We start from the raw sequence: 60921 nt of genomic DNA, 5'->3' as shown, positions 1-60921 counted from the left end.
AATCCGATGGCAGAGAGTGCTGCCCCACTCCTGTGGGTGACCCTACAATAACAAACCAGTGTGTATAACTTGTGCTTAAGCCCAACAATGACAAAAGAATGTGTAGTCCAGGGTTACCCTTTGTTAACAGTACAGTGCATGGTGCCCAGTGTACAGAGCCCTACAATAACAAACCACTGTTTGCATTGGAAAAATATCTGTGACGGAAACAGATTTCAGGGTGAGGCTCCCAGGAAGCTACGGTAAACACCACAGAGAGGAAAGAGTTGAACATTCTCAAATGCGGCAGGTGATAACGCACCTCTCAGGACTCCGGGGTTCTCTGCGCATCTCCACCACTGGCCTTCTGTAGGCCCTTGGTAAGTCAGCCTTCTCTCGGTGCTGCAGTTTTCCTGTCTCTAAAATGAAGCTGTGCTTTGAGATCCGTGGCTGGGCAGCCCCACAGCGCTAAGCAGCGTGAAGTAATCTTGTACAGATGTTTGTTTCAAGTGCAGTGGAGGGAGAGCCACTGTAATGCTGCTAATTTTCTTACGCCTGTCACAGCTAGAGTTTCTAACCGAGTTTAGGGCCCTGTGGCGCCAGGCGCTGCACGGACACAGAACGAGAGCCAGGAGCTCATGATCTAAATAGATAAGACAGGTGGGAGGAACAGAGATGGGCAGGAGCTTGGCCAAGGTCCCACAGCAGGTCACTGGGGTGCTCCAGATCAGGGCCTGGCCCTATCCTTCCCCCGGCTGCCCTGTACTTACCTTTCTTGCACTCTCTCTCTCTCCCTCCGTTCCCAACCTCCCCGCTGTCACGTCGCCTGTGCATTTCCTTCATTCATATTGCTGCCTCTCTGAGCACAGCTCTTTATTTGGACTAGCCACCCCCCAGGGGACACAGACTTCAAACGCCAAAGGATTGTGGGTATGTGCTTTCCTGCCCACCCCTGCGGCGATGTCTCCAAAGCTCTTCTGCTTCGTTCCCCCCATTTGCGTTCCCCACCCCCCGCCGCCCAACTAGGTTGATTGCAAATGTTTTCACTTCCCCTCTTTTTTGGCGGTGAAACTGCAGCTTCATCACAGCTCTCGGCCAGCTCCTGGCGCTTCAGCTCCCAAGCATGTGCTGTAAGGTACATTCAGTCCCTCTGTGACCTCTCCTCCTTCTGCACCGCATGCGCGCCGCAGTGCCAGCCAGAGCCAGCCAGCTGCAAATTGGGTGTAAATGGAACACGCTTGGGAAATGTGAGTCGAACCTCCCTCCCCCCCACCCTCCACTTACTGCTCCATAGAAGAGTATAACAGCCTACTACTGCTACCTTTAGTTCAAGTGGCCGGGCTGTGCGGCTGAAGCTCCAGCAGTTCAAACCCTGTTGAATTTGTTACGTAAATGCCCCAATCCCTGTTGTGGAAAGGAGCATAGCTTCTCCTTGCTTTACCTCCTTCATCAGCAGCCATCCTCCACCCCAGAGGTGGCTGCATTTCTGGGGCGGGTGACTCCATTTGAGGTGGGTAAACACCAGAGAAGGAGAAGAATCAGTTTGGCACGAAGGGCCGCATCTAGGAGTGATGGGGTGGAATGAAGGAGGAGAGAATTTAAACTGACTGTCCCCCCCAGGGAAGGGGTGGGAGCCCCCTGTTGTGGGACAAGGCCCAGGAGAACACAACAAAGGGTATAATCCTTCCTGCCTTTTCCAGTATGATTGTGCAACCCCTGCACACGGGCCAGTGTCAAATCTCAACGATCCCTGTGTCAATGCAGACACAGGCCATGGACGCCACGGAAGTGACTGCAGATTTACACTCCACTCAGAAGCCACCTAGCAATCCCTGTGGTGCTTTGGAGTCCTTCCGTCCGAAAGACGCCACGGCAGGTTTGTGGGGAAAGGCTCAAGACACAGAATCTGCAAGTTGTGATGGCGTGCAAATGGAACACGCTGGGAAAGTGCGTGTCGAGCCCGCCAGTGACCTGGTCCACGTAAGAGGATAACAGCCTACTACTGCTGCCGGCAAATGGGCTCGGAACACCCCCAATCATAGAATCATAGAATCATAGAATATCAGAGTTGGAAGGGACCTCAAGAGGTCATCTAGTCCAACCCCCTGCTCAAAGCAGGACCAATTCCCAGCTAAATCATCCCAGCCAGGGCTTTGTCAAGCCGGGCCTTAAAAACCTCCAAGGAAGGAGACTCCACCACCTCCCTAGGTAACGCATTCCAGTGTTTCACCACCCTCCTAGTGAAATAGTTTTTCCTGATATCCAACCTGGACCTCCCCCACTGCAACTTGAGACCATTGCTCCTTGTTCTGTCATCTGCCACCACTGAGAACAGCCGAGCTCCATCCTCTTTGGAACCCCCCTTCAGGTAGTTGAAGGCTGCTATCAAATCCCCCCTCATTCTTCTCTTCTGGAGACTAAACAATCCCAGTTCTCTCAGCCTCTCCTCATAAGTCATGTGCTCCAGACCCCTAATCATTTTTGTTGCCCTCCGCTGGACTCTTTCCAATTTTTCCACATCCTTCTTGTAGTGTGGGGACCAAAACTGGACACAGTATTCCAGATGAGGCCTCACCAATGTCGAATAAAGGGGAACGATCACGTTCCTCGATCTGCTGGCAATGCCCCTACTTATACAGCCCAAAATGCCGTTAGCCTTCTTGGCAACAAGAGCACACTGTTGACTCATATCCAGCTTCTCGTCCACTGTGACCCCTAGGTCCTTTTCAGCAGAACTGCTACCTAGCCATTCGGTCCCTAGTCTGTAGCAGTGCATGGGATTCTTCCGTCCTAAGTGCAGGACTCTGCACTTGTCCTTGTTGAACCTCATCAGGTTTTTTTCTGCCCAATCCTCTAATTTGTCTAGGTCCCTCTGTATCCGATCCCTACCCTCTAGTGTATCTACCACGCCTCCTAGTTTAGTGTCATCTGCAAACTTGCTGAGAGTGCAGTCCACACCATCCTCCAGATCATTAATAAAGATATTAAACAAAACCGGCCCCAGGACCGACCCTTGGGGCACTCCACTTGAAACCGGCTGCCAACTAGACATGGAGCCATTGATCACTACCCGTTGAGCCCGATGATCTAGCCAGCTTTCTATCCACCTTACAGTCCATTCATCCAGCCCATACTTCTTTAACTTGGTGGCAAGAATACTGTGGGAGACAGTATCAAAAGCTTTGCTAAAGTCAAGAAATAACACATCCACTGCTTTCCCCTCATCCACAGAGCCAGTTATCTCATCATAGAAGGCAATTAGGTTAGTCAGGCACGACTTCCCCTTCGTGAATCCATGCTGACTGTTCCTGATCACTTTCCTCTCCTCTAAATGTTTCATAATTGATTCCTTGAGGACCTGCTCCATGATTTTTCCAGGTACTGAGGTGAGGCTGACTGGCCTGTAGTTCCCCGGATCCTCCTTCTTCCCTTTTTTAAAGATGGGCACTACATTAGCCTTTTTCCAGTCATCTGGGACCTCCCCCGATCGCCATGAGTTTTCAAAAATAATGGCTAATGGCTCTGCAATCTCACCCGCCAACTCCTTTAGCACCCTCGGATGCAGCGCATCCGGCCCCATGGACTTGTGCACGTCCAGTTTTTCTAAATAGTCCCGAACCACTTCTTTCTCCACAGAGGGTTGGTCACCTTCTCCCCATGCTGTACTGCCCAGTGCAGCAATCTGGGAGCTGACCTTGTGCGTGAAGACAGAGGCAAAAAAATCATTGAGTACATTAGCTTTTTCCACATCCTCGGTCACTAGGTTGCCTCCCTCATTCAGTAAGGGGCCCACACTTTCCTTGATTTTCTTCTTGTTGCTAACATACCTGAAGAAACCCTTCTTGTTACTCTTAACATCTCTTGCTAACTGCAACTCCAAGTGTGATTTGGCCTTCCTGATTTCACTCCTGCACGCCTGAGCAATATTTTTATACTCCTCCCTGGTCATTTGTCCAATCTTCCACTCCTTATAAGCCTCTTTTTTGCGTTTAAGATCAGCAAGGATTTCACTGTTTAGCCAAGCTGGTCGCCTGCCATATTTACTATTCTTTCTACACATCGGGATGGTTTGTTCCTGCAACCTCAATAAGGATTCTTTAAAATACAGCCAGCTCTCCTGGACCCCTTTGCCCTTCATGTTATTCTCCCAGGGGATCCTGCCCATCTGTTCCCTGAGGGAGTCAAAGTCTGCTTTTCTGAAGTCCAGGGTCCGTATTCTGCTGCTCTCCTTTCTTCCTTGTGTCAGGATCCTGAACTCGACCATCTCATGGTCACTGCCTCCCAGGTTCCCATCCACTTTTGCTTCCCCTACTAGTTCTTCCCTGTTTGTGAGCAGCAGGTCAAGAAAAGCTTTGCCCCTAGTTGGTTCCTCCAGCACTTGCACCAGGAAATTGTCCCCTACACTTTCCAAAAATTTCCTGGATTGCCTGTGCACCGCTGTATTGCTCTCCCAGCAGATATCAGGGTGATTAAAGTCTCCCATGAGAACCAGGGCCTGTGATCTAGCAACTTCTGCTAGTTGCCAGAAGAAAGCCTCGTCCACCTCATCCCCCTGGTCTGGTGGTCTATAGCAGACTCCAACCACGACATCACCCTTGTTGCTCACACTTCTCAACTTTATCCAGAGACTCTCAGGTTTTTCTGCAGTATCATACCGGAGCTCTGAGCAGTCATACTCTTCTCTTACATACAACGCAACTCCCCCACCTTTTCTGCCCTGCCTGTCCTTCCTGAACAGTTTATATCCATCCATGACAGTACTCCAGTCATGTGAGTTATCCCACCAAGTCTCTGTTATTCCAATCACATCATAGTTCCCTGACTGTGCCAGGACTTCCAGTTCTCCCTGCTTGTTTCCCAGGCTTCTTGCATTTGTGTATAGGCACTTAAGATAACTCAACGATTGTCCCTCTTTCTCAGCATGAGACAGGAGTCCTCCCCTCTTGCGCTCTCCTGCTTGTGCTTCCTCCCAGGATCCCATTTCCCCACTTACCTCAGGGCTTTGGTCTCCTTCCCCCGGTGAACCTAGTTTAAAGCCCTCCTCACTAGGTTAGCCAGCCTGCTGGCGAAGATGCTCTTCCCTCTCTTCGTTAGGTGGAGCCCGTCTCTGCCTAGCACTCCTTCTTCTTGGAACACCATCCCATGGTCGAAGAATCCAAAGCCTTCTCTCCGACACCACCTGCGTAGCCATTCGTTGACTTCCACGATTCGACGGTCTCTACCCCGGCCTTTTCCTTGCACAGGGAGGATGGACGAGAACACCACTTGCGCCTCAAACTCCTTTATCCTTCTTCCCAGAGCCACGTAGTCTGCAGTGATCCGCTCAAGGTCATTCTTGGCAGTATCATTGGTGCCCACATGGAGAAGCAGGAAGGGGTAGCGATCCGAGGGCTTGATGAGTCTCGGCAGTCTCTCCGTCACATCGTGTATCCTAGCTCCTGGCAAGCAGCAGACCTCTCGGTTTTCCCGGTCAGGGCGGCAGATAGATGACTCAGTCCCCCTGAGGAGGGAGTCCCCGACCACCACCACCCTCCTCCTCCTCTTGGGAGTGGTGGTCGTGGAACCCCCATCCCTAGGACAGTGCATCTTTTGCCTTCCAATCGGTGGAGTCTCCTTCTGCTCCCTTCCCTCAGATGGGCCATCTAGTCCACTCTCCGCATTAGTACCTGTAGAGAGAACATGGAAACGATTGCTCACCTGTATCTCCATTGCTGGTGCATAGACGCTCCTCTTTCTCCTTCTGGAGGTCACATGCTGCCAAACCTCCTCACAATCCTTCTGTCCCTGCTGCGCCTGCTCTGAATCTTCAGAACATTGTGGCCGTAGAAGCATCTCCTGACGTCTGTCCAGGAAATCTTCATTTTCCCTTATGCAACGCAGAGTCGACACTCGTTTCTCCAGCCCTCGAACCTTCTCTTCCAACATGGAGACCAGCTTGCACTTTGTACAGACAAAGTCGCTTCTGTCCTGCGGAAGAAAGACAAACATGGCACATCCTGTGCAGGTCACAACAGCTGATCGCTCACCATCCATATCACCGTCCTCTTAGGAGCTTCCTCAGCTATTGCAGGAACTACTCGGAGAAACCTGCAGATGAAAGCCTCAGTGCGCTCTCCCCAAGCGAACTCCCAGGCAAACTCCCGCTGTTAACCTCTGCTGTTCGCCGCCAAGTACTGCACTGTTTGAATCTGAGGGTTAGTTTGGGCCCTTTGTAAAAAGAGTATCCATGCACAGCTCAGCGTGGTTATTAGTATTTCTTGTCTGTATTTCAGCAATGCCTGCAGGCCCCAGGCAGGATCAGGGCACCATGGCACTAGATGCTGTATGCATCCATACCAAATAGACAGTCTCTGCCTCCAGGAGCTCATACTGTACCAGCAAAGTGCTCACCTCTTCCACTGGCTGTGACAGACTGACAATTTCCTGCAATCTCCTGAATGAACATAAGTTCAGTCTTATTGGATTCGGTTAATATCTTTGGGATCCAGGGCCAGCTCCGGGCTCCAGCGGAGGAAGCACGTGCCTGGGGCATCACATGCTAAGGGGTGGCAGGATAGCTCAGTGGTTTGAGTATTGGCCTGCTAAACCCAGGCTTGTGAGTTCAATCCTTAAGGGGACCATTTAGGGATCTGGGGCAAGAATCTGTCTGGGGATTGGTCCTGCTTTGAGCAGGGGGTTGGACTAGATGACCTCCTGAGGTCCCGTCCAACCCTGATATTCTATGATTCCATCTTGGTGGCTTTTTTTTTTTGCTTGGGGCAGCAAAAATGGTAGAGCCGGCCCTGTTGGGATCCATTGTATTAAAATGCAATTGTGTGTGTGTGTTATTGTGGAATTGTACATATTGTTTCCATAGGAAGGGTAAATAGGAGATCAGCAGGGGGCGATTAGGCGAATTCACACAGGTTGTAACATCTCCAGAGAAGCCGCCCCCCTGGAGACGGGTCACATATACTGGTTCAAACTGGATTCTCCAGGGACCAACAGCCAGAGAAAGGGTTTTTGGATAAAGAGCCTGGTTTTAAACTGGCTCAGGGCCTTCTCCCTGATCCAGCAAATGGACAGGACCCCAGGGCCACAGACGGTCCCAATCCTTTGGGAAGGGTTGGAAGGACGGGGCCCACTGAGGCCCCATAAGACGGAGCACTTATTCAGAGCTGAAGCTGCAATGAACTTGTACCAACAAGGGCTGGGTGTCCGAAGGACTCCTGCTGCCAGAATCCATGAGAAGCGTGGGAGGAATGCTGGAGAGCTGATTAGCAGGTACGTAGGTTCTCTAGTTGTTCCGCATGTGTTTAGTCTGTAATGCTTTTACCTTGAGAATAAAGCAGACGTGTCTCAGAAGTGCTGCGGGGTACCTTATAATCGTAGCAATGACACCAGGTAATAATACTGAACAGGCAGGTGGAGAGAGGCAATTTCTCCGAAGAGAAAGCCACCAGGTGTCTTGGGCAACCTGAACACATGGCAGGGGACAGTGCAGCCTGGAGGTTAGGGTGACCAGATGTCCCGATTTTATAGGGGCAGTCCAGATATTTGGGGTTTTTTCTTATATAGGCTCCTATTACCCCCCACCCTCTGTCCCGATTTTTCACACTTGCTGTCTGGTCACCCTGCTGGAGGTACCCCAGCCAGAAGGGCTCCACCCAGAAAGCAATGCCTGGGGAGCTGGCCTCCTGAGAGAGTGCGGGGCCTTGCTGGGCCACTGAGGGGAAAGACGGGTGCAGTTGCCCTAAACCAGGCTCCCTGAGTGAAACCAGCTGAGCCAGCAAAAGCACGGCTGTGCCAGTATAATGGCTTCTGTCGCAGACCGTCCCCAGGCCCACAGGGCTGTGCTAACGGTGGCAGGACAGGCCTGGCCCGGGTAAACACAGGTCTTGAGGCCAGTCTGTCTCTGCTGGCGGCCAGGCGCTATCCCTTGCTGCTGTTACGATGATCGTCACCGTGCACGTTTTACAGCAGCTTTTCATCCATTGAGCTCCAAGCTGGTCAGTCTAGTCACCCGTTTTACAGATGGAGAAACCGAGGCACAAAGATTTACCCAAGGGCGAAGCTGGGACTAGACCCCAGGTCTCCTGCCGCTCAGCAGCACCTCCGTGAGCCAAAGGGGAAACCTGCCTTGCTTTTCTTTGCAGTCCAAACGCCACCTGGGCCAAGCTCTGCCAGACGGGCGGGCTGAATACTGGCAGAGCCGTCGCTGGGGCGAATGGGACTCGAACACTGACCTGGACAAATCTCCCGGCATTTGGTGCCTAATGAAAACTAAATGTCCTATCACCAAAGCTCAAAACCTCCATAACCCCCTCCCTCAATGTACCCCTCTGCCCTTGCCTCCATTGCCTTTCCCCGGTGCTGCAGGGAGATGGGAATTTGCCACTGATCCCTGGCGCTTTGTAATTATTTATTCCATTATAATAACTTCCCAGCCCCTGCCCCAGCTGGCCTCCTGCTGCAAGGAATGGATGGGAAATAGGTCAGGGATAATGTTTGTCTATCGGGGGGGACAAAGCATTATGGTGGGGGAAGGGAGGACATAAAGGGTCTCGCTTGGGATTATGTTTATTCCCAGGGTCCTTTAACGACAGCACTTGGGCCCTGTGTGATGATCACTGAAAACAGACAGAGCTCCTATTAGTAGCATTAGGGTAGAACCTGGTGGCCCTGACTGAGACTGGGGCCCCATTGCGCTAGGTGCTGTTTGTGCATATAGGAAGAGACGGTCCCTGCCCCAGAGAGCTCACCATCGAAATAAACCAGACAGCCCCAGAGTGTGTGTGTGTGGGGGGGGGAAACTGAGGCACGGAGAAGGGACACAACTTGCCCAAAGTCATTCAGCAGATCAGGTGTCCTGACTCACCATCTCATGTCACAGCTACAAACTGACATCTATCATCTGTCAGGGCCCCAGCTGGGATCAGCGACTGTTCCCAGGGCACCTCCAGCCTGGCTGGAAGCGCCAGGAATTGCCCACCAGGGCCCATTCTCTTGATGTTCATTCCCATGCGTGGAGGTGCTTAGAAGTGGGTAGCGGGTGGGCATGGCGCAGTGAGGTCTAAACAGCCAAAGCGGTGCTGGAGCAGCCGGCTGTGGGGATGGCCGGGCTGAGCACCCCACGCCACAGACAACTGAATCCCCAGTGAGTAGGACCTAGGCAGCAGGGAAATCTGTGTTAAGGGGCCAACCCACATGGGTCACTTAATGGAGGAAAGTGGAGGAGGATTTCAGTGGGCCTCATTCTCCTTTGCCCTGTTCCCCTGATCCTTGTGCCCAATCTTCCATGGCCCTGATCCTTGTGCTCAATCCTCCCTGGCCTGACTGGCACCTTGCACCATCCTTTACAGCAGCACAAACCAAAACTGTCGTATTTCACATCCACTTTGCCCTGCTGTAAGAGCCACACGGTGACGTGTGGCCAGGGAGTTTGTGGGGCTCTCTCACAGCAGCAGGCTCCAGCCTTGCACAGGCTGGGCTGTAATTAAGTCCCAACGAGCCCTTGTTTGCTGCTGCAGACTGAATGCCAGGCTCAAATCCTGGCTCTTCTCTGGAGCCGGGCCTCCCTGCGTTCAAACAGCAGAGACAACTCTGTGTGCAGAGGCTTTATTTGGAGCGGCTGAGCTCAGGAATGTGGTCCCTGTTCCTCGCCATCCCAGGAGACCTGGTTCATGCAGAGCAAAATCCAGACCCAGGCTGAGGTGGGAAAGAATCCAGCATGGAAATGACGGGGCTTGCTATTTATTGTGTGTATTTTTAGATCTGGCCACTGCAGACTAGACACATTTAGCCTGCAAAGGAGGGGCACATTTTTAACAAGGAGGGGAATTAATCACTAGAGCAGCTCACCACAGGCTCATGGATTCCCCATCACTTGGAGTCTTTGTGTCAAGACTGGTGCTTTTCAAAAAAATACGCTCTAGCTCACCCATCAGATATGGGCTGGATGCAGGAATCACTGGGTGAGGTTCTGTGGCCTGGGTAGGGTTACCATACGTCCTCTTTTTCCCGGACATGTCCGGCTTTTCGGCAGTCAAACCCCCGTCCGGGGGGAATTGCCAAAAAGCCGAACATGTCTGGGAAAATGGCGGCTCTGCTCCTCCCCGACTCTTCGTCTCTGTTTAAGAGCCGGGCTGCCTGAGCGCTACCGGCTTCGGGCAGCCCCCGTGCCTCCGGACCCTGCGCCGTCGGAGCCCGGGAGGGAAAGTGCCCGGCTGGGGGCGCAGGGTCTGGAGGCACGGGGGCTGCCCGAAGCCGGTAGCGCTCGGGCAGCCCGGCTCTTAAACAGAGCCAAAGAGTCGGGGAGGAGCAGAGCTGCCGCGGCTGGAGGCTCTGCTCCTCTTTGGCTCTGTTTAAGAGCCGGGCTGCCCGAGAGCTACCGGCTTCGGGCAGCCCCCGTGCCTCCAGACCCTGCGCCGCCGGAGCCCGGGAGGGGAAGTGCCCGGCTGGGGGTGCAGGGTCCGGAGGCATAGGGGCTGCCCAAAGCCCGAGCGCTACCGGCTTCACAGTTTGCTGGGCAGCCTCCAGACCCTGCGCCCCCGGCTGGGCGCTTCCCCTCCCGGGCTCCAGCTGCGCTGGGGAAGCACCGGCCGGGGGCGCAGGGTCTGGGGGCTGCCCGGCAAACCCTGAAGCCGGTAGCGCTGGGGCAGCCCTTTGCCCCTGGCTGGGAGTGGGAGGGAGGAGGGGGTGGAGTTAGGGCGGGGAAGGGGCGGAGTTGGGGCGGGGCTAGAGGTGGGGAAATGGCCGGGGCCAGGGCCTGGGGAGGGTCCTCTTTTTTTATTTATTAGATATGGTAACCCTAGGCCTGGGGTTATGCAAGAAATCAGACTAGATCTCAGTGGTCTCTTCCGGCCTGAGCTCTATGAATAATCCCTAGAGAATCACTGATTCGGCAGATTTCTCCTCTTTCTCGACTTGCAAATTGTCTGTGATCAGTCCCTGATTTCCTACAATTCATTGGTTGTTCCCCCACGTCACTAATGCTTGGTTCATTGTTCTTTCAGCACAGTGGTTACAACCATCCCATCTCCAAAGTGCCAGCTGTGCCCATTTTATTTTGACTGGACATATGGTATCATTTCCAATATCCAATTTCCAGCGCTCTTATGGGACACTAATGAAGTGTGCATCATGTATACCCCCATCTTCTGAGCCACATAAGAGGATAACAGCCTACTGTTGGTGCTAGTTGATGGAGTTGCTCCATTCGCTCAAGAGTTAGAGGCTCCGGCGCTCTTTGTGATGAAGGCCACGGGATCATTTCTCTGCGATGACTCGAGGCGGAGTGGGGTCAGCTGTTGCTCAGCGAACAGTTCAGAATTGGCTCTCGGATGGTTGCTTAAAAACTGCTGGAATATTGATGGGATGGGAGCACCGACATAGCCAGCTCCAGTGAGCTCGGCCCACATTCCCAAGGACTCAGCACCTGCATCCAGAGCTAGATTGGCAGGAGAGTCATGCACCCAGCAGGGTGAGTGCTTGGGAAAATTGGGCCCCTAATGGTCTTTGGCCTGGGCCATGCAGGAAGTCAGACTAGAGGTTGCTAATGGTCCTTTCTGGCCTTAAAATCTATGAATCACAGGGAGGAGTGTGTGTGTGTGTGTTAAATTAGAGGGACCTGTGTTCTCCCCGGGCACACTGATCCCCATGAGGTCCAGGCTGGTGGGTCTGATTGAAGGAGCAGGGTCGTGTTCAGGCCGGCCCAAAATCTGTTCCAGTCAAACCCATCGGTTGTTCCACTGCCAGCATCCCAGTGCCTACGTCCTTTAGAAACCAACGTCTTTACCTCCCAGGTGACTGTATCCACCCAGGTGCTGGAACCAGCCACCAGGCAGCTCCTCGCAGTGCATCAGCCCAGAGCAGCACGTGACACAAAGCCACAGCCCTTCCTTTGGGAGGGGAGGGGGCGGCTCGGAGGCACAAGGAAAGCCGGGCAAAGGAACTTTACCTGCTGCCAGATGTAGAGAGTAATTTTGCTTGCTAATTAATTAACTGGTACACGGCACTTCCCCACTGATGGGAAAACAGCCGCTGAGACCAGAGCTGCCCTGAAAGGTTCCTCTGCTGGCCCAGATTTTGCTCAGGCCCCACTAGCAGCGCTGGGCTGGGATGCAGAGGAGAGATGCAGTGGCAGAGGATGCTCTAAGGATGCAGGGTAGCCTGGGCCTGGGGGTGGGGGGTGCCCTGTGGTATCAGGCTCAGCAGGACATGCTACTGCTGCCACCAAGAAATAGCCGGGGGCTCGAATCATGCCTCCAGCAGCCCCAATGCGCACGGAGTCTGCGGTCTGGCCACGCCCACATGCCAGCAGGCCACACCCCTTTGGAGATGTGTGGCATGATAGCTGGGGCTCTCCTAGCACTGAGCAGGGGTGCTGGGTGGGTATTCTGCCCTGCTCTTGAGTGGGTGTGTGGGAATGCCGGTGCCCTGTCTCTCCTAAAACACCGGCTAGCCTAGCGATAGATACAAACGGAACCCACCACTGAAATGCAGCCACCTCTGGGACAGAGCATGGCAGCAGTTCAGCAGCCACATGGCACCCATGCGGCAGGGTAGGGCCTGAGGGAGAATCCTGCATGCAGCTGAACCTGGAAGGAGGGGTTTAGTCTGACCAGGGTTAATCTCTGTGCTCCAGCCACAAATACCAATGGGATCAGTAATGACAAGCGGGCCCAGTCTGTGCTTTCCCTTTTATTCGAGAGGCAGCGAGCACCTCATCAGTGCAACCTAGTGAGCCCCCCACGCCCCTCCCTGCAGTGAAACACCCCCCGCTGAGCCCCCCACACCTTTCCCTGAAATGCAGCTCATCACACCCTGCAGCTGGCAAATTGGAGCCATCAGTCATCATGGAGGAGAAGAGATCTTCACCTCTGGAGTCTTAAGCTTCCTGCAACACCTGAGTTTTCCATGCAGGTCTCCCAGTCTGGTCCTAGCCAGCTTTGCTTTGGAGAGTCAGTGAGCTCCTGGCCCAAACAGGGCACAACTGATCCCTGACGGGAGACTCCTAAGAGCCAATCTTCCCTAGCGGCGCAGCATGTTCCCAGCATTCTGGGGTTCTCATGGGGCTGGCCCTGCAGGCTCCGACTCTTGTCTGAAGCCGCAGAAGAGCCCGGATGGAGCGAGCAGGCAGAGAACACGGCCCCTCGTTTAGTGAGGGCAGCCTGAGCCGAGTGGCTGTGCGGAGCTCAGCTAGCGAGTCCGGGGCTGGCAAGGCAGAATGAAATCCCGCGCTGTGTCCATTGTGCCAGCGTTCCCTCTGGTACAGTGACGTCTGGGGGCAGGGCCAGGCAGTGGCTAACGTTCGAGGAAGAAGGGATTTGGGGTGAAAACTGGAACTGGTTGACTTTATTTTTTTGGTCTGAACAAAGCCATATTCTGAAAGTTTTCCGTGGCCTACTGCGGTTGGGTAGCATCCCTTTACCAAGGCTGGGAATTCTCTAGCGAGCAGCCTGCCTGGCTGCTATTGCAGAACACTACAACCTAACAGAGTAGCAGTGTATCCATATGCTAGGCCTTGTGGATTTAGATACAGCTAGTAAACACAGTTATTCGGAAGCCAGCTGTGTTCATGTCGTCTGGATTCTTATTATCGTGTACAGAGCAAAGACACAGCATTTGCAATAGACATTCCCCTCCACTCCGCCCCACCCCCAATTCTTCATTTTTTTGTCCCACTTTCAGTTTCTGGGCTGATTTAGTTGTGTTTGTTTTTTCATCAGCAGTTTTCACTATTTGGTCTAATCGCTTGGGGGGAGGTTTCCACCCTGCTCCACTCAAACAACACTGGATTCTGAAAATAGGAAGTGTTCCTGGAGTGAAAAGCACCGGCTCGGGGAACAAAAACAACCACCAAGAATTTGATTTTTAAAAATCCGTCGAAAATTTGAAAGAGGCAAAATTGGTTCAGGGCAGTTGCAAAACCAAGAGGAGGAAAATGCATTAATGGTTTTTGAAATGTCTGCAACCTTTTAGGGCTGTTTTGAGCAGCTCTACCTATGTATTGTTATAATTAAGGACCCCACGGTGCTAGGCAGTGTAAAAAGCCCGCCCTGGGCCCAAAACGCTGACAAGCTAATGGGATGGACGCCCGTCCAGATTCTCACAGATATTTAGGTGCCTGACTCCCATTGGTCTCAATGGGGGGGAGGCACCTAAATACCTGTGCCTTTGTCAGCAGCCTTTTAATAATCCTTTTGGTGGACAAACTGCTGGAGTAGAATCCTTCCTTTTATATTGATAATTTGTATAGAAGCCTCAATCCAGAGCAGACCACCACTGTGCTAGGATCTGTACGCACACAGAACCAAAAGACAGTCTCTGCCCCGGGATGTGTCATGGTGCAGTGGCCGTATCATCAAAATTAAAGCTGGGATCTGCTTCTCTTTCTTCTTCTTCTTCTTCTTCCTTTATGTCATTTTTCCTGGTGGGGGTCACAGCGGCAGCATGGAGAGTAGGGAGGACCAGACCTCCTTTTCCTCCGCAACATGTTCCAGCGCCTCCTGGGGGATTTCCAGGCCAGCCGGCAGATATCGTCCCTCGAGCATGTCTTGGGTTGGCCTTGGGGCCTCCGCCCAGTGGGACGTGCCCGGTAGAGTTCCAATGGAAGCCTCCTGGGGGGGCATCCTTATCAGGTGCCCAAACCACTTCAATTGGTTCCTCTTGATCTGAAGGAGTAGCGGTTCTATTCTGAGACCCTCCCGCAGAGCCGATCTCCTCACCGTATCTCAGAGAGTAAGCAGAGCCACCTTGCAGAGAAACCTCATTTCCGCTGCTTGTACCCACAATCTTGTCCTTTCAGTCATTACCCAAAGTTCATGACCATAGGTGAGGATGGGGACGTAGAGTGACCTGTAAACTGAGAGCTTTGTCCCAGAACTCAGCTTCCGCTTCACCACCACGGATTGGTACAGCGCCCGCATCACCGCCACACCAATCTGCCGATAAAAGTGGGTGGAGTCAAGTCGGGCCACCTACGTAACCTGGCTTTGACCAGCCTGAAAAGGAGATGGGGACCCATCTTGGGGGCTCACTATCTGTGAGGTGAAGGGTGGGGGTCGGGTGCGATCCCAGAATGGCAGCAGGAGGGATGAAGCATGACAGACTGGCCCTCCGCAATGGAAACTAAAGCTGGGATCATTAGTAAAATATTGTGGGGTATGGGGGGAGTTGGACACATTTCTGCCACATTTTTCCTGCATGTGAAAAAAAAACCCCTAAGATTTGTGACATTTTTTCACAGTTTTTCACTGAAAACTTCCTCCTCCAAAATTGTTGTTTTGTTAGTTTCCATCACAAACCTTTTTTGTTTGATTTGTTGTCATGCCGATGCCTTTCTGGAAGAGACGCTTTAGCCAAACACAGTTTATAGGGCTCTAATCAGGGGAATCTGGGTGAAATATAATGGCCTGTGATATACAGAAGGTCAGACCAGATGGTCTAATGGCCTCTTCTGGCCTTAAAACTCGGTGGCTGTATGGATTATTTCTAATTGTCTCCAAATACATTTATGATTGGCCACTTGGCATCACATGGTGTTTTCTAAAAAAAGTTGGACTGCTCCAGAAATGGAGGGCGTGTCTGGAGAAATCACAGTTTTGGATCATGCATGTTATTGGTTTTGGGCAGAAGCAGGACTTTATCCTAGCATGCCTCACAGGGCAAATTATACCCTACATTGTGCAATATTGGGTCTAACATTATCTCCACCATATAGATATTCATGAACAAAGTGGCTAGCCAGTACACATGCAGGGGAACCCAGATCTGATGGTTAAATACACGGATGGCATTGTGAAAAACGATTACTGTCCTTCACCCGGACTAACTCAGAGAGTCCCCATTTTTGGATGTTTTTTTCCCACTTGGCACACACAGAACAGATCTGTTCCAGCGATGACTCCATTGCCGGATGCTGAGGAAGTGGAATTTGGAAGCTTTTTCCAGGGCATCTCGCCGTCTCTTCCCCTTTCTAATCGCTCTTCCAGGCGTGGAGTGTTAAAAGCCAAGTTCCCAGAACTCAGGACTGGAGTGCCTGATGCGAGATCTATGCAGCCTCCCCTCTAGCTCTCAAGCACTCTCAGCATCCAAGTGCAGATGCTACTGCAGTTCAGTGCCACGTATCTCTCTTGCTCAGCTTAAAAGCTCCACTCTGTGGTGTTATTGGGAACTCTGCCCTCAGCCACGCAGGCCCCAAGTCAGTAAGACATTTAAGCATGGGTTTGGGGGTTGGACTAGACGACCTCCTGAGGTCCCTTCCAACCCTGATATTCTATGATATTCTATGTTTAAGTGGTTTGCAGAATAGGGAGCTGAGAAGTGCCTCTTTTTTTCTCTGGCCATTTTACCAGGAAGATGTTAAGTTCTCACTGGTTTGAGGTGCATCCATTTTTCGGTACCTACCATGGCTCTGGTTTCCATGGGTGCTGCTGGGCAGCCAAGACGACAGGTGGAGCAGGTGTCAGCAGCATCACTGGAATTCAGACCCTGGGTATCTCAAACTGGAGGCGCCCATAACTAGGGACCATTTTTGACAAAATGAGTCCCATTGCGACAAGAGACCTGTTCCCTAAACACGTCTCCAAGGCATGGTCCTTGGAGACACCGACCCTGGCTCTTGAAATCTGGCTTCCCCTTGATTTAATTCCCTTTGTTTTTCGGTACACAGGCCAAAAGGCCAGATCCTCAGCTGGGGTGAACAGAGACAGCTCTGGTGAAGTCAGTGGACTCTGGGCTGGGAACTGGCAGGGCTGGCTTCTATTCCTGGCCTTGGGTGAGTTGTTTCCCCACCTGCCCTTTGTCTATTGGGAGCTCTTGTGGGACTGCCTGTCGCTAGGTGTGGATGTGTGTAGCACCTTCCACCATGGGTACCTGCGCTCAGGAGTGGTCCTCCAGCACTGCTGTAATATAGCAGATAATGGCGCAACTCTGGTTTACACCAGTTGAGGATCTGGCCCAAAGTCTTGGAAGGCAGAGGGGAGACGGCATGTCCATTTCAAAACCTTTTTTTATTAAAAGAAAGCAAGAGAAACAGCAAGCGTGGGAGCTTTGGGGGTGCTAGTGTGTCTGAGTGCGGAGGAGGGCAGGGCACTGGGACGCTCTGCAGGTCACCCGACATCATGCTGCCCATAGCCGGTCCTGGTCTTTGCTGTAATTCTCTCTCATTTCCTTTTTATCCATCTACGCTTTCTGTTCATGAGTTTAATCTTTGCATAAATCCCTCAACCTGCTGAGTTACCCATCACAAAGCCATGGTTGACCACAGAGCTTGTCTTCATGGGTCCTTTCTCCAGCTTATCTACCTATGTATTCCACTCCTTGACATTCTCCATCTATCTCTCCAGCTATGCAGATACACCAGTGCATAGCCCCTGTCCATCCGCCCCATGGTCCGTGCACCCAGTCCCTCGCTCCTCCATACACTTATCGAGCTGCTCCACACTCTTCTGCTTCCATAGTCATCTTTCTGCAAGGCCATTCTTCCAGCGCTTCATACCGCGCACCCGTACGCTGAGGACAGCTACTCCTCTTCTGTTGTCCCGTTCACTCATCCGTCTTGTTCTTAGGTCCATCCTTCCATCCCACCTGTTTGCTCCAAAATGACACGCCATCCCATGCGTCTATACAATTGATGTCACTGCTATAAAAACCCTCCTCCTGCTCCTTCATGGAGCGGGCCTCGTTCATTTATCTGTACAGCTATAAAATAGACATATGTTTATAAATATCTGATTTATTACCTGCATATTCACCCCTTGCACACAACTCCGCCATATCTGCAGAGTTGCTACCACTACCCATTTTACCCTGTTTTATAGACCCAAATAATGGGGTACATCTGCCATCCATTTATCTCCCCATTCACTCTTCTCTCTACCTCCTTTGCCAGATATCACTCCTTCTTCTGTCCATCCCTCCTTCCCAAACACCTGTTGCTTCATGAGTCTCCTTCCTCTCATCCTTCTACCATCCCCCAATCTTCCGTTCTGTGCCCAAACACTTTGTCCTTGGCTGGCTCTGTCTCCCCACCTCTGCACCATTCCATTACACCTTGGACTCACTCTCCGGGTTGGCCAGGCTACCGTTCCTCTCCTTATCCCCTGCTTCTTTCTCTGTCCCTTCCTCCACCTTCTCGTCCAGCCGGCTGGGAATGGACCAGTAGAGGTGGGCGTCCATGCGGGCCGTGGCCTCGGCCAGTTCCTTGGCGCTGCAGCTGGGCGTGGGCACCTCGAAGGTCTGGTGAAAGCTGTTGTAGTCCACCTCATAGAAGCCATCCTCCAAGCTCAGCACTGACATGAAGCGATGTCCCCACAGCACCTCGTCCATCAGGTAGGAGCTCCGGGCCTGGCAGGTCATCCCTAGGGAAACAAGCGCAGCACTGATAAGGCAATAAGGCCCAGGTGGGAGGGCACTTGACTAGGATACAGAAAACCAGGTTTCTATTCCCAGCTCTGAGCTGCTGGACAACCTTGGGCAAGGCACTTCTCCTCTCTGTGCCTCAATTTCCCCTACTAACCGGTGTCCATTTAGACTGGAAGGGTGTCTACACTGCAACTAGACACCCATGACTGGCCCATGCCAGATGACTCTGGCTGCATGGCATTCAGGCTCAGGGACAATGTGAACATCTACACTGCAATGAATCAGTCCCACAGCCTGAGCCCGAGGCAGCTGGCAGGGGCCAGCCGCAGGTGTTTCATTGCAGTGTAGACATAGCCTAAGAGCCAGATTTACACAGGTATTTAGGTCCCTAAAGATGCAGTTAGGTACCTCAATCCCTTTGAAACTCTCGCCCTAAGTTCTTCAGGGCAGGGATCATCTCTCATTGTGTGTCTGGGCAGCCCCTGGCACAATGGGGCTCTGACCTCAGCTGGGGCAGGCACTATCTCACACCCCCGTCTGTGCAGCACTCCCACAACAGGGGCCTGATCTCAGTTGAGGCCTCCACATGTTACCAGAAGATTAATAATCGTCATTGGAGCCAGCCTTGTTGCTGGGTAGACAAGGGATGGGGAAGACGGCAGTGTGCTCACCTCGCCCAGGGCGCTGAGCCTGGTGACTGGCCAAACCCTGGGGGAAGGAGGAAGGCTCACTAAGTCGATCAAAGAGGTGATGAGAATCAGTCCCTGCATCACCTCACTGCACTCAAGCACCTTCAGGCCTGCAATGACTCATCAAGGCACGTGGGTTCCTCCACATTATGGAGCCCGCTAGTGTGGAATAAACTGGACTTATGAATTCAGGGAAATCCACCCTGGGGCTGTGTTACCTGCAGGTTGCATAGTGTTACGCATGTACCCACTTCAAATCCACCTTCCTCTTCCCTTTACATGCTTTGTCTGTATTTCCCCTTGTAAATAAAGTGTGCCTTGATTGTTGGCTCATCTATTATGGAGGTGTCAGAAGAATATATGTCCGCGGTGTCAGGCTAATCATAGGAGTAAATACTGGGTCAGGGATAGTTGAACCACATTGGGAGGTGAGGTTGGGTTCCTAACTTCTTTAAACAGTCAGGGAGAGGCACCACTAGTTAGCAGCAAAGAGCCCAGGGCATTGAAACCCAAAGCAGAGTGACACCGGGTAAGGTCTCCTGTTGATCATTAGCTGCCCTTAGGGCTACAGCGATCCATAAACCCGCTACAATTCTAATGGCTAGTGACAGAAAGCAAAGCCGAGGACATTCTAATAATTATTCAGTGCATTGCAGAAGAAGGGTCTAAAGTGAAGCTTCTCCACGAACCCAGCACATGGGCACAAAGGTCTGGGTCTCCATCTGCCTGCAATTGGTGGTAGACAGACAGGTTCCTACAGCTGCCTGCTCCTTTATTGAGTCTACTAAGCTTTTAACCACAGTGACATCATGTGGCAGTGAGTTCCACAGGCTAATTGTGCATTGCAAAGGAAAACATCACCAGTTTCAGTTCTGTTCCCTTGGAGTTGCACTGAGTGCTGCATCTAAGGAATGTTCCTTCGGGTGCTGTCTTTGCCATAGGGGGCCAGCAGAGGTCAGGGCAGCCTCGGAGAATACATGCTGGCTGCTGGGCCAAGAGACAAGGAAGTGACAATCCTGGGGTGAACAAGGGCCAGGAGGTGGGAAGTGCCACCATTGCTGTTTACAACTGGCTTAGTTAGCACATGTTGATTGGCAATCAGTGAACTCTGGCTTTGTCTTCACTGCAGTAAAAGGAGAGTTTTTCCATTGCTGTAGCTCTCTTGCTGGGAAATCAGGCTGGAGTCAAGACACTGGAGTTTTTGCCATAGTTGAAGGAGGTCACACCTGGCTGGGGGAGCCTATAATGTCAACCCTACCTAGCTATATTGCAGTAAAAGCTACAGAACCTTGTCTCCACTAGGGTTTCACAGTGAGAGCTAATTACATATGTCAGTAGGTTAGTTATCTCGCTGAAAGAACACGCCAGTTTTGGCAGTGAAGACGTAGCCTCATTCACACATGGAGTCGATCTGGAATAGTTAATCCATTTTAAATTCACACTCGACCTTATTCTGGGTTAATTTTCATGGGCATGGAATCAGAGGGCCCATGTTCCTTGAAGGAGTTATTGTTGAAGGGACACCAGGGGAACAGGGCGCTGGTAGAGTCTGGCTGAAAGCAACTCAGCCAAATGGATACAGCAGTACACAGGATTTAATACTTTTCCACGTGTTCACATGCGCCTGCATCCAGCTTCACTCATTGCTAATGAAACACAGATAAACTCTCAGGCCTGGGTTACCCAGTTTTTGTCTTGGTATAAAAATGTTGGTTGGGGGGGGGGTGATTCTTTTACCCCGATAGTTAGGCTGTGGCTACACTAGGAGTGCTGTACTGGTATAGGAACACCAGTATACTACACCCACAACATGCGTCTGGTGTGGAGGTAACTGTATCCCGAAGAACAAGCTACAGCACTAAAAGTTCAGTTTTGCTGGTCTAGCAGCAGCTACGCTACGGACTTCTGCCAACACAGCTTTGCCGGTTAGGAATCCAGTGCTGGCAGAAGTCTGTAGTGTGAAGTCTGTATGATTGCTCAGAGCTTCAGTATGAAACTGGAGAAAAGCCTGTTGAGAGTTTTTGGGTTGAGTTTAGAGGCGAGAGTAACAAGGGTGATGTCGTGGTGGACGTCCGCTATAGACCACCAGACCAGGGGGATGAGGTAGACGAGGCTTTCTTCAGACAACTAACAGAAGTTTACAGATCACAGGCCCTGGTTCTCATGGGGGACTTCAATCACCCTGACGTCTGCTGGGAGAGCAATACAGCGGTGCACAGACAATCCAGGAAGTTTTTGGAGAGTGTTGGGGACAACTTCCTGGTGCAAGTGCTGGAGGAATCAACTAGGGGCTGTGCTCCTCTTGACCTGCTGCTCACAAACAGGGAAGAATTGGTAGGGGAAGTAGAAGTGGGTGGCAACCTGGGCGGCAGTGACCATGAGATGGTCGAGTTCAGGATCCTGACAAAAGGAGGAAAGGAGAGCAGCAGAATATGGACCCTGGGTTTCAGAAAAGCAGACTTTGACTCCCTCAGGGAACTGATGGGCAGGATCCCCTGGGAGAATAATATGCTGGGGAAAGGAGTCCAGGAGAGCTGGCTGTATTTTAAAGAAGCCTTATTGAGGTTGCAGGAACAAACCATCCTGATGTGCAGAAAGAATAGTAAATATGGCAAGCGACCAGCTTGGCTTAACAGAGAAATCTTCAGTGAGCTTAAACACAAAAAGGAAGCTTACAAAAAGTGGAAACTTGGACAGATGATTAGGGAGGAGTATAAAACATTGCTCGAGCATGCAGGGGTGTAATCAGGAAGGCCAAAGCACAATTGGAGTTGCCGCTAGCAAGGGATGTGAAGGGTAACAAGAAGGGTTTCTACAGGTATGTTAGCAACAAGAAGAAGGTCAGGGAAAGTGTGGGACCCTTACTGAATGGGGGAGGCAACCTAGTGACAGGTGATGTGGAAAAAGCTGAAGTACTCAATGCTTTTTTTTGCCTCGGTCTTCACAGACAAGGCCAGCTCCGAGACTGCTGGGCAGCACAGTATGGGGAGAGGTGAGCAGCCCTCAGTGGTGAAAGAACAAGTTAAGGACTATTTAGAAAAGCTGGACATGCACAAGTCCATGGGTCCAAATCTAATGCATCCGAGGGTGCCGAGGGAGTTGGCTGATGTGATTGCAGAGCCATTGGCCATTATTTTTGAAAGCTCGTGGTGATCGGGAGAGGGCCCCGAACAATTGGAAAAAGGCAAATATAGTGCTCATCTTTTAAAAAGGGAAGAAGGAGAATCCGGGGAACTACAGACCAGTCAGCCTCACCTCAGTCCCTGAAAAAATCATGGAGCAGGTCCTCAAGGAATCCATTTTGAAGCACTTGGAGGAGAGGAAGGTGATCAGGAACAGTCAACATAGATTCACCAAGGGCAAGTCATGCCTGACGAACCCGATTGCCTTCTGTGATGAGATAACTGGCTCTGTGGATATGGGGACGTGGACGTGGTATATCTTGACTTTAGCAAAGCTTTTGATAGGGTCTCCCACAGTATTCTTGCCAGCAAGTTAAAAAAGTATGGATTGGACGAATGAACTATAAGGTGGATAGAAAGTTGGCTAGATCGTCGGGCTTAACGGGTAATGATCAACGGCTCGATGTCTAGTTGGCAGCCGGTATCAAGTGGAGTGCCCCAGGGGTCAGTCCTGGGGCCGGTTTTGTTCAATATCTTCATTAATGATCCGGATGATGGGATGGATTGCACCCTCAGCAAGTTCGTGGATGACACTAAGCTGGGGGGAGAGGTAGATAAGCTGGAGGGTAGGGATAGGGTCCAGAGTGACTTTGACAAATTGGAGGATTGGGCCAAAAGAAATTTGATAAGGTTCAGCAAGGACAAGTGCAGAGTCCTGCACTTAGGACGGAAGAATCCCAGGCACCGCTACAGGCTGGGGACCGACTGGCTAAACTGCAGTTCTGCAGAAAAGGACCTGGGGATTACAGTGGACGAGAAGCTGGATATGAGTCAACAGTGTGCCCTTGTTGCCAAGAAGGCTAACGGCATACTGGGCTGCATTAGTAGGAGCATTGCCAGCAGATCGAGGGAAGTGATTATTCCCTTCTATTTAGCACTAGTGAGGCCACATCTGGAGTATTGCGTCTAGTTTTGGGACCCCCGTTACAGAAAGGATTTGGACAAATTGGAGAGAGTCCAGCGGAGGGCAACAAAAATAATCAGGGGGCTGGGGCACATGAATTATGAGGAGAGGCTGAGGGAACTGGGTTTATTTAGTCGGCAGAAGAGAAGAGTGAGGCGGGATTTGATAACAGCCTTCAACTACCTGAAGGGGGGTTCCAAAGAGGATGGAGCTTGGCTCTTCTCAGTGGTGGCAGATGACAGAACAAGGAGAAATGGTTTCAAGTTGCAGTGGAGGAGGTCTACGTTGAATATTAGGAAACACTGTTTCACTAGGAGGATGGTGAAGCACTGGAATGGGTTACCTAGGGAGTTGGTGGAATCTCCATCCTTAGAGGTTTTTTAGGCCCGGCTTGACAAAGCCCTGGCTGGGATGATTTAGTTGGGGTTGGTCCTGCTTTGAGCAGGGGGTTGGACTAGATGACCTCCTGAGGTCTCTTCCAAAACTAATATTTTATGATTTTATGACCTGGACTTAGAGTGGTATAAAGGTGCTTTATGATCTAAAGATGAAAAGTGCTATATAAATGCTAGGTATTAATTATTTTACTGGTATAGCATTTTCACCTACTTGTGTGGGAATAGCTACACCAGGATAAGCACAGTTATATCAATATAATGTGCCCACCCTCAGGGGATTGGGCTCCTATCTGCATCTTAGGCTCCTAAATACCTTTAAAAGTCCAATCTCTAGATACAGCAATGATGTAGGTGGGATAAGAAGTAGGAGAGAATAGAATAGAACCCAAACAGCGAGGCCCTGCTGCATTTCAGCCCCACTCCGAGAGCAGGACTTAGGTTGCCTGGTTCTAGGACTCATCACAAACATCTGTGTCCTGGAACAAGCACTTGGGGAGAGTCCAGACCAGCCTGTGCAAATATGTTAATTATCTTGAGTTAATTGACAATCAATTTACTTGAGCTATAACCTCTCCTGTAGAGGGACTTGCCTCCAGGGAGAAAAACTAAGGGCTGGTCTACACTGGGGGGCGGGGGGGTCGATGTAAGATACGCAACTTCAGCTACAGGAATAGCGTCGCTGAAGTCGACGTATCTTATTTCGATTTACCTCCCGTCCTCACGCGCGAGATCGACGGCCGTGGCTCCCCCGTCGACTCTGCTACCGCCGCTCGCCCTGGTGGAGTTCCAGAATCAACGGGGAGCGTGTTCGGAGATCGCTATATCGCGTCTAGACGAGACATGATATAGCGATCCCCGATAGATCGATTACTACCCGCCGATTCGGCGGGTAGTCTGGACGTACCCCAAGGGGTGAATTTAAATGGGTATAGTTATATCAGTATAACCTTCATATGGACACTTATCTCAGTATAAGAGGGGTCTTTTTTGGTTTAGCATATGTCACTTGGGAAGGGGGTTAAAGATAAACCAAACAACAACCACTCTTGTACTGGAATACTTCGTGTCCACATGGCGAGTTACACCGGTATAACTATAGGGGTTTTTAACTGTCCAGGTACAATGATAGTGGTATGATTGATAATGTTTTCCTGTGTAGACAACCCCACAACAGGTTTGTGAGGAACCTGGGACTGGGTTTGGATTTGTAATAAAACCTTTGGGACGAGAGAAAAGATTGGTAGAATCATAGATTCTAAGCCCAGAAGGGAACTAGTTTGACCTGCTGTATAACTCAGGCTATAGAACTTCCCTGAATTAATTCCTAGTAGAACTAGAGTAAATCTATTACAAAAATATCCAGTCTTGATTTAGAAATTGCCAGTGATGGAGAATCCCCCACAGCCCTTGGAACATTGTTCCAATGGGTAATTACCCTCACTGCTAAAAATGTGCACATTATTTCCTGTCTGAATTTATCTAGCTTCCGCTTCCAGACATTACATCTTGTTATACCTTTGTCTGCTGGACTGAAGAGCCCCTTATCAAATGTTTATTCCTCATGTAGGTACTTATAGACAGTGATCAAGTCACCCCTTCACCTTCTCTTTGTTAAGATGAATAGATTGAGCTCCTACAGCCTCTGAACCCAAGGCAGCTTTTCTATCATCCTCTTGGCTCTTCTCTGAACCCTCTCCAATATATCAACATCCTTCTTGAATTGTGAGCAGCAGAGGTGATAGAATAGAAAGAGAACTAGTGAGAGAAAAGAGAAACAATTGTGAAAGACTCTGAAAGCAGAATGGGAGAGAAAGTGAAATTGATCAAAAGGAGCGAAAAATACGTGAGAGAAGAGAGTAAATGAGAGGGTGATAGTGAAAGAGGAGAACGGGGAGGGGGGCTGTTTGGAGCTGGAGGTTATGTTGCAGTGTGCACATCATGTAGTCAGCTAGTTGGCATGGCCCGGCGCTGCCATCCATTCCTCTTACACTCGCATTCACTCCAGCCATCCAGAGGGATTAGCTTTGTATTATCGCGATCAATCGAAGCATTAAGCCTCAGCCTGGATAAAAGATACATGGATCCTAATTAATGCTGAAATCCCTCGGAGAGGGAACCAGGCCCACCCTCTCAGAAGACAGAGCGCAGGCTCTGTCGGGATCCACAGAAGAGCTTGATGGGGTCCAGACAAGATGTAAGGAGGTGAAATTCCCACGGTGCTAGTGCCCTGAGATGGGGCGGAGGAGGGAGGAGGAAGGGGTATGTGGAAAGAAAAGATGATCAGCTTCCAAAATTAGGGCCAGAGAATCCGTGACACAACATGGTTTATGGGTTTCATGCCTACCCTGCTGGGGCACTGCCAGTACAATCCAATCCCGGGAACAACCCCCTGCCCACCCCCCTTACACTGGTTGCAGGGCACATAGGGAGAGGGCATCATAGCTCATCATGGAGCATCAGTGAAGCACCAGTGCCACCTCCTGGTGCAAATGTGCCATGCACCCCTTTGTTTACAGCTCGCTTCTGCAACCACGGCCCCAGCCTAGCTGGTGTTTCCAATGCACTCGTCACCATTGTATCTGGAACCTCTTCTGGTTGGCGCAGAGCATGCCCTTTGCCTGCAGACACTGCCCACTGGGAAGGATCAAAATACAGGCTGCTGGTTTGCTTTCAAAGGGCAGATCAGAGCCTGGCCAGAGAGACGGATAATTCCTGGGAATGGAATGTTCAGAAAGGATCCAGCCGCCGCGTGTCTGACTGCACTCCCCCCCTCATTTGATAACCATTAGCTATAATAACTGGAGTGCCCAGCTGGCGAATCATGTGCCCGCGTGTGAAATTCAAATCCTGTACCTATGCAATAGTCACTTCACCCGCCAGCAAAATGCAACCACCTCTGAGGCAGGGGCATCATTTCAGAAACATTCAGGGGTGGGGCCATGTTGTGTCAGCATATGGAAGATGATATGTGATTATATTGTATCTGGCAAAGTCAGGATGGGGAGTGGAAGAGATAATGGAATAGACAGACCTATGAAAAGTCGGGGGGGAACCAAGTTTGGGGGAGCAACCGCCCCCTTGCTCCATAGCAAATAATACCCTCACTCTGGGGCGGGAGCAGTTGTTTAAAGGCTGCAGAACGATGCCATTTGACAGTCATAGGCATCTGCATGGGCATACACAGCTCTTTCATCTGGCTGGAGTGCACCACAAAGACAACCCTCAGTTTCATTGTGCCCCCATGTCAGCAGGCACAGAGGCAGCATAGCCCATAGGTCGGAGCAGAGACCTGGGACTCTGAAGATCTGGGTTCTGCTCCTAGCTCTGTACTGTGTGACCTTGCACAAGCCCCTTCCCTGTTCTGTGCCTCGGTTTCCCCATCTGTAAATGCGGGGTTATGATGCAACCTGTTTTGAGCAGAAACTTCAGGAACAGTTTTGTAGGATCATTAGGATGATGATGTAATGTCACTGTAACATCCAATACTGGCCCCCTGGTCCGCTAGGTGCTATACGTCCACCTACCAAGAGGCAGTCCCTGCCCTGAAGACATTGCAAATAGACAAGATAGACACCGGACAGGAGGGGACTGCGAGGCACAGGCGTCACACGGCAGGTGTGTGGCATAGCTCGGGTCTCCTGATTCCCAGGGCAAGGCAGTGGCCTACCCACTCGCCCACACTGCTTCTCTCACAGCCCACCGCCTTTGTTCCATAAGAGGCCTGCTGCAGCTGTGGCCTTGCCAGAAGGATCACAGGGCTGGAGAAGACGGGGGGGCTGATCCCCAAGTCAATCCTCCCACGGGGGAAGCACGTAGCTCTCCCCCAGGGGGTGCATCTGCTATTGACCTGCTCCTACACTCGCTCAGAGCCAGCCAACAGGCAGAATTCGCCACTGGTGACATGGCCCTGGGTTGCCGTGGTGACGAACATTGCACTTAAAGGAAGGGTTACATAACTCCCCATGGCGGGGAGAGGAAAAGGTTTAAAAAGAAAAGCTGCTGTTCCCATGTCCAGGAGCAAGGGACGAGGGAGAGAGAAGGAACAGGAAGGCCGTGAGCCCCGGGAAGATGGAGCCCCAGGGAGAATTTTTTCAATGAATCCCCAGGAGGCAGGATCCTGTCCTTAATCATCTCTGTGCTGCCCAGAGCATGACAGCCAGGCTGGGCTGCTGCTGAAGCCATCGCTTCGTCTCCCCTCTGAGCCGAAGTGACACCGGGAAATTTCCACAGAAAGCCTGGGATTTGACACTATTATAATGAGACCTAGTGCACCTCTCTAGCGCTTCTCCTCAGTAGCTTTCAGAGCAGGTCAGGATCCTTATCCCCCTTTCACAGCTGGGCAAACTGAGGCAGAGTGGTGACGTGAGCTGCCCAAAGTCACCCAGCGGGCCAGTGACAGAGGCCGAGAGAGTTCCCGGGGCTCCTGAGTCGCTGTCCAGTGCTCTATCCGCTAGAACACACTGCCTGCCATTTTGGTTGCTTACTGCAGTGTTTAGATGGCTAGGGCATGGTCTCTGGGTTAGAGTTTAGAGACCTGGATTCTAGTCCTGCTGACTCACTGTGTCACTTTGGGCAAATCCCTTGTCCTCACCGTGCCTCAGTTTCCACACCAGTATCCTGGTGAGACTATTACCTCACTGTGTCTGCCTTGTCTAATCAGATTGTGAGCATTTCCTTACAGGGACTGTATCCAGTGCTTAATTTGTATTGAAAGAGCCCCGGGGCTCAAGCAATTAGGTGCTTGTCTCAAGCAATTTTTTTACTTTTATAACTGACAGAGGTGCCAGGTTCTGAAATGCCAGGCTCAGAGGTGCCGGGGCTCTGAACAGCCAGGCCCAGAGGTGCCGGGGCTCTGAACGGCCAGGCCCAGAGGTGCCAGGTTCTGAACCACCAGGCCCAGAGGTGCCAGGTTCTGAACGGCCAGGCCCAGAGGTGCCAGGTTCTGAACCACCAGGCCCAGAGGTGCCAGGCTCTGAACCACCAGGCCCAGAGGTGCCGGGGCTCTGAACAGCCAGGCCCAGAGGTGCCAGGTTCTGAACCACCAGGCCCAGAGGTGCCGGGGCTCTGAACCACCAGGCCCAGAGGTGCCAGGTTCTGAACCACCAGGCCCAGAGGTGCCGGGGCTCTGAACGGCCAGGCCCAGCTGGGGTCTGTGCAATTGCTGGGGCAATGGGAGCCCTGATCTCAGTCAGGGTCTGTATAGTGCCCAGCACAATGGGGTCCTGACTTCCTTTGGTGCGTCGATTTGCCACTACAATGCAAATCACAATTCGCTACCTGCTTCATAGCAGTTCTGGGAGGGTTAACGAATGTCCAAAAAGTGCTTTGAACGTACAACCCCCTATCGAAATGCGAAGCCCAGCAGATCTCAAACTGTGTTCTGCGAAGGCCTCGTGGTCTGTGGGCAGATGGCTGGGCACAAGGTGCTGGCTGCTGTAATACTTGCTCCGGATACTAGATTGCGCCAACAGACAGCTAGAATAAAACCTGTGCCCGCTCTGTATCTCTCCCAGAACGCCCCGTCACTGAAATTCACTGAGTGCCCAGGGGCTACTGTCGCTATGGCCCTGCCAAAGGGAAGGTTGCGGCGCTCTCCGGCTATCTGCCGCTGCTTATCTGGCCCCATCATGGCAGACCCTGAGTGCCTCACAAGCCTCAATGAACGTAACCTCACATCACCCATGGGGGAGCAGCATTATTAGCCCAGCTTTAAAGGGTAGTGAGGTCTAGTGAACAGAGTCCCATCTCTGCCACTGACCTGCTGAGTGACCTTGGGCAAGTCATCTCCACTCTTGGTGCCTTGGGTTCTTTTCCCACCCTTTGCCTGTCTAGTCTCAACCGGGAACTGTTCGGGGGCAGGGACTGCCTCTCACCATGCGTCTGTGCAGCATCCGGCATGATGGTGCCGTGATCTTAGTGGGCTTCTAGGCACTACCCTACTATAAATAATAATACCCATAGTGTAACAAATGGGGAAACTGAGGTGCAGAAAGGTCAGGACTTACATTTTTGAAAGACTCATGGACTCATAGACTCTAAGGTCAAAAGGGACCATTATGATCATCTAGTCTGACCTCCCGCATGATGCGGGCCACAAAAGCTGACCCACCCACTCCTGGAAGAATTCTCCCCCTTGACTCAGCTGTTGAAGTCCCCAAATCATGGTTTAAAGACTTCAAGATGCAGAGAATCCTCCAGCAAGCGACCCCTGCCCCATGCTGCGGAGGAAGGCGAAAAACCTCCAGGGCCTCTGCCAATCTACCCTGGAGGAAAATTCCTTCCCGACCCCAAATATGGCGATCAGCTGAACCCCGAGCATGCAGGCAAGATTCTCTAGCCAGACCCTCTGGAAAAAGTTCTCTGTAGTAACTTTTAATATCCCATCATTGACCATTGTTACTAATTACCAGCGATGGCACGTTATTGACCTATTGACTAAAATCACGTTATCCCATCAAACCATCCCCTCCATAAACTTATCAAGCTTAATCTTAAAGCCAGAGAGGTCTTTCGCCCCCACTGTTTCCCTCGGAAGACTGTTCCAAAACTTCACCCCTCTGATGGTTAGAAACCTTTGTCTAATTTCAAGCCTAAACTTCCCCACGGCCAGTTTATATCCATTCGTTCTCGTGTCCACATTAGTACTGAGCTGAAATAATTCCTCTCCCTCCCTGGTATTTATCCCTCTGATATATTTAAAGAGAGCAATCATATCCCCCCTCAGCCTTCTTTTGGTTAAGGTGAACAAACCGAGCTCCTCGAATCTCCTTTCATACGACAGATTATCCATTCCTCGGATCATCCTAGTGGCCCCTCTCTGTACCCGTTCCAGTTTGATTTCATCCTTTTTAAACATGGGAGACCAGAACTGCACACAGTACTTCAAATGAGGTCTCACCAGTGCCTTGTATAACGGAACCAGCACCTCCTTATCCCTACTAGAAATACCTCGCCTAATGCATCCCAAGACCGCATTAGCTTTTTTCACGGCCACGTCACATTGCCGACTCATAGTCATCCTGCGATCAACCAGGACTCCTTGGTCCTTCTCCTCTTCCATTACTTCCAACCGATGCGTCCCCAGCTTATAATTAAAATTCTTGAAAGGGACAAGTGATCTGGAGGGGGAGGAGTCTGAATTCATGACGGGAGCTGGATTTTCAGTTTGGGGGGGCTCAGACTCAAAGCCATTAGTCACAGCTGAAAACTAAGACCCATGTGTCTTTAAGGGTCACACAGGGAGACTGTGGTAGCCCCAGAAATTGAATCCAGATCCCCTGAGCCCCTGCCCAGTGCCTTAACCACACAGCCACTGCCACACAAAGCGCCCTCTTCACTACAGAGCACGTCCTGTTTGATTAAATCGATCAGCAGCCCGTGGAATCGGTGCGTAACAACGAAGAGTACAGCGAGCACTGAAAGCAGAGCAGAAAGCCTCAGCACTCTGAGCGGCACAGATTTCATTTACATAAAGGCTCCAGGTCATTAACGGGGAATAAAAATGATGCATTCCCGCCACCAGCTTATGTCAATTGCATGATGGTTTATTGCCTGTGCTCGACACGACGCTTCAGAATAAAGGAGAATTTTTTAACCTCTTCAAAGTAATGGTGATTCATTCCCTATTGATTGAATAAAACAGGAATTACTGTTTATTTAATGATCTTCTCTTAGGGTTCCTATTTCTTCCAGCTGCCCTTTTTTTTCTTTTTTCATTTTTAATTAACTAACGGGGAACTCAAATGCATCCAATATATTATTGTTTGGATAAAGGTAGCGCCTACAGACCATAACCAAGATCAGGACCCCAGACTGAGATCGGGGCCCCATTGTACCTGGCGTGGCATAGTCCCTACCTGAGATCGGGGCCCCATTGTACCTGGCGTGGCATAGTCCCTACCTGAGAGTGAGGCCCCATTGTGCCAGGCGCTGCACAGACATACAGAGATACACAGTCCCTGCCTGAAAGCGCTCACAGTGTAAACAGTGTAAATTCCCATTTTACAGCTGGGGAACCTGATGCCCAGTGAGAGGAAGTGACCAACCCAAAAATCACAGGGAGAAAATGGCAGAGCTAGAATTGAACCCAGATCATGTAGCCCTGAGCCAGTGCCGTGTACCCATGATCTGTGTAAGCATTTTACCTCTGCCTCCATAGCTTATCAGAGGGTTTTGTACCAATGGCCTGGATCCCACTTTTAGCACTGCAGGACAGACCTCTCTCTATCTCTTGAGCTAAAGGAATAATTCCATTAGCTGTCAGGAGTAGTAGGTTGTTATCCTTTAAATGGCTCTGTTGCTGCCATTGCTATATGGATGAGATGTGACCAGGAATGAGGCAGGAGGTGAGCTCCAGGGGAGATCAGGAATGAGGCTGACAGAGATGGTAGAGCAACAACAAGCTTCTTTGGAGTTGGATTGCAAAGAGGCTACACATGGGGGGAGGAAACCAGACTGCATGGGGAGGAATGTAACAGGTTGGCACACTGCTGCTGTGGATCCAGCCAGGGAATGGCAAGTGAGCTTTCTCAACTCACTGAGGCTAGGAGGCACTGCCCACCCAGATTCAAGACAAGTAGGAGCAGGGTGTCTGGGGAGGGAGCACCTAGAGTGTGGGCTGAGCAATCCTGAGGTAGCATCCCAGGTGAGCCCAGCCTGGGGAAAAGTCTTGGGCTGGATTCCTGTTGGGAATAAAGGACACCCCCCACCCCTGTAAGTGAGGTATTCTGGGTGCAAGTGGAGCAGCCACATGGTCACCTCCCAGGTTAAATGCTGCCCAAAACCTGGTCTGGATCCAGCCTAGGCCTATGAAGAAATCACTCTGAACCTTATCCCTAAACTGGGCTGGGAAAGTGTGAACAGGCCCAAAACCTGGACTGGAGTTAGTGTGAGACTGGAAGGGACTCAGTCTAAACATGGTCCCAAAACTGAACAAGAACTAGTGAGAGTCTGGCTTAGACCCAAAACTGGACTAGATCCAGAGCAATACTGGGTCAGATTCAAGGTAAACCCTGTCCCCAAACCAGCATTAACCTAGGTTAGGCCCAAAACCCATCCTGGTCCAGTATGATCCTGGGGGACCCCAGGCACAACATCTTACCTGTGGCCTCCACCATCCCTTCCAAAATGACGACAATCTCAAACTCATCCTTTGCCAGCTGCTCCTTGGAGACCTCCCAGAAGGGGCTGTGCTCATTGATCTCGTGGCTGATGATGAGGGGCGAGACCAGGAAGAGGCGGTCGTCGCCCGTCTCGAAGCCCACGTTGATGTCTGTCTGGTTGAGGGGGATAAACTCCCCCTCGTGGGTCTGCTTGGACTTGATCAGCTTGGCCCGGATGGAGGCCTCCACAATGTGGGAGCTGCGCAAGTCCCCGACCCGGAACATGAGGCACAGGCGGTCGTCGCGCAGTGAGACCACGGCGTGGGAGGAGAAGACGAGGGTCTCAGCCCGCTTGTTGGGCTGGGAGATCTTGACGAACATGCAGCCCACCATGAAGGCGTTGACCATGGAGCCCAGGATGGCCTGAAGCAGCAGGAGGATGATGCCCTCGGGACACTTGTCTGTAATGACCCGGTGACCGTAGCCAATGGTGGTCTCCGTCTCGATGGAGAAGAGGAAGGCCGAGACGAACCCATTGAGGTTGTTGACACAGGGCGTCCAGGTGTGGTCCTCCAGGTGGTCCAGGTCGCCACGGCAATAGGCAATGAACCACCAGATGAGGCCGAAGAAGAGCCAGGTGATGGCGTAGGCCAGGGTGAAGACCAACAGGCTGAAGCGCCACTTGAGGTCCACCAGGGTGGTGAAGATGTCCGTGAGGTAGCGGTAGGTCTCCCGCACGTTGCCGTGCTGCACGTTGCACTTGCCACCCTTCTCCACGTACCGCTGGCGCCTTTTCTTCTTCTCAGCCTTCTCCCGCTCGTTCTCCCTGCGGAGCCGCGCTGAGGCCTTGGACGGGCGGGAGCAGAGCGGGGGCTTCGCCTCACTCACCGGAGTCTCGGGGATGGTGGAGAAGCCAGAGTTCTCCTTCGCCATCTTAGCACCCTGGAGACTAGCTGCCCCGGCCAAGCTCCTTAGAGTCTGAGGGAGCAAGCAGGACACTGGGGATAAACAGATGCACCCCCACCTTTCACAGTATGGACACTTAACCCTTACAGCGCCAAGGACTTACAGATCCACCTCCAGTGCTCCCTCTACCCCCCACTACGGTGTCCCAGCTCTTCGATCAACTCTTGATTATCTCCCTGGTGACCCCTTAACTCCCCAAGTCTGCCCTCAACTCCTGATTGATCCCCTAGTGCCCCCCAACTTCCCTCAATCCCAGACCCAACCCTGACAGCCCCCCAACTCCCCTCAACCCCCCAGACCCAACCCCAACTCCTGATTGCTCTCCTGGATGTTCCCCAACTCCCCTCAACCCCCCCAGACCCAACCCCAACTCCTGACTGCCCCCCAGCGACCCCCAACTCCCCTAAACCCCCCCAGACCCAACCCCAACTCCTGACTGCCCCACCAGCGACCCCCAATTCCTCTCAAACCCCCCCAGGCCTGCCCCCAACTCCTGATTGCTCCCCTGGTGCCCCCCAACTCCCCTCAACCCCAGACCTACCCCCAACCCCTGCTTGCCCCCAGTGACCCAACTCCACATAACCACCCCCAGGTCCACCCCCAATTCCTGATTGTCTCCATGGTGCCCCCAACTCCCCATAGCCCCCTAAATCCCTCCTAACTTCTGATCTTGCCTTCTATCCCCCACCCAAAATACAGCCCCTCAGAGCCCCAACCTGGCTCCCGCTCCCCTTCCATGGGCCTGGCTTCCTGCCAGCTCCCTTCCCTGAGCTTCCCCCACAATTGCCCTGTGCCACCCCTCCTGTGCTATGGGCTGCCAGCATGGCTCAGTGGTGAGGGCCCCAGGCTCTGCCACCGATTGGCTGCCTGGCCTTGGGCAAAGTCCCCGTGCCTCAGTTTCCCCCTTCCCTCTGTGCAACGGAGGGTGATAGCACTCATCCTGCTGCGCAGGGTGCTCCGGGGTGGAGGGAGGAGTGAGTAGGGCAGAGACATTAGCAGAGCTGACGCTGCACAGAGCCTTGACAGGAGGGAAGAAGCCAGTGGCAGTCCCCACCTGCCCCTCCCCAGCGCCCGTGGCTGTGCTGGCTAACGTACTGGGGAGCTCACCATGGGGTAGCCAGCACTGCAGCAGAGCTGGCATTGTTCAGCAAGCAGGGGGTGGGGTTCCAGCTTAGAATCCCCTAGCGCTGTCTGCAGAGCAGAGGCACACGTCAGTTACCCAGTTACCCCAGCTCACTTCTGAAGGGAGTGAGACTGGAGCCCTCTCTCCACAGATCAGAGACAGCAGGGCTGGGGCAAGGCTGATCTCCTCTCGGACTGGGGGAGAGCATCTCCAGGGCCCCTGGAGTCCTGCTTCCTGGAGCACCCCCCCCCCCGCAGAGCTCAGAAGAGGGGGTCATTTATCACACATCTTCTGGGATGTGGATACGGATCAAAATGCAACGCTGATGTAAAGAGGCTCCAATGCATGGGGACTGAACTGAGACCTACAAGCTCATTGCACTGAGCGCATTCAGTCATTAGAGAGCACGTAAACCACTGACTGAAGTTGTGTCCACTAGGATTGGGCCCAAAATGTAGATATTGTAAACGGGGGAGGGGATGAGCTTTAATGAGCTAGATTTTGGGGATCCAGTTTTAGTCACTTCACAGGCAAAACTCCTGTTCAGCTACAGGGATTTTAAAAACAAACAAGCAAACAAACAAACAAACCCTGCATCGGAACTGGATAAAAACGTCAGGATTTAGCTCAGCACAAACAGACACGTGAGACCCACAGCACAGCATCTCTGGGCCCTGTGCCATAGAACCAGGATGTGAAACTGACCAGAAAGAGAACCGTGAAACTGACTAGGATGCCGGGAGCTGAGTGACCTGCAGCAAATCAAGCAAACAACATCCAGAGCGAACAGTGGACACCTCATTCTTACATCGCGCTTTTCACCAGTAGTTACAAGGCACTTTACAGAAGAGGGCAGTATCGTTATCCTCATTTTACAGATGGGGAAACTGAGTCACAGTGAGGCCAAGTGGCTTGTCCAAGGTCACTGAGCAAGCCAGTGACAGAGCCAGGAATAAAGTAAATATCTCCAGAGGGTCCGTCTAGAGCTCTGTCCACTAGCCACGCTGGGTGCAAGGTGGGGGGAATTAAGACCTTTTGCGTTTTAATGACTGCAGAGGTCAGTAACACAGTGGTGATGTTTGGGTCCCTCTGAACTGCTGCTTAACAACCCCCACACTTGCTCCCTGCAACACACTGATCTCCCCATTTTCCTACACAGCATCCCTCCCCTGCGCCTTCCCCCTGCTGCCTGTAGCACAATGGCCCCTATCAGCAGGGACTCAGAGGGGAGGGTGCCTCCTACTGTATCACCAGCCCCAATTCCTGCAGTTCCTGAGTTTTGCCAGCCGTCTCCCCTCCACACAGTGACAAGGCTGCTTAGCTGGAGAGCTAACAAGGCCACAGCTGGAGGGATCTTTCCGGGGTCCCGTGAGCCTCACTGAAACTCTTCATATGCCTGGGTGGAGGAAGCTGAAGGCTCGGGGGGGGGGGGGGGGGGCAAGCCCGAGTAGCTGGGCTACATGGGGGAGGGGGTTATCAGCTGCGCATCCAGGTCCAGAGCCCTCCCATCCCTCCCCCCCCCCAAATGACAGCTCAGGCACCCTCCCTGTCTCTCCTCACCTGGCTGAGTGCCTCATCGAGCTGCGGCAGGACTCCCTTCAGCCCCAGGGAGCTGGGAGCAGCGGCGGGAGGGGGTGGGGAGAAGGGAGGATGACAACCTCTCTGCAGGGAGGGAGGCCTGGAGATCTCAGCCCTGTGACAAGGATCCAGGCAACGAGATTGCCAGATTGCCAGCACCACTAGGCTGCATGGTTGGAGTGAGCCATGGTCACAACCAGCCAGGGGCTACTAGCTGGCTGTGAGTCTGTCTTTCCAGCCCCTCTCTGCTCAGCGGTGCTCCTCGCTGGCCATCCTCCAGAGAGGGGGCTCCCCTCAGGAGAGGTGCATGCTGAGCAGATGCACCCCCACTTCCCTCCCTGCTAACATCTCCCACCCGACTGCAGCCAATTCAGCCTTGCCTGGACCCAGAGCTCACACCTGGAGCCACCTTGCAAGCCTGGCTCAGCACCCCCATCTGCACTGTAACAAACAACAGGAGCTAGGGTTAGAACCCTGGTTCCTCATCTCCAAAAGCCCAGGCCTCTACTGCTTGAGCTAATGGAGGGCTCCCTGAGGCAGCAGTAGTAGAGTCTTTATCCTCTTGGGGCAGCGATGAGGGAAGCTGCTGCCTCACGGATGGCAACAGGGCTCCAGGCTGCAGCTTATTGCTCTGTGAGGAGGCAGCTACTCGGATGGACTCAGAGCCAGCTACAGCTTTGGCCCAGATCCCAACTCCTTTCTATTTTCAGTCAATTCTCACTTGGCCTTGATGCCCCCTGGCCTCACCCTGGAGAAGTTGCCCCATCTCAGCAGGAACCTTGTGCCATTTCCAACCCCCTTTCCAGGCCAAAGTGCTTCGGAGACAGACGCGAACCCAACCTTCGAACTGCCTGGGGTTCAGTCACCACTACCGGGAAAAATCTCCCCTCCCTCTCTGAGCTGCAGGGAGCTGCAAGATCCCACCATGCAGAGAGGCAGGGCAGGGGGTGGGACACCTGTCTAGTCGCCAAGTACCCTGCTGGGGGAGAGCTGCCACGGTGCAGGCTACAAAAACTACTAGAGCTGGGGGACTGGCTCCTCCGCTCCCATGCAGGGCTCCATGGAACACCCTACCAGCCACCCTCCAGGTCCCCACCCTCTGGTGCAACGCAGTGATCCAGCCGCACCTCCCAGTCTCTTCAGATGACAGTGAAGTACAGACCCATAAGCCTCGCTGGAGGGCCAGAAGCCCCTCTGCCCCCTGACATCTAGCATTCGAGACATGGCTCCCCCAGGTCCGGTCTGGGACCGTGCCCCAGTGCGCTGGGCACAGCGTGGGTGAGTTAGTGATGGGGAAGCCGTCAAGAAGCAAATGTCAATCAAATCCTCCAGACTCAAGCACCGGGAAATCTTTATACACTCGTGACAACAAAGGACTCGTATTGCTGGCTAGAGCTGGGGAATACTGTGGGTGCCTCATGGTTCTGACCCCCAGCACCCCGGCTATACCTGTCCTGACCCCCCCACTCCTGCTCTGCTCATGCTCCTAAATCCAGGTTTGCAGAACCCCTGCTGTTCCAGTCTTGGGTTCCCACCAACAGCTCTGCTGGTGCCCCTCAATCAATCTTAGCCCTAAGCTCCACCTACACAGAGCTCTGCCGGTTCCCCTCAATCCTGAGCCCTGACCCCCTCGCTACGCCTGGCCTGGGCTCTCCATCCTGACCTCTGCCTGATTCCCAGCAGCACCCCCTGCTGGGAGGGGAAAGGGGATGACCACAGGTTCCCCGGTGCGCTCGGCCGTGCAGTGAACTCAGCTCCGGGACATAGCCTCTAACGTTCATTCCGTGCTTTTCATAACCAGAAGAGTCCAGCTGAGACGGCTGGGGAAGCTTGGCCCGGGGCCTTGGTAATAAATATTGACTTTGCCTCTGAAGATAACGGGGCTGTTTGTGCTTCTTATGCTACAAAAGCACCCAGGCGCCGTGCCGCTGCCTCAGCATTTGTCCCCCCGCCCATTACTTAGCACCCTCGCTTAGTCCTTGGGCTGCTTCTGCCACCGGGCATTGATTACATGCAACCAATTCCAGTGCCAAAAAACACACTGGGCTGGTACTGGCCCAGCCTAAATAACACCGGGTAACATTTGTAAAGCAGCTCCCATCCTGACAAAGCCGGCAGAACTTTGCAAAGTGCAGCCTCCATTAGACACCCCCCCCCCCGAGAGCTGGTTTAGACACTGGGTATCCGCTAGAACAATTTGCCCAACAGTGACATGCAGCCACCTTTGGGGAGTGCCGCGGAAGCTGCAGAACAGCGCCCAGCCATGCTGCCTGCAAGCTGGATATCCGGCAGGGAAAAGTTGAGGGGTAACTTCTCCAGTTGAAACGGGTGTGGTGGGGCAGGAAAGAAAAGTCTGAGCAGGAAACTCATCTGCAAATCCCTGGGGCAACGGGATCTTTTAGGGGGTGGCCCTGTGAGGTGCTGTCAGTGTATGTGTGTGTGTGTACCCTAGCGGTAGCAAGTTCTACTGCATTTAGCACAGGGTTGCATATTTTACCAGTGGGAAAACGGAGGCACAGAGTGGTAGTGGGTGGTAGCACATGAGACCTGACTGAGGTGCTGGGACCTGCAATTCCCACAGGTCTGCACCCCATAGTGTCAGGGTCTGTGTCCCAGTATAGTCATGGCCCTTCATCCAATAGATGGCGCCTCCAGCAGTGAGGCAGCCCAGAGCACTGCGCTGGGTCCTGCTCCTGGCTTGGACACTCACCGGCTCTTGGCCTGGGGCAAGTATGTCAGGGCCAGAGTCAGGTCTCATGTGCTACCAGCCACTACCATTCTGTGCCTCAGTTTTCCCACTGGTAAAATATGCAACCCTGTGCTAAATGCAGTAGAACTTGCTACCGCTGGGGTATACACACACACACATACACTGACATACAACACACACACAATCACAGACACACCATACATACCACACAAAACCAAAACACACACATGAGCAAATATGAGCAAAACATACACAATCAAAAATATACAGACACATACAAAGATAGACAAAATGCACACACAATAAACACACACACAGCACTCAGGCATGCACATACTCAAACAAAAGCACAAACGCACACAAGATATGTATATACACACCCAAAACATACACACGCACACACAAACATACCCAAACACGCACACCCTTACTTGTGAGCATGAATTTTTGAGCACAAACATGCTGTCACAATTTTCACAGGGTTCCATGAGCATCCCCAAATCTCACAAAATAAAGAACTCAATCAATTTGAGCCTCATGAAATGTGCTGGTGACTGATCTCACACCCATCCCCATGACTCATGCCCCACAGCCCAGCTCTAGCCCCATGACGGGGCTTTCCCAAGGTATGTCTGAGGTTTGCTGTGTTGTATCAATATTATTCAACCCCATGTGTCTTTTTCTGGGGGTTGGCGGCTGGGAAGCAGCGTCTGCCAGAGACGCAGCTGGCGATTTTACCCACGGTGGGCTCTGAACCAATGACGAGAGGGATGATAAGATCTTACAGTACATTCGAGTAGCAAAACCCTTCTCTGTACTCTACACAGAGGCAGTGCAGGACCCAGCCCCATGGGAGGGGGATGAGACAGCTGCCAGTGCACCAGGGAAATTGACAATTTGGGCACAGAGAAAGACATAAACCCTCAAGTAAGGACCCTCTTTATACGTCCTTGGGGAGATTAGAACCAGGACCTTTAGCTGTAATGGGGAGGGGGGGATTTCAAAAGCACACAGCACTGGCTTCATGCTGCTCTCTCGGCAGTAAGTGGGAGTTTTACTATTAATTTAATGGAGCAGAGCTGGGCCACCGCTGGGCACTTCTGAAAATGCCACCCAGCTTCATTGCCCCTTATTGCTTGAGCTAAAGGAGCTAGTAGCAGTCATAGGCTAGCTACTGGGGAGATGCAAAGCAACCACCTGGTGAATTTCACTAGCTCCAGATCAGTGCCCCGGTAATCAGAACGCCTGGGTTCTATTCCTGATTCTGTCATTGACTCCCCCTGTGACGTCTTCCCCTCTCTGGTGTTTTAGTGCCACCGCCCCTCCTGGGATGATGTAGCAGCCCACGATTTGAGAGTGACAGGCGGGGAGCACTCAGGGTTAGGACTGTGAAGCATGTGCTGGGATTATTAATAATAAGACTGAGCAGCAGACGATAGTGCGGGTGCTGATGGCCTACTGGAAACAGCCTTTAGTAGCGTGCCTGGGATTAGCCAGTTGATCTAGCTAGGAAAGGAGGCAGGATGAGCCAACCTTAGCAGGGGGATTCTGAGCTACAAATCCAGGCCCCAATCCTGAGGTGTCCCCCTCAGACCTGACTGCCAGAGCATAGCCTGCTGCTAGCCTACAAAGCCATCCCGCCCTTTGACCTCAGGGAGTTGGGGGACTTTTTCTGCCCAGTACAGGCTGAGTTGGCTTAGAAGGGACAAAGTCTCCTGGGTAATTAAAGGACAATGGCAGAGGTGCCCACTGGGGAGTCAAAGTGCGACAATTTGTTATGAAGGAAAGTTCAGCACGGAGGGGAGATCGTCCGAGGTGCTCGGCATGCCGAGTGCTGGGGGCTCCTTGTGGGAGCTGAGCCTTGGAAAGCCTGACCCCATGGGGCTACCCCACAGACTCTCTGTGGATTTCAAGGAGCTTTGGACCAGGACCTACAGTTCAGGGAGTCATTCTTCCTAATTACCCATTAGGAAGCAGCCATGTGGGCACAGGGAACTGCCTGAGAAATTTCTGAACCATATAATACTTTGGTCTTTACATCTGTTGCCCTCAGGGCACTTAGTAAAGAAGGATAGGCTTGTGGTTAAGGGTACAGTTCCCAGCTCTGATATGGACTCCCTGTGTGACTTTGGGAGAGTCACATGATTGCTCGGTGCCTCAGTTTCCCATGTGTTAAATGGGGCCCCTTCCTTTCACTATGCCTTTGTCTCTTTCAGCTACAAGCCCTTTGGGGGAGGAACCACATCTCACTCTGTGCAGTGCCTGGCATGATGCAGCTCTGATCTCAGTTAGGGACTCTAGGCATTGCAGTGCTATGAAAAAACGTGCCGTTGTCCCCATTTCACAGCTGGGAAAAACTGAGGCAGAGAGAAGTCACTTGCCCAAGAGCAGCGGGGAATAGAACCCCACGCCAGTGCCTCCCCACGGCTGCCTCTGTGCTCTATTGTTTGAGAAAAGAATCTGGGGTGCTTTAGGGACTGACGACGTAACTACCTGGGCAGTGACAACAATAGACCTCGCTTCACTGTGCTGTGGGAGGCTCCTGCCATCCTAGGCACTTTAGCAGGGTGGGATCTATGCTCCCAGGGCTGGATCCTCCCATGTGGGCTGGTCATTTAACCCCTCCGTGGCTGGTAGAATCTGACCACTCTCCAGCCATCTTAACCAGCTCAGGAGACTGCCCAGGGTAAGGGTGGCGCAGAACGGCTATCGGGGCTCCTCTGCCACTCCCCCTCTCTGCTGTTGGCATAGCAACAGTAACGGGGCATGACTGGGATGCTGCTGATCTCAGCTGTGTGCAGCCAGCATAGATTAGAGCAGCTCCCAGGCTGCTCTAAATCACTGGAGCGAGGGACCAGCTGTGCCAGGATCAGGGGAGGGCAGAGAGGAGCTTTACCCCATCCCTGCCCACACCCAACCTGCAGCCTGGGCACTTCCCTCTTCAGCTTGGGCCCAGGAGCTCTACGCTATCTATCCTGGGCCTGTGAGGGGCAGAGAGCCCCCACCCCCACTGCCTGTCCAGGGAGCACTCAGCAAAGGCCACGCATCTCACCCTCAGGCTCCCAATCTTAGGTACATAGCTGGCCCTGTTACCCTAGTATCTGGGCATCTCACAAACTCTAATGTATTTAGCCTCACACACACACACACACACACACACCCCGTCCCAGCAGGACATGGCGATCATCCCCATTGCACAGCTGGGAAACTGAGGCACATCCCCAAGGCCACGCAGGGAGTCTGTGGCAGAGTGGGGACCTGGACCCAGGACGCCCGCAGGCCGGGCTAGCGCCCTCACTGGTGGGCCCTCCCTCCCCTCGACAGGCCTGGGGCTCTCGGAAAAGCCCTGCTCAGGCTCCTGCAGGCTGATTCAACTGCAGCTTCCACCCAAAGGGACGCTGGCCACATCCAGAGTGACCCCCGCCCAATCACCACCCACCTGGGAGCGATGCAAATCCATAGTCCCGGGCTGCCCCCTCGGCTCTCCCCCCCCCCCCCGGGGTGATCTGACAGCTGTGTCCTTGGGCGCCCGCTGCCTGACTGGGGCTGTGGGGTTGGAGAGGGAGATTGTGCCTGGTGCTTCTGCCAGTCCCACTTCCTAGCCCTGAGCGCCCTCCTGGACCCTCTCCCTGAGCCTCCACGGGGGTGTGTGTGTGTGTAAATTCAGCTATACCCCCCCCCCCCAATGGCTTCCACAGTTGGGCTCCGGATCAGAGCGTCCCCAGATCTCGGGGGCGGGCAGTGCTGACCCCCTCTTGCCCCGTCACTTACCAGCACGGTGGGAACAAAACGCCACCGGGTCCGAGTTTCACACCCGCCCCCCTCCCCAGGTGTAAACGGCAGCGACCGGATCCGGAGTCCGGGTGGGCCCACTCGCTGGGTGACCCTTGAAGTCAGGGCGAGTCGGGACCCGGGGGAAAGGGGCGGGCAGCGCGTTTGAGAAATGAACCAGCCCCCCCGGCACCCCACTCCCCAGAGCCCGGTGCAAACATCCCCCCTTCCGCAGGGCTGTTCACTCCCCCCCCCCCGCAACTCAGCCCTGCCCCCCCCTCCCCCGGCCCGCCAAGTGTGAGCAGCCCCAGGGGCTAGCGGGGGCGGGATCGGGCCCCTCCTCCCCAGCCCATGCCCGCCCCCGCGGCCCCGGCCGGCGGCGCACGGAGCTGTCCGGCTCCCCGGTGCTGATCACTTACCGCGGCCGGGCGCCCGCAGCCCGCCCATGGTCCGCCGCGCAGCCAGCCGGGGAGCGCCCGGGATCCAGCCGCAGCTGCAGCCGGAGCTGTGCGTGTGTCTGTCTGTGCGTGTCTGTGTGTCGGTGTCCTCCCCTTCCCAGGCACCCCCGCTTCCCGGCCGTTGCCACGGCAACCGCGCCGGACCTCCCCGAGCGCTCCGCTCTCCCCAGCCCGGCCCGGGATCTCGGACCCGCTCGGGTCCCCCCAGCCCCGGATCCCCGCAGCGCCCCGATCCCGCCGCACGGCGCTGAACCCAGCCTGGAGCCGCCCCGCCCCGGGCAGAGCCGCGTCCGAGCCCGGGAGAACGTTCCATAGCCACGGAGCCATAGACTGACAGACGGGCTGTCCGTCCCCATACACCTGCTCGTCCTCCAGCCAGCCACCCAGCCATCTAGCCCCATACACCTTCTCCATCCATCCATCCATCCATCCACCTCCTCAATCCATCCCTCTGTCCCCATACACCTTCTCCATCCATCCATACACCTCCTCTATCCATCTCTCTGTCCCCATACACCTTCTCCATCTATCCATCCATCCATCCATCCACCTCCTCTATCCATCCCTCTGTCCCCATACACCTTCTCCATCCATCCATACACCTCCTCTATCCGTCCCTCTGTCCCCATACACCTTCTCCATCCATCCATACACCTCCTCTATCCATCTCTCTGTCCCCATACACCTTCTCCATCCATCCATCCATCCATCCATCCACCTCCTCTATCCATCCCTCTGTCCCCATACACCTTCTCCATCCATCCATACACCTCCTCTATCCATCTCTCTGTCCCCATACACCTTCTCCATCTATCCATCCATCCATCCATCCATCCATCCATCCATCCATCCATCCATCCATCCACCTCCTCTATCCATCCCTCTGTCCCCATACACCTTCTCCATCCATCCATCCATCCATCCATCCATCCATCCATACACCTCCTCTATCCATCCCTCTGTCCCCATACACCTTCTCCATCCATCCATACACCTCCTCTATCCATCTCTCTGTCCCCATACACCTTTTCCATCCATCCATCCATCCATCCTCCATCCCTCCAGACACCTCCATCCATCCATCCATCCATCCATCCATCCCTCCAGACACAGCCATCTATCCATACACCTCCTCCTTCCATCCATCTGTCCCCATATACCTTCTCCATCCATCCATCCATCCATACCCATACACCTCCATCCATCCATCCATCCATCCAGATCTCCATCCCTCCATCCACCTCATCCATCCATCTGTATACCCATCCATCCATCCATACACCTCCATCCATCCATCCATTCACTTCTTCCATCCATCAATCTATACCCATACACCCTCTCCATCCATCCATCCCCTCCCCCTGAGGCCCTGCCCTCACTCTGCCTCTTCCCGCCTCCGCTTCCTCCTCCTCCCCCATGCACATCCGCCTACCACCCACCGCCAAACAGCTGATCGGGGCCAGCCGCAGAACAGCTGATCGGTGGGGGACCGCTGAACAGCTCATGGGCAGGTGGCTGGTGGGTGCTGAGCATCCACTATTTTTTTCCATGGGTGCTCCAGCCCCAGAGCACCCACTGAGTCTGCACCTATGCATCCATCTATCCACATATACCTCCTCCTCCATCCATCCAGTCATCTTGATATACCTTGTCCTCTATCCATCCATCCATGTATCTGTCCCCATCCACTGCCTCCATCCATTCATCCATCTATCCCCATACACCTCCTCCATCCATCCATCCAGTCATCTTCATATACCTTGTCCTCTATCCATCCATTCATCCATCTATCCCCATACACCTCCTCTATCTATCTATCTATCTATCTATCTATCTATCTATCTATCTATCTATCTATCTATCTATCTATCTATCTATCTATCCCTATACACCTCATATCTCTCTCTCTCAGGCCATTTCTCCCTCTATCAATCTCTCCAGCATCTCTTTCTATCACCTTCCATCTATCCATAATTTCTCTCCTTATATGCCTCCATCCAGCACAATTTTCAGTGTTGATCTCTCAAGTTCCTATATGCCTCTTTTTACAAAGTCAAGTGTAGGAAAGTGTTTCTAAAAAAGATCTTCTGTATCTCCAGTGTGTCTCTCGGTTTCGCTGTGTCTCTGCCTGTCTTTCTACACATGCACACACAGACACACACACAAACACACACACACACACCTCCCCATAGTCCCACTATTTACAAAGCTTTCTCTCCTCTCTATACCCAGTGCATTATCCACACCCTCCTACAGGAGCAGTGACTATTTATAGAACTCTCCCTGTGCTGTTCTCTTCATACAGCATTTGATACACAGCCTCCCACTCCACCAGCAACTATACATAGAGACAAAGGGGAAATGTTACAGGCTCAGCCTTTTGGGGTCTTTCCAGGGAAGGCTGGGCAGATCTTGGCCTTAGCTGGGGGGTTAGAGATTTGCTCCCAAGGTGAGGACAGTGTGATTTGGGGGGTTGGCAAGGGGCAGCCTCTCCCATTGAACTAGCAGTTTGCCAAAGCGCATGTGGATTTGGGGGAGCAGGGAGGGAGCAGAGTTATCTACCAGCATGGGCTGGGGAGGTCTCTTCCCTTCCACCTGGTGAGAGGAGATGGGTGCACTTCATGGTCATCCCCAATAGCATCTTCCTTCTGGCCTGGTTTCTATAAATATCTATTCAGTGCCAGGCCAGGGTGACACTGGGGGGTCCAGGAGACGCAGGCTGGCATGTGCCCAAGTGGAGGGTGTGGGCTGTGCCTGGATCTGAGAGGGAGGGAGGGGTTATCACCCCACACTCGGACATCCTCCAAAACAGAGAGCAAGAGAGCAGCGGGGGTTGATTGGCAGGTGGGGCAGGGCCCTGAGACATCCAAGTACTGAGCCTGTCTCTTCCCCCTTCTCCATCTCACTCTGTTTCTCTACTCCTCTCCCTCTCGCCTTCTTCTGCTCCCATTCTCCCCCACCCCCCCAGGCTCTCTCCACTTGCTCCAAGCTGGACTGGGCTGGGGCACAGCCTGGCTGAAGCTCCCAGGGCACTTTTGGGGTTCCCACTCCCCAGATTTCTGGGGATGGGTGAGGTCATCTCTGGTACCCTGGCGGGGGGTCTCGCAGCTGATGCCCCATGCCCGGTGCCATCTCCCTGTCCCTCATGCGTAACGATCCCGGTTATCCCATCACCTGCTGTTCTGCAATAGGCTGAGAGCTGAGGGGTCCATCTCTCCCGGGAAGCAGCTGCTGCTCCCTGACATGTGATCCGAGTGGCAAAGGGGCACTGCCTGCGTGACAGCCTCTGTCAGGAGAAGGCGAAATGTCCAGCAGCCACGGTGGACAGGACTGCATGCCATTGTCCACCTGCTGCTGAGCGCTGCTGGATCCTAGATAGATCCCGGCACAGGCTGCCGGGCCTGGCGAATCATCGCTGGGAATATGCTAGCAAGACTCAGCCTCTGGCTCTGGAGCCCCATGCAGCACTCGGGGGGCACTGGCTCTTGTGGAATCCTGGTTAGGTCAAGACAGCTGTCGCTGCTATGGGGTGAGTCTCACGCTGTGCTCTCAGCTCCTGGGGACTTTACATTGGTTCTTTCTTTGATCTTCCTTCCATTTAAAATAAAAGTAACCCGGACTGAAGATGCTTGTTTATTGTTTGCCTGGGGCAAGGCACACAGCATCTAATGGCACAATACCAGCTAGGGCCCAATGCTCATCCGGAGGTGAACATTTTGGCTACATCCATGTCATCTCACAGCTTTAACCAGAGTAATAATTCTCTGTATTACTGCAGGGTCATCTGAAACCAGACCCCCATTGTGCCAGGCGCTGCACAGAGTGAGAGATGGTCCCTTCCCCAAAGAGCTCCCAGGCTAAATAAACCAGACAGACCCAGGGTGGGAGAGGAAACAGAGACCCAAGGTCACCCAGCAGGGAAGTGGTAGAGCTGAGAATAGAACCAGGTATCCTGTGTCCCCACCCAAGGTCCTACCCACTAGAATGAACCAATCTGATTGACGCCTTCTTTGTACTGGCAACACAAGGTTCAAGTCAATGGTGAAACTGGCCAAATTTGCCCCTGGTGTCAGGGCGGGAAACTCCAGCCATTTCTATAGGGCTGGGTACGCTGCAGCCAACTCCGTGCTTCCATTTGGCACATAGCGCTTTTCACCCCATCTCTCCGCATGCTTGGCAGAGAAGGGCCAGTATCCTTAGCCAGGGAAGAACCCAAGGATGATTCAAGGCCTGCCAAGCCTGCCTGAGAGCAAGTGATTCAGTCAGTGCAGCTGATCGAAAAGAAGGCCGCGGCGTGACTTGCTCATGGTTGTTCACCCCTGCGGGGAGAGGAGATTTCTGAGCGTGGAGGTCTCTTTAACCTAGCAGGCAGAGGCCAAGCAAGGCCCAATGGCTGGAAGCTGATGCTAGACACGCAGACTAACGTGCAGGTTTTTACCAGGACAGTGGTGGAGTCCTCATCACCTGGAGTCTCTAACTCAGGGTGGGTGTCTCTTTCCAAGAGATCGGCTGAAGCTCCACTGGACGTGATGGGCTGGATGCTGGGGGAGGTTCTCTGGATGGGGTTATACAGGGGCTCAGTCTAGGGGACCAGAACGGGCCCTTCTGGCCTTACAATCTACGAGTCGTTCCCATTTCACAGATGTCATCTGCTGGGCAGGGATGGTGTCCCTAGCCTCTGTTTGCCAGAAGCTGGGAATGGGCGACAGGGGATGGATCACTTGATGATTCCCTGTTCTGTTCATTCCCTCTGAAGCACGGGGCCTTGGCCGCTGTCGGAAGACAGGATACTGGGCTAGGTGGGCCTTTGGTCTGACCCAGTCTGGCCGTTCTTATGTTCTATGTTCTTTTGAGGAGATTGTGTCAGGGTAACTTGCCCAAGGTCACACAGAGCTTGGAAGAGAACCCAGGTGTCCGGGCTCCAGCACGTACGAGTCTGAATCGAAACCTTACCCTTTGCCCGTCCTTTGCCCAGCGGAGGCAGCTGCCTTCTCTCAGCACAATAATCCAGGCACCCTGGGGAGAGCAAGAGAGAAAAGAAAGCTCGGCGCACTGCCCAGGGGGCACAGGGGTGAGCGGCAGAGCCGCGCCCCGCTCCACTGCTCTAATGAGAAGGAACTTGCTAGCACAGAGCATCACAGGAGACAGGCAGGGAGGGCAGGGGATGAATCCAGCTGCTAAAATAGGCCTGGCCTGGTTAAGGCTGGGTGTATAAATAACCCTTCCCCACTGCCTCGGCACTGGCCCCCGGGGGATGCGTTTGGCACAGGGCTCCTGCTGGTTTTAGCAGCTTGATTTTCTTGTTGCTGCCTGGCGGGAGGTGCCCAGGCGTTGCATAAAGCTGCCGTGTTAAATGCAGGAGAGTTCAGAATCCGTGTGCCACAAAGGAACTTTCCTGCGGGGGACGGAGGGATGGGATCTGGGGTGTTGGCAGCTCACTCAGAAAAGAAAATGGCTCCAATTAATTTTACAGCCTGTCACAGAGGTTGGGTGTGGGGGAAAGCGCTGCTGAGCAAGGGGGGAGTAGGAGTCAGATCTCCGGGGTCCTATTCCAGACTCTGGGAAAGGAGTGGAGGCCACTGGTTAGAGTGGTGACGGTGAGGCTGGGAGCCAGGACTCCTGGAGCCTGATTCTCCTCACCTGCTCCTTACAGGTATTACCCATTGACTTTCCTGGACGTTGTGTCCTGCTTGGCCCTGTGAGATGAGAATCATGCCCTTGCATGCTGGCCCCAGCTCTGCCACTGCCTGGCTGGGTGACCTTGGGAGAGTCCCTTCCCTTCTCTCTGGGTTGATTAGACCTGCTCTTTCCACAGACGCTAAGAATAACCCCCACAGCCCGCCTTGCCCAGCCCTCTCCAGGCAGCTCCCTAAAGCCGTTAGCAGTGCTGAGTGAGCACAGGTGACCAGGGCTGGCTCCAGGCACCAGCCAAGGAAGCAGGTGCTTGGGGCGGCCAATACAAAGGGGCGGCTCGTCCGGGTCTTCAGCGGGAATTCAGCGGTGGGTCCCTCAGTCCCTCTCTTCCTCTTCCTCTTTGAGCTGCCACCGAACTGCCGCCGAAGAATGGAGCGGCGCGATTGAGCTGCCGCCGAAGTGCCGCCGATCAGCTTGTGGGTTTTTTTTCGCTGCTTGGGGTGGCAGAAAACCTGGAGCCAGCCCTGCAGGTGACACTGCCCCCCGTCCATTGCCACGGGCAATGCAAATCTACATCAGAGCATGATGCAGGGCACCTTTCAGCTAGGGAATGCAAAGCAATCCGCTGGAAAATGATGGCTGCATAGATGCACCTACCAGGGATGGAGCATGGTCTGGGACATGCAGCACTGCACTAGAGTTGGGGGTTCTGTTCCCTGTTCTGCCACCGCCCTGCTGAATGAAACTGGGGCAAGCTGCTTTTCCGCTTCACCTCCCTCCCTCTGTCTGATAACATGAGAAACTCTCTGGGGCACGGACTGTCTCTCACTACGTGCCGTGCCAGGGGGACTTGGGTTCTGCCCCATAACCAGCTCCCAGGTACTATTGCAATACAAACAATAAGAGACGTACGTACAGCTCCCAGCACAACGGACCGTGATCTTGGATGGGGCCTTTAGCTGACCAAGCACTGTGCAGCCTCGGTGCTCAGCTTGGTGGTGTTTGTGACATGTGAAAGCCACGTCTGCTCAATCCCAAAATCTCAGGGAACGTTCTAGGCATCCATGGGGGGGGGCCCTATTGACATTGGGGGAAATCGGAAAACCGGAAAAGCTCACCACACCTACCTCCACTGCCCCCAAACCACTCCCATCCCTTGCTCCACATCCCCTGACCCCCCCACTGCCCCACCCCCTTCTAAACCCTTCCTCCACACCTGCCCACACTGCTCAACCCCTCCCCCTCAAACATACCCCCATTGCCCCACCCCCACTCTGACCCCCACCCCCAGTGTCGCCAACCTTTACCCTCACTGCCCCACAGCCATCCCAATCCCCCCACACACACACTTACCCCGAATGTCCCAAAACCACTCCAACCCCTTCCCCATACCTACCCTCACTGCCCCACACCTGTCCCAACCCCTCCCCCCCACACCAACTCCACTGCCCCATGCACTCCTTTCCCACCATCCCATCTCCTCTGCTCTCACAGGACCCAGCTACCCCATTCCCACCAAACCCCCCCCCACACACACACACCCAACTCTCTCCTGCAAAGTCTTTCCCTCTCCCATCCCCCACATCCCTCACCAGGACAAACCAGAGCTCGATGCCCCTGGATCTCCCAGTGGGTTCATCCCCTTACCTGGGGGAGAGGGTGCAGAGCCCCCCCCCCCCCCACATTGTACATGCAGCACAGCCAGCTAAGGAGACCTGCTACGGACTCTGTTAAAGCTGCAATTTATCAGAGGTGAAGATAAATCACCAGGTGCCCTGGATGGCTGCCAATCACTGCTGGGGGGAGGGGAAGTGGCCAAGCCTCAGGCTCAGGCAGTGACAGTCCCCCCGCATCTCATTATGCCAGCAGAGCCACGGGCACGTCCGACCCCTGAGGAAGGACGCCTGCCTCTCGGCACAGTGCCCGGAGCAGTATTTCCGAGACATCCCTGCTGCACCGTTACCCCAGCCCTGGGCTTCTCTGCAGCCAAGGGAGCTGGGGGTGGGGCTCATACAGGCAATGCCAGAACGAATTACATCCCCTCCCGGTGCCCCCCACTGCCCCATGCACCCCACCCTGAGGGCTGCTTCTCCCTGCATACCCAGCCGGCTCCAGGCACGGCCACCAGAGCCAGTGGCTCGCTCAGTCTGTGCCCGTTCTGCCGTACTGGCCATGCTGCTGGAATGGTGCATTCTGGGAAAATCCCTGTGCAGTTCTCCCCTAACGCCTCAGTGGGGGATGGAATGTCCAGAGAGATGCCCATGGAGTGACCCCACCGGCATGTAGGGCTCTGCGTTCAGGTACACTAATGAACGGGGCCTCCCCCTGCCTCTTCCAGCCACCCGCAGCCACGCATGGACCCTGCATCCTGCATTGTCAGATACATCCCCGTCCCCCCACCCTGTTTGGGCTCCATCCTATACCCACTGTGCACTGGGGTAAATGCCCACATGAGGTGCCAGGTGGCAAGGAGTCAGACCCACCCACTAGCACAGGGTGCAAACTCCTGGCTGGGCCATCTGCAAGGCTGAGCATCGGGCGCTGCTCCAAAGCACAGACCTCTGACAGTCTGGAATTCATGGGATGCACCATTCCAAAGCTACCATGTTACAGCCAGAGAAATGCCATCGAGCTGAGGGTGGGGCCTGCTTTGCTCCAGACAGACACGGAGAAATAACGTCACGTTGAGTTCAGGGCCTCATTTTGCTTGGCCAATTATAAAGAAAAGCTATTCAGATTTGTACCTTTCTCTATAATGACCCTCATGCAAAGTCACCATTTTAGGGCTTGTCTACATGGGGACCTTGAGGAAAGTTAATCCAAATTAACTTTCAAAGTGGATTAGTTAAAGTGCCTTAAACCCCAGTGTGGACACTCTTATTCAGAATTAAAGTGGCCTTAATTCAGTTTAGATTACTTCACTTTGGAACCTGGCACCTTCAGCACTATGGCCCAGACCTCACAGTACCTGAGCTACTGGGGCAATACTGTTAGCTGGTAGCAGTAGTAAGCTGTTATCCCCCAGCAGAGCAGCCTCTGTGAGGTTTGTGTGTGACACACTAGGAGGCTTCCCATTTGATGGCCACTCAAGCCCCGCACGCGCTGTGTGTCTGGGGTGCTAGCAGGGTTATTCCACCCGCAGCTAGTGGGTCATGCACGTCATCGACCAAGCTGGCCGAGCTCTGTGCGTTGTTCAACTTTTTGAGTGCAAACGCAGGCCCAGCTGGACTGGGGTGGGGGGTGGCCGAGGGGGTCCAGCGGGATGTACAGCTTGGCCTACAACATGCCGAGTCTGCAGACAGCCATTTAAAGTATGTGTGGGGGGCACTCGAGAGGGGTTGGGTCCTACCCCTAGGGGGTGTAATAGGGGTGGAGGGGGTTGGGTCTTGCCTCCAGGGGCAGAGGGAGGCCCCAGGGGCCAGGTCCTGCCCTAGGGTGTGTGATGTCGGGAGGAGGGAGGTTGGGTCTTGTCTCAGGGGAAGGGCCCAGGGATTGGGGTGTCGGGTCCTGCCTGAGGGAGGATGGGAGGCCTGGGGGCAGGGCCGGCTCCAGGGTTTTGGCTGCCCCAAGCAGCCAAAAAAAAAAAAAAAAAAGCTGCGATCGTGATGACGATCTGTGGCGGCAATTCGGCGGGAGGTCCTTCGCTCCGAGTGGGAGTGAGGGATCGTCCGCCAAATTGCTGCCAAATAGCTGGACCTGCCGCCCCTCTCCGGAGTGGCCACCCCAAGCACCTGCTTGACAAGCTGGTGCCTGGAGCCGGCCCTGCCTGGGGGGTGGGTGGGCAGTGACAAGCAAACCCACCCTGAACTCTCCCTGCATCAGTTCCTGTCCCATGGGGCTGGCCTGGCTCCACATGCCGTCCCGTTGGCTCTCAGTACAGCACGCAGGCAGGCACCTCCCCTCATGGAGCCCTGCCCCCTTCCTGATGCTGCTGGATCGCCTGTCCCAAACTGGGCTGTGGCCAGTCAAAAATGGTCACGCCATGGGTGGGGTGGTCCCCCAGCTCCATGCCTTGTGGCAGCCTGAACAGAGAAGTGCACCGCCATCTAATAAGCTGCTGCCCCCAGTCTGTGTAGGCAGCATCGGGGGGCGTCAGAAAGCTTCCTCTGCCTGCGGGAACCAGAGATCCTTCTGCAGTTCTTCGCAGTCTGCCTGGGACTTAATTATCTTGAGTAGTTTTGTATCATGGATTTTGTAAAGGGAAATCATACCTCACCTATCTACTAGAATTGATGAGGGGGGTTAACGACCATGTGGACAAGAGGGATCCAGTGGACATAGTATACTTAGATTTTCAGAAAGCCTTTGACAAGGTCCCTCACCAAAGGCTCTTAAGCAAAGTAAGCAGTCGTGGGATAGGAGAGAAGGTAACTCATGGATTGGTAACTGGTTAAAAGATCGGAAACAAAGGTTAGGAATAAATGGTCAGCTTTCAAAATGGAGAGAGGTAAATAGTGGTGTCCCCCAGGGGTCTGTAGGGGACCAGTCCTATTCCACATATTTATAAATGAACTGGAAAAAGGGGTAAACAGTTTTATAGATTTGCAGATGATACAAAACTACTCAAGATAATTAAGTCCCAGGCAGACTGCAAAGAGCTACAAAAGAATCTCACAAAACTGGGTGACTGGGCAACAAAATGGCAGATGAAATTCAAAGTTGATCAATGCAAAGTAATGCACATTGGAAAACATAATCCTAGGGTTACCATTCATCCGGATTCCCCCAGACATGTCCGGCTTTTTTGAGTTAAAAATAGCGTCTGGGGGGAATTTGTCAATGTCCGGACTTCCCCCCATGCAGAGCGTGCACGGCGTACAGGGCAGCCTGCTGGATGGTGCCACTCGCACGGGGCTCTGGCAGCCTGAGCCCTTCCTCCACTTCCCCCCTCCTCTCCCCTGCAACTTGAGACCAGTCCCCTCCTCTCTCTCCCTCCCCCCCCTCCCTGCATTCGCAGATCACCGGCCGGCCGTTCGCCTCGGGCCTCCGGCAGTCTGGAGCTCCTCCCGCTCCCCCTCCCCTGCTGCCGAGTGCGCTGCTCTGCAGCACAGTGAGGGGGCCAGGAGGTCAGAGAAGCGGCAGGGAGGTTCTGGAGGGGGTAGTCAAGAGACAGGGAGCAGGGGGAGGGTTGGATGGGTCAGGAGTACGGGGGGGTGGGGGCTGTAAGGTTTTGGGCAGTCAGAGTACAGGTGGGGGGGGATCTCAGGAGGGGGCAGTTAGGGGACAAGGCACAGGGAGGCTTAGGTAGGGGGTGGGGTTCTGGAGGGCAGTTAGGAGCAGGGCTCCCAGGAGTGGACAGTCAGGGGACAGGGAGCAGAGGGGTTTAGATGGGTCAGGAGTTCTGGGGGGGGGGCTGTCAGGGGGTGGGGGTGTGGATAAGGGTTGGGGCAGTCAGGGGACAGGTAGGGGGTAGGGTCCTAGGGGGCCAGTTAGGATGTGGGGAAGGTCTCAGGAGGGGGCAGTCAGGGGACAAGGAGCAGAAAGGCTTAGGTAGGGGGTGGAGTCCTGGGGGGCAGTTAGGGGCAGGGGTCCCAGGAGGGGGCAATCACGGGGACAAGGAGTGGGGGGGAGGGTTGGGGGTTCTGAGGGGGCGGGAAGTGGGAGGGAGTGGAAGGGGCAGGGGCGGGGCAAGGGCAGGATGGGGGCGGGGCTAGGGCGGGGCTCCTCCCGTCCTCTTTTTTGATTGTTGAAATATGGTAACCCTAATAATCCCAACTATACATATTAAATGATGGGGTCTAAATTAGCTGTTACCACTCAGGAAAGAGATCTTGGAGTCATTGTGGATAGTTCTCTGAAAACGGCCACTCAATGTGCAGCGGCAGTCAAAAAAGTGAACAGAATATTGGGAATCATTAAGAAAGGGATAGATAATAAGACAGAAAATATCATATTGCCTCTATATAAATCCCTGGTACACCCACAGGTTGAATACTGCGTGCAGATGTGGTCGTCCCATCCCCCCAAAAATATATTCTGGAATTGGAAAACCTTCAGAAAAGGGCAACCAAAATGATTAGGAGTATGGAACAGCTTCCATATGAGGATAAATTAATAAGCCTAGGACTTTTTAGCTTGGAAAAGAGGTGACTAAGGGGGGTATGATAGAGGTCTATAAAATCATGACTGGTGTGGAGAAAGTAAATAAGGAAGTGTTATTTACTTCTTCTCATAAACACAAGAACTAGGGGTCACCCAATGAAATTAATAGGCAGCATGTTTAAAACAAACCAAAGGAAGTATTTCTTCACATAACACACAGTCAACCTGTGGAACTCTTTGCCAGAGGATGTTGTGAAGGCCAAGACTATAACAGGGCTAAAAAAAGAACTAGATAAATTCACGGAGGATAGATCCATCAATGACTATTAGCCAGGATGGGCAGGAATGGTGTCTTAGCCTCTGTTTGCCAGAAGCTGGGAATGGATGACAGGGGATGGATCACCTGATGATTACCTGCTCTGTTCATTCCCTCTGGGGCACCTGGCATTGGCCACTGTCGGAAAACAGGATACTGGGCTAGATGGACCTTTGGTCTGACCCAGTCTGGCCATTCTTACGACTCAAAAGAGAGGGGCCAAGAATTCCAAGTCATCTTTCACCAAAGATGACAAAGGAGCACTCTGGACTCCGTGGGAGACCTGCCCAGAGGGGCGATCAGCCATCTGGCTGGAAGGTGGACTGGAAAGGAAGCTGCCTTTTAACAAAGCAAGATTGCAGATGACACTAAACTGGGAGGAGTGGTAGATACACTGGAGGGTAGGGATAGGATACAGAGGGACCTAGACAAATTGGAGGATTGGGCCAAAAGAAATCTGATGAAGTTCAACAAGGACAAGTGCAGAGTCCTACACTTAGGTCAGAAGAATCCCATGCACTGCTACAGTCTAGGGACTGAATGGCTAGGCAGCAGTTCTGCAGAGAAGGACCTAGGGGTTACAGTGGACGAGAAGCTGGATATGAGTCAACAGTGTGCCCTTGTTGCCAAGAAAGCTAACGGCATTTTGGGCTGTATAAGAAGGGGCATTGCCAGCAGATCCTGGATCATTCCCCTCTATTCGACATGGGTGACGCCTCATCTGGAGTACTGTGTCCAGTTTTGGGCCCCACACTATAAGAAGGATGTGGAAAACTTGGAAAGAGTCCAGCGGAGGGCAACAAAAATGATTAGGGGGCTGGAGCACATGACTTATGAGGAGAGGCTGAGGGAACTGAGATTGTTTAGTCCGCAGAAGAGAAGAATGAGGGGGGATTTGATAGCTGCTTTCAACTACCTGAAAGGGGGTTCCAAAGAGGATGGAGCTGAACTGTTCTCAGTGGTACCAGATGACAGAACAAGGAGTAATGGTCTCAAGTTGCAGTGGGAGAGGTTTAGGTTGGATATTAGGAAAAACTTTTTCACTAGATGGTGAAGCATTGGAATGGGTTACCTAGGGAGGTGGTAGAATCTCCTTCCTTTGAGGTTTTTAAGGCCCGGCTTGACAAAGCCCTGGCTGAGATGATTTAGTTGGGGATTGGTCCTGCTTTGAGCAGGGGGTTGGACTAGATGACCTCCTGAGGTCCCTTCCAACCCTGAGATTCTGTGATTCTATGAAAGACTGTAGCTTTGTTAGGTCTTAGTCTCGCTTTTATGTGCTTGTCCCCATTTCTAACTCCATCCTTTGAACTCACTGATAATCCTCTCTCCTTTTGTGAACAAACTTGTTTTCCTTGTAATCTAAACCCGCTGGGGGCTGTGTTTGAACGGAAGTGCTCGCTAACCCCGGTTAAGGTGATAAGCTGTGCAGTTTGTCCCTTTAGAGGAGCAAACAAACCTTATTATTCCTCTGAATGGTCCAGGGCAGGGCTGGACATTGCAGAGCACAGGGATTGGGGGTATTCGGGGCTTGGGGGTGCTGGGCTCTTGCCAGGTGTAACCAGGAGGCCAGAGGGTGGCTGGGGTGTAGCAAGCAGGCTGCTGGAGTCAGAGAAGTGGTCCAGGGTGGCTTATCGCATGGACACTCAGTGCCTGCAGCAGAGCATTGTAAGATATTCGGAGTCACAGGGCAAGTGATGGCACAGCACCTCATGGATAACACCCCCGAACGTGCCAGTGACAGGTGGGAGGGGCAGGGAGGGGTGTTTTGGGGCAGTGAGGGAGAGGGGTGGGGAGGTGATGGGGCAGTGAAGGTAGGGAATGGAGGAAGGGGTTGTGGTGGTCGTGAGAAGTAAGTGTAGGGAAGGGGGTCAGGGTGGTGTGGGGGAGGGCGTTGGGGTGTTTGGGAGCACTGGAAGGTAGATGTGGGGGAGAGGGAAGGGTGGTTTGGGGCAGTGGGGAGTAGGGGCAGGGGAGGGAGTCAGGGTGGGTATGGGGCAGTGGGGGGGTCGTGTGTGGGGGGGTGTTTGGGGGCCCTAGGAGGTAGATGTGGGGAAGGGGGTTGGGGTGGTTGTAGGGCAGTGGGGAGTAGGTGTGGGGCAGAGGGTTGGGGTGTTTGGGAGCACTGGAGAGTAGATGTTGGGGAGAGGGAAGGGTAGTTTGGGGCAGTGGGGAGTAGGGGAGGGAGTCAGGGTGGGTATGGGGCAGTGGGGGGTCATGTGTGTGGGGGGTGTTTGGGGACCCTAGGAGGTAGATGTGGGGGAGAGGGTTGGGGTGTTTGGGAGCACTGGAGGGTAGATGTGGGGGATGGGGTCAGGGTGAGTGTGGGGGAGTAGGGTGTGTGGGGATGGAGGTGGCGAGGCAGGCAAGGGAAGTGGGGAGGGGCAGGGAGTGTCATGAATAGGGCATAGCATGGCAGAGGAGCTGGGGGGTGCATGTGCTGGGTGCCAGGGGATGGGCGCATCAGGGTTCGCATGCCATGCAGTCAGTCAGGCCTGGACGCTCTCCCCTCACTAGGCCGCACTCTCCCTCGGGCTCCCTCCGGCAGGCAGCGATTCGGGCACTGCCCTGGCCCGGTGTCTCACTGAACTGCTCCGCTCCAGCAGTGACTTGCTCCTGCCCAGGCCTTGCAGTGGCAGGGGATGAGATGCCAGCCTGCCCGGCTTCCCCTCACCCCTCCGATCAGCAAGGAGCTGGTGTCCCGGGGCCGCCCGGCTGGGTGTGGGGGCTAGGCAGGGCTGGGGCTGCGTGAGAACAGGGCGGCTGCTGAGTCCTGCCGACCTGGGGTCGGATGCTGCGCTCTGGCCCGGTGCGGTAAATCTAGAGTAACCCCAGAGTCACATCAGCATGACCTGCCCTGGTGCAGTCAGTGCGCAGCGCCCTGGCCTCGGAGCAGGCAGGGTGACCTGATTCTTGTTCTGAGGGGCATGTCACTGCCTAAGGGGCCAGGTTCTGGGTCGTCACTGTAACAGACTCTACCCTGTGTCCATGCAAAGCCTCCACCATAGGCATCAGTCCCACTGTCCCTTAAAGACCAGCTTTGCTCTGCCGTCTTCATGCCACCTCTGCCCCTCTTATTTCCTTGCATCGTAGGTAGCTGCATGGCTGGGAGACCAGGTAAAACCGGAGCGAACCAGGAGCAAGTCTCTCGCAGCCTCTCAGCACGGGGTTAAGGGGCAATGGGCTGTCCAGCACCTCCTCCCTCCCACCCACTTGGAAGGGGATGAGATATTCAGAGCAAGCGTCTGCTATTCATGAAGGTTCCTGCAGGAGGCAGCAGACACGGCCCCACACAGGGGCTTGCTGTGCCCAGCAATGGGGTCAGGGGAGCGAAGCAGCCTGGCCCAGGAGCGGAGAAAGCCTTGAGCGCTGGCAGCAGGCAGCCTCCTCCTCCTCCCCACCCCAGGAGCCGCATGGTCCCGGCGACTGCCGGGTATCTGGTATCATGGTGCTAGGTGACCGGCTGCCCCATCTTCCCCTCCCCAGCAAGCTACGAGCCCTGGGGAGCCATGTGCAGATGTACCCAACCCGGGGGGGGTTCAACTCCACAAGCACCCTTGAACTAAAGGAGATCTCCTTCAGCTGGCAGCAATGGGAGGCCCTTTAGCCTCCCTGCAGGCAGCCACTAGAGGGCGACATCCCTCTCTCACCTGTTGGAGGCAGCTGAGCTGTGACCATTCACCTCTGGCAACTCCCGTGCAAGGCTGCTGGGCGATTGTCCTCAGTGAAATGAGTTGGGGGGCGGGTCTCACCTCCCCCCCCCCCCCCCGGCCCACCCTTGCCCAGGGCAGAGTCCACAAAACAAGCCTAACCCATCACTCCGTTCTGTGCTTCTGTTCCAGGCCAGCGTCGGCAGGTGAGCCCTGGGTGGGCTCACCCAGTCAGTACAGTAACGGGGAAGCCCAGCTAAAGGCACAGGGAGAGCCCCCAGCTTGGGGCAGCAGGGCACCCCACAGCTCCTCCTCCTCTTTGTCTGGTGAGGGGAGAGCGCCCCCTGCTGTCACCACCTCCTTTTGTCCCCGGGCACCCCAGTGCTCTCACCTCCCAGAGACTGCCACTGCATGTCGGAGGAGTAGCCCTGGTATCCCATGGGGCTGCACTAGGCTTTCTCCCTGTCCCTTTAGAACTGGTTGGGTGACCCACCCCTCAGCACCTTGCTGTCTCCTTTCCCAACCTGTCCCCCAAACTCCCTCGGTTCCAGCTGGATGTGGTATTCTCAGCAGCTGTGCAATGTTGCTATTAAACAGTGGCTGCGTCCCGCCCCAGAGGTGGCTGCATTGCAGCCATGTCTTGCCCATACCTAGGAATGGACAATATTTATCAACTCTGGCCTTCCCTCTTCGGTGCTCTTTGCAGTCTCAGGGGCCGTGGCTGGTGCTTCTGTCCCTGAGTCCTTCCAGTCGGCCCCCTGCAGCTACCTGGATGCGTTTAGCCCACTCACCGTGCCTCCTCCCTCTCTCCGGTCACCCCGCTAGCTGCCTAGCATGAAAGCGCAGAGGACGGCTGTCAGCCCAGCGGGTAGGGGACAGGCCGGGTGGCAGAAGGGAGAATTGCATCAGGATGAGAAGGAACCAGCATTCACTGGACTGCCCCTCCAGGTGCAACATCCCCTCGCTGGCAATAAGGAAGGAAGGAAATAAGGGTTAGTCAGATAGAATAAGAAACTAATAAAGACAAAATTGAAGCAGCAAAGCAAAAGACCGAGAATGAAAAAGCAAGAGATAAGAACATAAGAATATAAGAACAGCCGTACTGGGTCAGACCAAAGGTCCATCTAGCCCAGTATCCTGTCTACCGACAGTGGCCAATGCCAGGTGCCCCAGAGGGAGTGAATCTAACAGATAATGATCAAATGATCTCTCTCCTGCCATCCATCTCCATCCTCTGACAGACAGAGGCTAGGGACACCATTCCTTACCCGTCCTGGCTAATAGCCATTAATGGACTTAACCTCCATGAATTTATCCAGTTCTCTTTTAAACTCTGTTATAGTCCTAGCCTTCACAACCTCCTCAGGCAAGGAGTTCCACAAGTTGACTGTGCGCTGCGTGAAGAAGAACTTCCTTTTATTTGTTTTAAACCTGCTGCCTATTAATTTCATTTGGTGACCCCTAGTTTTTGTATTATGGGAATAAGTAAATAACTTTTCCTTATCCACTTTCTCCACATCACTCATGATTTTATATACCTCTATCATATCCCCCCTTAGTCTCCTCTTTTCCAAGCTGAAGAGTCCTAGCCTCTTTAATCTCTCCTCATAGGGGACCCGTTCCAAACCCCTAATCATTTTAGTTGCCCTTTTCTGAACCTTTTCTAGTGCCAGTATATCTTTTCTGAGATGAGGAGACCACATCTGTACGCAGTATTCGAGATGAGGACGTACCATCGATTTATATAAGGGCAATAATATATCCTCAGTCTTATTCTCTATCCCCTTTTTAATGATCCCTACCATCCTGTTTGCTTTTTTGACCGCCTCTGCACACTGCGTGGACGTCTTCAGAGAACTATCCACGATGACTCCAAGATCTTTTTCCTGACTTGTTGTAGCTAAATTAGTCCCCATCGTATTGTATGAAAATACGAGAAAGAAAAAGAATGACAAAATAGGAAAAAAGAATCCAAAAGGAGAGAAAAGGAGGAGAGTGAAAAAGGGAGCTAGAATAAGAAAGAAAAAAGAAAGAGAAAGACCGACAGAGAGGAAAAAAGATAAAGACACAAAGAG

General features: G+C 53.4%; 1 protein-coding gene across 1 annotated transcript; it reads right to left on the bottom strand.

Annotated features, from left to right (window-relative positions):
- Positions 1 to 16954: 16954 nt before the first annotated feature.
- Positions 16955 to 43255, bottom strand: KCNJ9 (potassium inwardly rectifying channel subfamily J member 9). The gene is made up of 4 exons (XM_054010321.1): positions 43169 to 43255; positions 32601 to 33579; positions 18027 to 18323; positions 16955 to 17664 (listed from the first exon to the last, which is right to left on the bottom strand). Exons 2-4 carry the CDS (start codon positions 33532 to 33534, stop codon positions 17606 to 17608), a joined length of 1290 nt encoding a protein of 429 aa, XP_053866296.1. The 5' UTR covers positions 33535 to 33579; positions 43169 to 43255; the 3' UTR covers positions 16955 to 17605.
- Positions 43256 to 60921: the final 17666 nt, after the last annotated feature.

Source organism: Malaclemys terrapin, chromosome 21 (assembly GCF_027887155.1).
Source record: "Malaclemys terrapin pileata isolate rMalTer1 chromosome 21, rMalTer1.hap1, whole genome shotgun sequence".
Classification (NCBI taxonomy): domain Eukaryota; kingdom Metazoa; phylum Chordata; order Testudines; family Emydidae; genus Malaclemys; species Malaclemys terrapin.
The sequence above is the reverse complement of the archived record's forward strand: the minus strand, read 5'-3'. Positions and strand labels throughout refer to the sequence as shown.

Excerpts from the sequence above, each read along its gene's own strand:
- KCNJ9 (XM_054010321.1), bottom strand. The coding sequence starts at position 33,534 with ATGGCGAAGGAGAACTCTGGCTTCTCCACCATCCCCGAGACTCCGGTG. Across the intron at positions 18,324-32,600 it reads AGGGATGGTGGAGGCCACAG|GGATGACCTGCCAGGCCCGG; the intron begins GTAAGATGTTGT and ends TTGTTTCCCTAG. Across the intron at positions 17,665-18,026 it reads TAGCCTGGCCAACCCGGAGA|CTGTACAGATAAATGAACGA; the intron begins GTGAGTCCAAGG and ends TCTATTTTATAG.